The sequence below is a fragment of the Pararge aegeria genome, chromosome 15 (genome assembly GCF_905163445.1).
Source record: "Pararge aegeria chromosome 15, ilParAegt1.1, whole genome shotgun sequence".
Classification (NCBI taxonomy): Eukaryota; Metazoa; Arthropoda; class Insecta; order Lepidoptera; family Nymphalidae; genus Pararge; species Pararge aegeria.
In genome coordinates, this window is record NC_053194.1 from 14,788,722 (window position 1) to 14,860,810 (window position 72,089).

A 72,089-nucleotide genomic window follows, 5' to 3' on the forward strand; every position below is an offset into this window, starting at 1 on the left:
CAGAAAGACATTGCTTAGTTAGTTAGCTACTAACGTTAGTTACCTAGTAAATAAATACTAACTAAAGTACCCACGGTTTCCCCCGCGTTAGCTTTCGTACGTAATATTATATAATCATATGAGAATAGTGGAGAATATAACGGAAATATTTTTGTATCCGCAGTTCCTGAGATTAGTGCGTTCAAACTTTCAGAAAGACATTGCTTAAAGGGCACGTTAGTAGGTACTTAGTGCAGTTAGATGTGCGTGCTTGGATTGAAACTCGACCCCCCGAAAGTTAAGCCAGAGTCCTAACCTTTAGGCTATCATCGCTCTATACAAATGCCACTGTACAATAAAACACCTAAATAGTTTCCCGCCGTTTCATTTAGAATAAATAAATAAATATACTACGACAATACACACAGCCATCTAGCTTCAAAGTAAGCGTAGCTTTTGTTATGGGTACTAAGATGACTGATGAATATTTTTTATGAACAATATACATAATTTGGACTCAGAAAGCAAGGTCGCTGCCTACTGGGCCAGTCGGCCGTCAAAGAGGAAATCGGATTTTTTTTTTACAATCGACAGGAAAAGGGCTCTAGCAAAAAGGGCTTCAATAGCGCATGACCCTACACAGATGTACCAAATTTAGACCTAACGGCTAGAACATAGAGCAATAACGCCAAAATTGACAGATGACAATAGTCTACACAATGTAATCTTCATAGCATTATTATGTCCGTTCAAGATTTTTTTAACAATAAATAAACAATAGCTGGTTCTACAGAATGTGGAGATGATCGGTAAACTCCTTAAACTCCTTAGCAACAAACCATGTATCATTTGTCATACAGGCGACATATGTACAAACAACCTGCAAGGCAAAGAAGCTTGTCCAGTATTTATTTTAACTTACCTATTATTACATCCTCTCTAGGTCTAATATTGACTCCGGATGTTTCGTCACGGCTTTAAACTATTAGTTTGACGCGCTAAATCACTGGCGTTGTATATCAACTTAGATACTAAAGCGTAAAAAATAGCCTAAAGGGAAGCTTCAAACGGAACGGGCCATCTTAGCCTGATCATTTTTAAGGACACTTGATTTCGACGGTTACCGGTGAATAATGACAAACAGCTATGCTTCATGATAATGTAACTATCTATTAATTATTAATTGCTAAAGCATTCCCCAAACGGCAGCCAAATTGTATCTCCGTCGGGTCGCCCCAGCTGATGAGGTTTTAAATATCGTCATGATCAGAAATACGTAATAAGCGACGCCATTCTTTATATATCATTCTTATACGCAAGCTTTGCGTAAAGATGTAGATTTCATCAGTAGATTACCGGGGATTGCGTCCTAACAGCGACAGTCTCTATATGGGGAACACTCAATGTATTAACTCACTCTAGTTACAAGTACCAGTGAACTGGCGGCAGCTTAATCTCGCAATCTTTTGCTCGAGATAATAAATGAAGTATTTTCCCCTCCTGTTTCTTTAGCTCGATTTTTGTAATTTAATTTACAAGCCCCAAATGATTCCGGAAGATCCAAACCGGTTACCAGACGCCTATTTAAAACAACCATGGAAACCCTACAAAACATATTCTAGTTATAGTGCAGTTTATGCAACCTTCTAAGCAATGGGTGGGGGTCGGCAAACAGCAGGAGTACGAAGCGCCACCGAAAAAATCTGAATGCATAAAATGCCGATGGTACAAACGTAGTCAAATAAAAAGATTATGAGAAACTCTTTAAAAAACTGTTAGAGCGCGAGGAAGCAAGACAGAAAGCTCAATCCGTCCCGCAACTTCAAGAAAATCAAGGTGCCACCCACAAAAAAACTTGTGCGTATCAATGAAAAATCAGCTACGGTTAACGGCTAAGCGAAATGTATGTCTTTTAGAAAATAGTAAGCTTGATATCTTTACTTGCCTAGAGTTCTATTATTAGAGGAATATATAGCTAGGGTTCTGAAGAATATCTAAATGCAAAATCAATACATAATTTCATTAGCCCATCTACTGAAAAAAGAAAAAAAAAGAGCAACTACTGAGTTTCTTGCCGGCTCTACTCGGTAGAATCTGTGGTACCGAACCGGTGGTAGAGTCACACAAACATACATACTTGACGTTTCAAAAGTGCTTATAAAGTAGGCCTACTTGAAATAAATGAATTTGAATTTGAAAAAAAACAAACGATCGATTTATGCGTTCAAATTTAAATCCATAGATCTGGCCAACTACAGGTCGAGGGTCCCCTCCCACAATAAGAAGGGTTTAGGCCGTAATCTACCACGCTGGCCAATTGCGGATTGGCGGACTGCGGATAAAAAAAACACAAATAGTTTAAATTTCTTTGATGTTTCTTGAATGTTGGAAGGATAGGCATCCTCTCTCTAAGACCCGCTTGATTAGTTTATCTTCTGGATCGAATAAAAGTGGTTTCACCATTCAAAATTGTTCTGAATTCTGTGTTGCACCATTGAGTAATAGGTACGTGGGAATATTCCGTTGACACGTATGAATCTACTTTTCTTAACTTAAATACACGCTGCAAAGATTTGGATTGCCCTTCTTGCTTCGCCGCTACGTTTAATATGAATTCTTAAATATTAGAGTGCATGGACTTTCTAGGCCAGGGGGTTCCTTAGGCTGCATTTTTAGTTAAGTACCATCAGTTGCTATTGCAGTCAAGCCATAGTAATTACTGAAAGAAATCAGATGCAGGACTAACATCACATGCAAAATTGAAATCAAGTGACTTCCGTCACTTTATAAGTACGCATCGCGTAGTGCAGGAACTGTGCGCGTGTCGGTCTTTTATCTTCAATAGGGTTGAAATAAGTAAACACTCAAAATGTTTTGAATTCATTTGTATTGAAAAATAAATATGCTTCTTTTCATTTAATATCCTTATGCACCTTGCAATAGTATTTCGTAATTCGGTTACACGTTGTATATTTAAAAATAACTTATCATTTCGATTTCACTGGCTACTATAAAACCGTCTGGGATACAATAATTTATTTTAGGATAAAAGGAGCTTCTTTGAACTAAAACCATTAGAGATAGAAATTCAAATACAATATTAATTGATTTAATGTAGTCTTAAACTATAATCACTTTGAAAGGTCAAGTCAACGACGTCCTATTATAGTATTAAGGACTACGTCAACGATAAAAATTCTTGGCTGTAAATTATTGCTCTAACCAGGTGGCTTCTTTATTAGTTTTAAATGACAATGTGAGATGGTGATAACAAAAAAAAATAACAACCGGTTAAGTTTGTTGTTGGCTTCTTCTTAGACCAGGGCACGTTTGGAACCGTCGTAGCTTCAGTTTTAAGTTAACAAATTTAGTTATCGCCATCAACTCACTTCTTATGTCATATTTTACATGTAATGCAAAAGCGCAAAAGTGCAATCTATGTGCCTATTTGAATAAAGAAATATTTGACTTTGACGTTTGTAGTGGACTCTACCACTGGTTCGGAAGGCGAAATTATTTATAGAACTTATTTATTATTTATTAAGCTCTATTTTATAGACACTAAATTGTTTATCACTTCAGCAATCAAAGGTTTTTTCAATATGGTCTAATATCGCACAAATTCTCCAAATGCTTTTACCGAGCTTGCTGTAAATTTTATTGCTATCTCCATTTGAATAATACTGGTGATAGTTTTCTAAGAAAATCATATTAATAAAGAAGATTTTGAATGAAACTACAGTCATTGTTAATACTTTTATTTATAGGAACTTAAATATAATATTATACATTTCCTTAGCATAAGAATTGAAAATGTCGTATAGATTTCGAAACAATCTAACCTCATACTAAAGTGGACCTTATTCACCTTGTATTAAAGATTAAGTTAATAATATACACTCTTATAGCCAGCGGATCGTTTGTCATATAGAAATTAGTAGTAGGCAGTGGCGTGCACTTCATATTAATAGGCTACCCGCATATAGTCAATATTATTGTCAATATTGATTATAAAATTATTCGCGTTTGTTCGGGGTGCTACAAGGAAGAAGAGGTCTGAACAACCTTTTACTGGTCTACACAGAGCATGGCTCTCCTCTCAGAGTGAAAATGTTTTAGGCCGTAGTCCACCACACAGGCCAAGTGAGGTTTGGTTGATTTCACACGCCTTTGACAACAGTATGGAGAACCGTTTCCCAGCTTTGTAGCTAGATGGCGCTCTATCGATTCGACAGAATTAGAGTCTTGGTTTCGAATCTGTAGACTTAGTACAAGATTTAAGTAGAAGATAGCTCGATCGTGATCGAGGAGTCATTTTCGTGTATGGAAATATTTGAACAGCGGAATAAAATGGATCTTATTTTCATTGTGTTAAAGCTAAAATTTGCCTTCAATTCTTAAAGTTAAGTAAAGGATTTGCTCTAAAAACATTGACATTAAGTCTATTTTGCTTTGAGAGATACAGAGTTAACTCCTCGAAAACGATCCCCTCAATTGTGAGCGAGCAAATCTAGAACACATTGCACCATATTAACTCGACTTAAATGAAATTTTTCATTGGAATATAAGCTTTATATCAAGACACGTTACACGTTTTGAAATGTATAACGGTATAGTCTAATCGTCGAATAATACAGGCACAACAACTTTGAAAGTTTACTTTATGACACATGATATAAAGTTCACATTTCAATGCTTTTAGATAAGTCGAGGCAGTCAAATCTTCTCATCTATAGAATTGGAGTCAACTAACTTCTATAATAACAAAATTAAAAAATTATATAATATTTTACTGCACGGTAAATACAACTGTACCAGGAGAACAGGTACAAACTATAAAATGAAAAGTTTATATTCTTTATAAATATATCAAAAATTGGTAAGCAAACGTGACTCAAACCACATCTCTCTGGTTATCGCAGCCGGATTGCCTTTACCAATGGGGAAGATCACTTATAAGGTAGAGGGCGCTGTGTTTTTTACTCGTTGGCTGTCACCAGTCTGGGGATATGGGTCTCTGGGTATCACTTTATCATATCACCAGCCCACAGTAGTGGACTCCACACGCCTTTGAGAACATTAAGGAGAACTCTCAGGCATGCAGGTTCTTTCGCGATGTTTTCCGCCGAAGCAAGTGATATTTTTAATTTAAAACATAACTTCGAAAAGTTAGAAGTGCTGGAAGCAGTGGTCCTAACCACCGCTTCACTTTGTCTTAAATAAAAAACTTATTAATATGCATGAATCGTTTTTTTATTCCATTATTTATTGTTATGCATCCACTGCTTATAAATGGGAAAGAAACGAAGAGTACCACTTTCAGAGTTCCACTAGGCGGAACTAATTGACAGTGATCTTCCCCAAAGACGGTCAATATGTCCACCAGTGACGAATTATTGTCACGTATATTAATAAGGGATTCGATAAAAAAAAAATATTATGCGATTCGCAATGTCGAAAAACTAAAAAAAAAAGAAAAATAGACGATCACAGTCTATAAACAACATTATTTACCAAAAAATCTAACAATGCTCCGCTCGCTAAGAGTACAAAAGGCACTTTTTGTAGCAATTTTTATAGGGCACTTTTGACTTCTATCAATCAAAAATGTATACAAATATAACATATTTGATAAAGAACTTACAAAATACTTAGGATTTCTTCAATAAAGGTTTATTCAGTAATAAAATAATGACGATAAATGACAGATTACGGAGTAACCTGGAGTCAGATACTTAAAAATATAACAAAACAGATTGTTCTCTGTTAATATTACATTAACACTGTTAATGTAATATCGACTCTAACACAGTGATGATAAGTTTATCATCATCGAAAGGGCTCATTACAGACTTAACTAGCTGGATTAATGACACAGTAACAAATGGCGATTGAATGTATAGAACTGACTCACGAAACGCTGCTTGCACTATTTAACGAGCTGGTGGCGTTACTTACAAGTCGAGCAGCGAAGACAAAACATTATATTATGGTCAAACCGTTAACAAAAAACTGAGATCAAAGACCAAAACAAATGAATCACAAAGTAACATACACTCCACAAAATCAGCATCGACATTCTAGTGGCATTCGTGCATCAGTAGAATATGGTTTATAAGTAAGCATCATATATCATATATTTATTATGGCCTCGCAGTACCTTTTTGCTTGGAGAAAACATAAAGAAGACTGATCCATTTTATCTCTAACTTTTTTTAGATTTTTGTGATCCATGTTACAAAAGTTTCATAGGTTAGGTTTTTAGTAAATAACCTAAGAAAAGGGTTATTAAAAATATCCCCTTTTAAGCTCTTAATAGAGAATTGCAACTCTGTGTAAAAATTTCAAATCGAAATCGACTACTTTCGAGTTTTTCGGAAAGATGATTATTTATAAATATATAGATGTCATAAGTGGCCTACTTAAATGGCTGGAGTTAGTAGTGGCAGTTGGTAGTGGAATGATTAATTTCTCACCGAAAGTTTTATTTCTTGCTATCAAACATGGAAATTACTCAGCTCTTTCTATTTCAACTTTATTCCATAGACCTTAAAGACCAGTTTCGCGAAACTCGAAGTCTCTTTGAACGTTAACTTACTATTGTCGACAACGCACTTATCATCCTATTTTGGTCCTTATTATATGGACCTAAAGATCAGTTTCACGCAACTCGAAATTCGGCACATTCTCTTTTTCAGTGCTCATTTTTTTGCAATCCATACTGACACTTGCGGAAATCGCACACCTCTTCCTATTAGGGCTTATTTCTATATTTACACACTTTATATCCTTTAAAGGCGACCGCACACCTTCCGATATACTCGTGGAATCGACTACCAAATTACTGATTGAAGACGTCAAATCGGACGGTACGTTGCCATCTAGACAGTACATGAGGGAATCCGATATTTTATCAGCCGTATCCGATTTATTTAGTATCGACAAATCGACTGGCGTAGCTGTTAATACTGATCGACTTAAAAGATATTCTTTAAAGGGCTCTGATAGAGATTTAGTTCTTTCATCCATATTGGTCATTGTACATGTTTGTTTTATATTTGGTTGTAAGTTTATATCATCAATACCGCATAATGTTGTGTTTAGATCATCGGCACTGTATTTCTTGTCTTGGCTTATGACAAACCGGGTGATTTCTGACCTGAGCGGACTTATGTCGGAGTGTGACCGGACGTCTACACGGCCCTTTAATTGGAGGGATGCATTCCCTGAATTACTTGATCTGTAAGGAAATCAGAGAATTTTAGTAAAACCATTATTTTACATGCGTTACAATTAACTTAATCCTGGATACAAGTCATGATATGAAAACTAAGCTTAATTTGCTATATTTCGCCAAAAAAGTTGGTATTTATAGCTCACCTTTCACAAGAAAAAGACGACCTCGACATCATGTCGTCATCTGAGGACACGAAATCGCTGTCGTTTTTCGGGGATATGGACTGGTAAATATTCAATTTGGCTGAGACGTCTTTCGTTTCGGCGCTTTCGGGCATAGGCATGTCCCGCTGTTCCGACGTTATGATCAAAGGTTTACGCGACCTTGGAGTCATTATTGATTCCTGGAAAAGCATTTCACGTTAACTCAACAAGTAAATATATAATTCTTCGATAACATTTCCTTCCCAGTACTGAAGGAAGTAGATCTTTGTGAAGCATTATTTTTCGCTAAGCGTAAAATCTGTACATATTTGCTCAACACTGGACTGGGCATCTTCACAATCGGGTGCAAAATTTGGGAGCATCTAACCCCTTTGATATGTTATTACATAGCTCGATGTCTCAGTCACAGATTGTCTATGCTTGCATTTTTGGGAATTCCCAGAAATAATGAATAATAAAAAAACTTGCTATCCTTAAAAAGGTTAAGCGGTATTTCACGCCGGGAGAACTTGTTACACTTTACCAGGCTCAAATCCGGACCAGCATGTAATACTGAAGTGGGAGGGCTCTGTCAAGTACCAGACTATAGCCTTAGACTCGGTAGATCGTCGCGCCAGAAGAATCATCGGCAACGAATTCCTTACTCAGGCGAAACTAACTAACTATAACTAACTAAGCATAATCTATATATATATGTATATATATAAATTATGCTTACGTCATATTTGAACGGACCTATGACTGCAATCTCACCTGGTGGTAAGTGATGATGCAGTCTAAGATGGATTCAGAAATTATAAATTCCCAAATTGTCCTTGCCGGGAATCGAACCCGGGACCTCGAACTTAAAACCACGGCGCTCAACGCTGCGCCATGGAGGTCGTCAATAACGACAGAGGCGTTTCTAAACTGACTAACCTCAATGAAAAGAAAATGCTTGACGTAGAGTCTAATGACCCTTCAATAGATTTAGAATAAACCGGAAAAAAAGCCAACTATAGTACCGTCTTAAAACAGTCTCCGGTCACCATGTCGGAGGAAAAAAGGAATTAAAAAAAAAAGGTCTAATAACCCTATAGCCCTATAACTTTTAAGGGGTTAACCAAACCAAAACAGAAGCTTCAATAGAAGACCTGTCCGGAAAACCTTTTCAGTACTGGAGATCACCTAGTAATAGGTAAAAGAAAATGAACACATAAAGCTTGAATGCGCAATGATGCAAAGTATCAAAGAGTTAAAAATGATAAGCAAAATGAACAAAACCATGCAAACACAGTAGCTAGTTCAGTTGAACAGAAAAACAAAGTAGTTTGGCAGTCACACGCAAGCCTATCCTGAATTGATAAATAACTGTTTATCTTCTATCCAACTATAATATTATAAATGTGAAAGTGTGGATGTTTGTTACTCAATCATCAAATAGATTTGAAACACACCTTTAAATTGAATTTTTTTTTACGAGCTAAGCCGCGGCCAGACTGCTTTTTAATTTGGTATGCATATCACCTATACTATGGAAAAGGTCTTACAAAAATACCGATCCTTTCTATACCGATCTCGCAAAACTTCCCGTGGTTATAATTGAGAAATAAAAAATTGTTAACGTGAAAACTTTAGACCCAATTCTAAAGTCCACGCAGACGAAGTCGCGGGCAGAAGCTAGTAGGTCTATAAGTTGTCCAATGTTTCTGATGCACAGATCATTTCTACTACTGTCAATTTGGCGAATTTGTGTGCAACTGAACTACCTCCATTAAATACAAACCTGCATCGCTTTGGATAACTTCTGCGTGGATTTCGTTATGGGCGACATCGAGGCCCTTCGAAAATTGATCGTGTAAGGCGTGCTACAATCCTCTTCAAAAGCTTCCTCGGAAAATCCTGGCGTACTTGTCAAATAATGCATTTTGAACTCTATTTCATCGGCGCAAGGCTTAGATTTCGTTGGTGTAATCTCTAAACTCTTCTCTCTAAACGATTCGTTTTCAGAATCCTGATCGTCGATGCAGGAAACGCAAGACGTCGGAGTTCCACGTATAGCCGTAGATCGCTTCTGGTACTTTTTGTTAATATTCTGCGTCATTATTTTCGAGCGGAACAATCTAGAACGTTTTCTAGTGTTTTTGGGCGTTTCATCATTCGAATCTAGCACGCTCAAATTCGGTTCCGAAACGAATTTTGGACTTCGTTTCCTGGATTTGTTTAGAGCACCTTCGGATAACGTGCTCTCGTGGCTACAATCAGAATCATAATCATCGTCCAATGATTCCGAGCTGACTATTTTATTCGCCAAATTCTTTAATACAATATTCTTATGGGACACGTCAACTTTGGTATCTTCCGCGAATCTTTTCCCTTTGGACTTCTGAAAAAGGCATGCGTTAGCGACGCGATTCGAAACAGAAAGTTAAAGATAGACAAAGATTGCAATCATTAGATATGGTATAAATGATATCTCAGATTAAAATCCTTGGAAATAAACAGAAGACAAACATTAAGTAATAAAGCCAAACAGTGGTTAGTAGGGCATGCATGGCTTGCTACAATGTATAGAATTGGGTAATCAATATTAAAAATGCATACAATTTGACGGCCAATTGGCGCAGTTGGCAGCGACCCTACTTTCTGAGCCTAAGGCCGTGGGTTCGATTCCCACAACTGGAAAATGTTTGTGTGATGAACATGAATGTTTTTCAGTGTCTGGGTGTTTATATATTCAAATATTCATCAGTCATCTTAGTACCCATAACACAAGCTACGCTTACTTTGGGGCTAGATGGCGATGTGTGTATTGTTGTAGTTTATTGATTCATTTATTCAGAACGTGAATGTGAAAATGTGTGAACTTATTTATTAATGTAAATATTACTCATAATAATTCAGAAAACGAATTCCTAAATTCCATTTGTATTTTGCAAAGGTCAAGATGTTTTAAACCTAACTTATTACGACTTCAAACTAGGTTTATTCAAATCTCAGAACTACTAAGTGTTAAGAAAAAATTATGGTTTTCAATACCAATATTGTAAATGCGGAAGTGTATCTGTTTTTTTGTTTGTTCCGTTTTTACATATGTTCAGCTCAAACAATGCACCTATCTTTATGAGATCATGCACAAATATAGCTCGCATCCGTTAGATCGGCATGTGAGCCAAATCTGGTTCTTGGTATGTAGAGATTAACTCTAATTAGTAAGGATTATTACATTAAACATCATAAAAACATGTAATATAGTAAAACCCACCTCTTCCACTGTATTGATCGACGATCCGGAGCCCTTCTTTGGCGTCTTATTCAGTAGGCCTTTGTTGAAGATGTGCCTCTTGATTGAATCGCCGAAACTTCGAGAGCCGGCTACTTTTCCTGTTCGCTGGATTTGTATTGGAGTTCCTATGACAATATACAATTTTCAACATACACAATCTAGGTATGTAAAAAAGAAAATAAAGAACAAATAAATAGCTGACATTCGCTTACATGATTATGGCTGACCATGATAAAGAGTATGAGTGACCATGATTATGACTGACCGTGACTGTAAATAAATATATTACGTCAATACATACCTCGCCATCTAGCCCCAAAGTAAGCGTAGCTTTTGTTATGAGTACTAAAATAACTATAAAAATTAAGCTTAATTTGCTATAATCCGCGAAAAGCAGGTGAATCTGTATGGTGTAATTTATAATTTCTTCAATCCTTATAATCCACACCAAACATATCTGCGGCAACGTACTCTCTACGCACGTTTCGCTCCGAGACCGGAGCATCCTCAGAAGATGTTGACTTTACAATGAATAATTGTTGAGGCTTAACGATTATTATAAAAGTAACGCCTGCTTCTATCCAACTAAAATAAGTGAAGAAATTTTTTTTAAGAATAATATACATATAGTAATAAAATACTTATAATAGTTATAATATGTATATAAACACTCAGACACTAAAAAACCTTAATGATCATCACACAAACATTTTCCAGTAATCGATTTTCGAACCCACGGCCTTGGACTTAGAAAGCAGTGTCACTGATACTGCGCCGATCGGCCGTCAATGGACTATGACTGTCGTGAATACTATTCACCGTTAACTGAACGTGATTATGAATGACGGACTTACCATATCCGTTCTGTCGATTGAAGTGCTTAACAAGGCGTCTCTTGTGCGCAGAGTCGGGTAGCGCCTGAATGTGCGCGTATAACTGCGCCAGCGCCGTATCGGTGGGATTGCGTGCGTTTTCCGCGCACGTGCGCCTCCGGTCCACAAACGTATATATTGTGTTCGCTGCAGTCCTGAGGAGCCAAAGTGTTCAAATAAATATTATTAACTCTAGAAGTGACCGCAACTATGCCCGAGTGGTCATGGCATAGTGAATTATTATTATACTAGCCATTTACACATGTTACTTATACATGTTACTCTGCATCCTTTCAACTAAAACTTTACGAAAAATCTACTTGATTTGTTGCTTGGTTAATTCTTTAACAACTTTACCTGTGTAATCATAGGTAAATTAATTTTAGAAACGAACCTTACCTGTCAGTAATACTCTCGTCCAGATCAACGTCAGGTGACATGGCGCGTTTTCTCTCTCGCACTGTGAAGTAAGCGGCGGCGTCGGTCGCCAACCGCTCTGGAGCGGCGAACAATACTTTGCCATGGCGGATCATGAAACTTATCACTGGCGAGAGGGCTATCGCGTCCGCGTGAAAAGTTTCCGGTGATAACTGGAAATATTTACTTATTTGGAACTACTTTATTTATGGATTACACAAATTAATCAAAGATGACATTAAACATTATACAATATACATTGTCAAACATACACAATACAGATATGTAAAATAGAAAATAAAGAATCAATAAATAACTGACATTCACTGATCATGATTATGGCTGACCATGATTAAGATTATGAGTGACCATGATTATGACTGACTAACAATTTCTGACCGTGAATATGTACTGTAGTGGTATTCTGCGAATACTGAAATAGGGGTTATTCAATATTCTCAGAGTATCTCAACAATTCATGGAACAATGCTGCCCACCCAATGGATCCCATTGAGAAATGCTGTCCAAGAGCTTGTTGAGTTAAGCCAATGAATGCGGCATAGATGCTTTGTGCAACAGTGCTACAAATAAGGAAAAAATAAACAAACAATTTATTTTTCGTGGACGAAGGTTATTTGCTATTGGAGCATGTATACAACACTGTTGGTTATCAAGATCAGGAGTATCAACATCTCATATAATTTTTTGTTGGTCGCAATCTCGTCTGACCTCCAGGAAGTTGCCTAGTTAAGTTTTGCCAAGTTATTTTAAGAAAACAAGAAAAGGCACACAATTTAAATGCCAGTCACAAGATGGTTACCTATTAAAATGTGCTTAGCCATGAATGTTCGATACGATAAAACGTACCTTTCGTGGGCACAATAAATGCGGAGTGAACATGGTTGCTAACGTGTCGGGAGACATGCGATTACTTGGTTCATTATCAGCTACAAGTCGCAGTAAGCCAAGCAAACGATCCAGAAAGTTCCGGTGCGATGGTGCAAGTAGCAACAACAGCAGCTGCAGAGCAGTCAGTAATTTTGTTTCTGATGACTCAGCATGTGGAGGATACTGTGCTACAAAATAAATTAATTAACATTTTTAATACATTTTCCCAATACCTGTAACCAATAAGTCAGAACTGTGTTAACAAATTTACAATACATTTAAAAGAAACATATAAGTATACAAATAATTATTTGCATAAATTAATTGCTGACTTTTCTACTGTGCAGTTTTGAATTTGAGAAATATTTATAAACTCTCAAAGGTTTTTTATTTCATTTGATTATATTTCACTTGAAATTTTTTGAGAGCTTATTAAGAGCTTATATTAGTTTTACTTTGAGATTCAGTTTTCTAAGAATACATTGAATTTGTTTGCTTTTGTAATGTAATTTTGGTTATAAAAAATATAATACAGTTTTAAAACTAACCTGCCAAAGTGCAGTAAGTTTGATAATACTGATCCATCAGCAAAGGTTGTGGCAACTCCGCCAGGAACCCTTTGAGAACCGAGGCACAATCATGTACGGTGAACTTCCCATCTGTGAGACCTAAGTTTGAGCCAGTGATAAGTAATTGGCGTAACTCTTGCTGTCGACTCAAAGAGCCAGTACGGCGGAAAATGCCTTCTTGAGTAACATCTGGAATTTTAAAAAAAAAATTATCAAATCTGCTACAAATAACTTGCCACCTTGCTGTAAGCAGCAGGTGTAGCCCTGAAACTTTTACTATTGATACACATCAAACTCAAAAATTGCGTAAAGTTTTTTGCATGTTATTGTACAATTAAAGTCAAAGTCAAATATGTCTTTATTCAAGTCACATAGATGCCACTTTTGATGCATACATAGTGTATGCATACAATTAATTTGTAAAAATAATTCATAAAAATATTTTCACTAGTGTTTTACCTACACTGGCAGGAAATATTAAATATAATAATATGTATAGTATATGCAGAATTAATTAATAAATTCAACAACAGGATTAAAAAATATAATTAGAATAATATAAGCACTCATCACACACACACACACACACTCATCTTTATTATTAAAATATTTACAAATTATTAAAATACTGTTATACTCACTTTCAGGTTGAGACAGAAATTCAATCAACTCATAAAGCCTAAGTACTCCATCATCAGTAATTGAGTTTGCCTCTTCGCTTTTCTTTGGATAATTAGCATTATGACAAGTATTTGAACTTGGGGTTTTGGTTTTCTTATGAAAGTTCCATCTGAACTGCTTTGGTTTGTCGGTTGAACACTCAACGCTAAAAATTAGAACACATTAGTAAACCTTATGAAAATTAGGGAACTATTCAATATAAATATAAATGCTTAATCTTCAAGCTTAGCATCACCATGCATACTTCAGTGTGTGTAAAGGTTTCATTGAGTGCCAATTCTGTTGAACATAAATAACTAAACTATATTGACAGATATAAATATAGTGTTTTGTTTTTGTGGTAAAGGCTACACCTAATTTTAAATGTATCAATTTAATTTTGAGATTTATGTACAACCAATCTTTCATGCACTAAGGTTTTTGGAGCTTGTATATACACTTTGGCTCATTAAATGCTCTCTGTCTACCATCTGACATTAAATATATTGCTTCTAATATGATCTGATCTAATGGCAGAAATAGCTTCTACTCTAACAGAGTTCTAAACTCGCTGTGGGCCGCACCCTTATAGTTTCTGGGTAGCAATCAGACAGGCGATTAGTCGTAAATAATATGCCAAACAAAAACAACAAGCCCATCTTCAAGTTTGAAGAAGTATTGCTGTGCCGACCCCACATAACGTGGGATAGGCCCTAATAGAAGACCCTTGTATGAAGTCTACGCACTTTTAACTTTAAGAGTTACACTAAACAATAAGCCAGCTAATCAGTAAATTTGTTTTACTCACTCGTCTGTATTTATATCTACAACGAATGATAAATGCATTCGCACTAATGTAAAGAATTGTTCCAAATTCTCTTTTCTTAACTTTTCTATTAGTTTTAAGTCTGAGGAAGTCATATCGAAAATTTTAAAAAAAAGTTAACAACGTGCACTGTTCATTTTCCATCCATATTGCTAGTTCCTGATTTATGATACTTGGTAAAATAAATAATAATGTATTTTAAAAACTATTTATATTTTCTTTAAATTCTATTTACGAACTAGGAAAACTTTAAAACATATTCTTCTTGTTTTCATTTTTCAAATTAAATTAAAATGTCAATTGTCAAAAGTCAAAACATAACGATTAACGGTTCCTGACGTTCAGAAACAGTTATCCGCAAGCAACTAGCCAAAGAAGATACGAATGCTACGAAAGATATAATACAGACGAAATTTTTGATCATAAAACTAATTTTACACTGAATGACACTAAAAAAGATAGGAAATACTAAAAGGATTGTGAAAAAGTAGTGTAGGATTAACGCCGCTAAAGCTGTGTAGTAGGGCTAAGGTCTTTTTAACTTCCATACTGAGTTCAGAAACAGAATTTTTCGGGGCATCAGAAATAGTTTGAGTATTTCTAATCAGATTTTAGTTTTAAATGATGACTGAATAAGAAAGTTCGAAGTGAACAAATGTTAGGTTCATGAGATAAAGTTGTACCCAAAATTTAAATCTTTATTTCCTTACCATAATTATTTATTTTAAAAAAGATATATCAATAGGTTAATATTAAAGTATTTACTTAACAATTAAAACATATCATCATGTCCTAAGTCAGCTAATAAATTTAGACCTCTATCTTTAAGGGCCTTCGATAATAATTTCTGTTGTTCTATTTTGGCATCTTGTTCTCTTCTTTGTGCATCTAGTATGTCATCTACTGATACTTCAGTCAAGGGCAAATTGTCTTCTTTGTCTTTATCCTGAAATAAAAACAATAAAGATGAGTACAAGCTCCCTTACACCTGATATCTTTTGTATGGAAAATGGCTAATAAACCAGCTATTTAAAAGAAAGTAATTCCTGTATCACTGGATAGATAATATACTCATTGTAACACAAAGGTAAAACCCATCATGGTTAAACACTAGACTAAAGGAATTATGCTATATGTACAACATATTAAAATGTGAGATGGTTGGTAGGTCAGGCTCCTCAATAAATTACAAAAACTAATTACCACAATAATAATATACATTCATATACAAATACTTACTAAAATAAACAGGTTGGCAAAAAAGGAAGGTATTTGAACCAGGAAATAAAAATACCAAGAATTGAATAATATTGGTAGCTGCTAGTATAAATTTTAACGTTGGATTTGTTTTAAACTTTAAGTGTTCTAACAAGCTATATTTTCAGATAACATAAAGTTTGTGTGACTAGATTAATTTTTATGATACTTAAATTCCTACTTTCTGTAATTTATGTTATAGTTCCATTAATATTTATATTCTGTGTGTATCCCTCTCTTACATTTGTGTTCTTTCTCTTGTGTTTAGATCAAATAGAGGAACAGTGTCCTCAAATTGTTTTATATGTAACACAAAGCATAAGAGAAAAATAAACACATTGACTTTTCTGCTATGCTGATGTTGGTGGAATTAATGTGGTCTAAACTATAGAACAAAGGGCCATAAAGAAGGAAACAAAAGAAGTCTGCACTAAAGCTTGCTGACACAAAGGCAATAAACTTACAATTTCTCCCAAAAGCACAACATTTTCGCCTCGAACAATGAAAATTCCTCGTGGTATATCACCATACTCCCGACCAACATGTATCCTCTCTATAGTTCTGTGTAGAACTAAGTTAGCAAACTGGTCCACGCACCGCAAGTAACCGATCAATGTTCTTCCATCTCGTAGCAACACCATAAGTTTCTCTTTATGAAAACAAGGTAAAATAAATTGAGTAGAAACAACAATAAAGCTATGCAAATAACATAAAAAGGTGGCAGAAATGACTTTGTAGACTAAAGCAAGAGATAGATCATGAAACATTTGGAGAGGCCTTTGATGCAGAGAGACGTTGAAGAAACCTGTGTCAAACAAACTTTATGTTTACCAAAATCACTTTGGTAGTACTAAGTACAAATAAGATGAAATGTTACATACAGGGTTGTTAGTAAAGCGTTTATTATAATGATATTATTAATATAATTTAAACGTACTGTCCAGTTCATCCAGTAAATGGGCAGTCCCTTCAAGTGGGTTTAAGTTATTAGACATTTTCGTGTATTGTTGATTTGTTTTTACGAGGGACTAATTAGTTAGAAATTCAGAGTTTGCATAAAAAAATATTAAGGGTACAGCGAACAATATATTCTCATATGAAGTGAGGAAAGAAATGGTAATGTATGTAGATACTTTATGTTTTTAAAAATTACAGTAGTAGGCCAGGTAGGTAGAAAGAAACATCAGAGACAGACGTCAGACAGTACACAGAATATTTACTCTACAGACAAGATTACACCACAGATATTAAGTTCAAATCTAAGAACAAAAATCAGGACTAAAATAAAACGAAGTTCAACTAATACTAGCAATTTAAAGGGGAAATATCGCCAGCATTTTGGGTACCATGCCCATAAGTGAACCGTTAGACGGCTTATATTTATTGTAAATACCTATTAATTTTAGTTTGTAATTATTATTTCCCTAGAAAAATAAATTTTTCGTTGTTTTATTAATAAAGAATACTACAACTTATAATTTAAATTGATCAGTAAAGGATAGTGTTAGTAAAACAAAAAATGTTTTTTTTATTAATCAAACGTAAAAATACAAGTACGTGGTGTTAGAGATTAGTTGTGTTGAGATAATATCTCAACACAACTAATCTCTAACGATATATACGAACGATTTTGTATTATGATATTATCATAATACAAAATTTTAAAAGCAATTGCGAAACTGGTCAAATTACAACCGACACGTCGTCGTTCAGTATATTTGATTGTATCGCATGTAGTCGTTTACGATGAAGGGTGCTAAAAAGTGGAAATCTTTAAGAAAAACGAGAAATGAACTAGTCTATAAAAGTGTAGAGCCATTAGCTAAAGTCTTTTGTGACGTTGAGGTCTGTAATTTGGAAACATTTTCTAATAATTTTCGAGATGGCGGTCCTAGGTTATAAAAATGTCGGTTTATCGTTTATTTGTTATGAAGATATAATATTTAGTCATTGTTCTAATTAGGTATTCAAGTTTATCTTTCTGTGGTTTTTTGTCAATTCTGTGTGCACCACAGAGCACAATGTACAAATATGACATGTCTGATGACAAAAAAATAGTAGGTATTTCTAAATCTATGAATCAATAATTAATATTGTCAAAGAGGTTCGGCGGGAAACTTCGTACATGGCGGACGCGGTTTTTTCAAATTTTTCTTTGATTTTATTGTAAACTCGTCTTGAAAAGGATTTGGTGTTGTTTATATTGAACTGTAACTTGGCCTGTCAATTTGTGCACACGTGTTAGTGAGATTCCGGTGTAATTTCGGTGTTTTATGTGAATTTACACAGCAGCAGAAATAGTTGTCATTGGTGATATTCGTATAAATCTAACCGTATTTGGTGTTGGTTAAATATTTATTATGTGTCTGTAGTTATAGTGTTTCCAGTAAAATGGATCTAGATACACCTCCTGAGCCGCCCGACCCGGGGGCATCAGCCTCGTCTCGCAAACGACAAGGAGAGGATACCAACGTATATGCGGCCAAAAAAACTATAACTGATCCTACTCAGGTAAACCCATCCGTTCAAAGCCTTTACATACATCCTTCCTTCACCGAAGGCGCCAAGTCATACTCTGACGATGATAATGGGCCTTTTATCGTCCAAGTCTCACGGGAAGTGGAGGACCCTTCCTCTGGAGCGTCATTACGGGCTATAAATTTCGGTCAATTCTTGCACAAACACAAAATTGGTTCAATTATCCACGACGGCGTCAAAAATATAGGCCGCAACAAAATTACTGTAGAGTTTACTTCTGCCCAAGCTGCCAACAACTTTCTGGTTAGTCCAGTTTTAAAGTTATGCAAATATAGAGCTATAATTCCCACATACAACATAACCAGAATGGGGCTGGTGAAAGGAGTTCCCGTGGACTGGTCGATGGACGAGCTTGTTGATTCGCTAGAGCTCCCGCCTGGCTGTGGTGAGGTTCTGAAATCAAGGCGACTGAACAGAAAATCTGTCACAGAGGGTGTCATCACTTGGGTGCCTACCCAATCTGTTGTCCTAACCTTCAGGGGGCAAATGCTTCCTGCTAAGGTATATTCATACCACACCTCACTGCCAGTTGAAACATATAAACTTCCAACAATACAGTGCCAGAACTGCTGCCGTTTTGGCCACATTAAAACAATCTGCAGATCTAAGCCCAGATGCTACAGATGTGCTCAGCCCCATACAGGTGACTCATGTTTGGTCATCAAGGAATTATCTACATGTTTACACTGCTCTGGTAGTCATTTTGCTACTGATAAAGACTGCCCAGAATTCTCCAGGCAGCAATCTATTAAAATGGTCATGTCTCAGAATAATAAATCTTACATTGAAGCATCATCTCAGTTTCCTCCTGTCCGCAGGTCCTATGCTGAGATAACAAAAGAAATGTTTACTCCTACTAATGTAACTTCCACCAAAACCTCCTACCGGCAAACAGTTTTCCGCTCTCCTCGTCCCCGAGCTCCTCTAGCAAAGGGCTACGACAAAAAAGCTGTTCAGACTATTGTCGGTGATTACTCCTCATCCCTTCCTAATGGATGCGCTCTCAACAACAATGTTGAGAACCCTCCCTCCCAAGGTAAAATGCTTGAGTTTATCTCCGAATTTCTACTTAGTATTGTCGCTCCATGTAGTGAAATTCCCTTACCGCCCAACGTTGCCAAAAACTTAAGCCAACTTTTTAAACTACTCCAAAATGGGCCCAATAACCCTGCTACAGTGGAACTGTAAAAGTTTACGTCCCAAGAAACATGAGTTAATCTCTCTGATTAACCTTCATAATCCCACCATTCTTGCCATCTCGGAGACATGGTTGAGGCCTGGTTCGCGATTACGGGTGCCGGGCTTCTCCTGTTTGAGGGATGACAGGAGTGATGGGTATGCAGGCAGTGCTGTATTTCTACGGCACTCCCTCCCCTACACCCAAATCGCTCTTCCTTCCCACAGTCAACAGATCAATGCTGTTGCTGTCCGTACCCTAGACATATCTTTTGTATCTCTGTATATTCCTCATCCCTCATCTTCTATTATTCCCGAATTACAAGCAATCTTGTCGTCCCTTCCCAGCCCTATCATAGCCATGGGTGATTTTAACACCCACCACACGATGTGGGGGTGCCATGCTAGTGACGGGTTTTCTCCATTGCTGATTGATTTACTTGATGATGTCAGTCTTTGCATCCTCAATGACGGTTCTCCTACTCGAAGGGTATACCCCAATCAGAACCCTAAATCAGCGGTTGATCTCACCCTATGTTCGGCTAACCTAGCATCGCGCCTGACTTGGAACGTGCTACAGTCAACCTGTGGCAGTGATCATTTTCCTATAATTGTTACATTAAATAATAAATCCTTACCTACCCCTAACTATGATCCCCTTTTAAAGTATAAACTTAAAAAAGCAAATTGGGAAGATTATGCCCTATCCGTTGATTGCATTGTAGACACTCTGCCCGATTTGGAAAGTGATGGAAACATTCTGGTATGCTATGATCTCTTTTTAAAATCTCTTATATCTTCGGCCGATTCCCATATTCCAAAAAAACACCCTGTGAAAAATCCGCTGCTTTCCTCTCCTTGGTGGGATGATGAATGCAGCGATTTATTTGGTAAAAGATCTGCTGCAGAAGAATTATACTCAGCCTGCATGACTCAGGATAACTTTAATAGTTACCAAAAACTAGATGCTAAAATTAAAAGATTAGTCTTCAAAAAGAAAAGAGCAAGTTGGACGCAGTTCTGTGAATCGCTTAGCCCTCGTTCACCCTCCACCATTGTGTGGGAAAATATGAGGAGATTCCGTCGCTCCCTGAGCCACGTTGATCCTTCCTCAAATAATCCTTCTGACTGGCTTAACAACTTTGCAGACAAATTAGCTCCACCTTATGTTGCCTATGTGGACTCATTTCTAACTACTACGCCAGCTCCAGGTACGGATGAAATGGATGCCCCCTTTTCCTTTTCTGAGCTTCAAATTGCTCTCAATGGTCTAAAAGATACAGCTCCAGGGGAAGATGGCGTTCCATATTCTTTCCTGGCTAACTTAAATGACAAAGCTAAAATTTATTACCTTAAAATAATCAATAAATGTTTGGAAACTGGTTCTATCCCAAACTCCTGGAAATCTCAAATTGTTATTCCTATCCTTAAACCTTATAAAAATCCCCTTAATTCAAATTCATATAGACCCATAGCTTTGTCATCTACTTTAGCTAAAGTTACAGAACATCTCCTTAAAAACCGACTGGAATGGTTAATGGAAAGTAGAAATATTCTCCCCTCCTCCCAATTTGGGTTTCGGAAGGGTATGAGTACAACAGACAGTCTCAGTGTATTAACAACAGATATTAGATTAGCCTTTACAAAAGGAGAGTACCTTGTGGGTGCTTTTCTTGATATTGCTTCTGCATATGATAATGTCCTACTTCCGGTGCTCAGGCAGAAACTACTTAAGCTGAGTGTTCCCTCGAGGATGGTTCATTTCATATGTAATCTGCTGTTTTGCAGATATGTTCTGGTAAAGCATCAGAATAATTCTCTTCCCCCCAGATTGATCTGGAAAGGCCTCCCTCAAGGCTCTGTTCTCAGTCCTCTGCTCTATAGCATATATACCCACGACCTCGAATTGTCTGTTTCTAGTTTTTGTACCATTTTACAATATGCTGATGATATTGTCCTCTATCACAGCTCAGGCAGTATAGAGGAAGTATCCTGTCGTATCAATTCTGCTTTGTATTATCTAGGCCAGTGGCTGTCTGACCATGGCTTGTCCCTATCAGTGAGAAAATGTCAGGCAGTGGTATTTACAAGGAAGAGATACCTCCCGAACCTCAACATCTCATTTGAAGGTCAAGCAATCAACCTTGCAGTTAAAGCTAAATTTTTAGGTGTTTATTTAGACACACGACTGAATGGAATTGCTCATTCTGAACACATTATCAAAAAATGTGAAAAAGGCATCAATGTACTACGAGCAATAGCGGGAGTTTGGTGGGGTGCTCACCCCTATACTTTAAAATTATTATATAATGCCTTAGTACGTAGCCACATGGATTACTGTATGTTTGTTTTAGAGCCTTTTAATAAATCAGCTGCTGAAAAGTTAAACAAAATTCAGTATAGATGCCTTAGAATTATTCTAGGTGCAATGAAATCCTCCCCCACTAATGCTTTGCAGGTAGAATGCGTTGACCCTCCTCTATCCATCCGTCGACAATATCTATGTGACCGCTTTATCAGCAAGATGTTACAGCTGTCATCCCATCCTCTTTGGCACCGACTAAGCCAACTATCACACGCACCTTGCTCCCGTAACTCGTCTTCCTACTTGCTAGATAGTTTCCTAAAGTATACCAGCCTTCCTAATCCCCTGACATCTTTCACAATCAACCCACTATATTCAACCCCATTTAAAGCATTAATATACAACCCTTCCATCATCACAGATCTAGGTCTGAGTAAAGGATCCCCAGATACCAATATCAAACTACAAAAGCATATTAGTCAAAATTGGTCAAAACATCTTATTATATATACTGATGCTTCAAAGCTGTCTCCAGAAGGTTGTGTTGGTGCTGCATGTTGGGTTCCTGTTTACAGAATTGTTTTAAAATTTAAATGCCCTCCCGAGTCTTCTGTGTTTACCGGAGAGGCCATTGCTCTTTTGGAAGCAATCCTGTTTGCACTGTCCCATAACGTACAACAGACGGTTATTCTGACTGACTCTTTAAGCTGTTTAATGTCTATTAAAGAAAACCCCTTTCGCAGCAAATCACGATTTCCCATTATCTTAAAAATCCGGAAGGCTCTGCTCTCTTGCAATCAAAAAGGACTATTCATCTTACTGGTTTGGATTCCAAGCCACTCAGGTATTCCAGGAAACGAGACTGCTGACTCATGTGCCAAAACAGCTGTTGAGTCAGGTTCTCTAGATCATTTTAAAAATTCATCGCAGGACCTATGTACTCTTGCCAAAACATATATGGAAACAGCCTGGAAAATTTTTTGGAATGATTCCAAATTGGTTAAGGGTAAGTTTTACGCTACCATCCAACAAAACATACCAAGACAACCCTGGTTTTGTCACTCTCGGAGTACAAATCGCTGGACTTCATCCACAATTTCCCGATTGCGTCTTGGTCATGCTAGCACACCTGTACATCTGGCCAAACTCCGGATAAGGGACAACTCCATCTGTGAGTGTGGCTTGGATGAGGGCACTATAACTCATATTATTTTTAACTGTCCCAAACTTACCTATCCCCTCTATGACGTTCTTCCTCCCAAAGTCCCCCGTCCTTTGAGTGTTAAATGTTTTTTAATGTTTGTTTTCAGTCCTTATTGTAGATTTTTGTGTAAATATATAGTAAGTAATAAAATTAAAGTATAATGTACAAAAAATATCCGTGTTAGATATATATGCATGTGTTGTGTTAGATATATATGCATGTGTTGTCTGTGCTGCCTTAGGTTAAAGAGCTAACTAGCTAATAACAACTATTTCTTGGTACAAATTCAAAATTAACTTTTCATTAGTTTCACCGATCAATCTCCTTCGTGCCTTCTTCATCTACAAGACATTGGCGAAGTACCTTGTGCCCAGTTGGCACAGACAAAAGCCATAAACAAGAATTGAATTGAATTGAATATTGTCAAATTCTCTTTCGTACATAGGAACTGCGAAATGTGAAATACTACTAAAGGCTCGAAATATCTTGGATTTATATCATTCCACAACCCACACAAGTGCAGTGATATGATTATAGACTCTTTACAAATATATTAAGTTGATATAAATCCCCACGATGGATCAAGACGATGAAATAAAATCTGGTTGTTTATTATTTCCTCCAGCCGGAGGGAACATGTTCAGTAAATTCCCTAAAAAGGTACATTTCTACATTTTATACTAAAATTTACTCCTTTAAGTGATCATTTGTTTTGAGTTAACTTGCTGATTACATTCACAATTTAAATTGAAAATGAGTCTGGGAATGCATCAGTCGGTGCCATATTATTGCATGAATAGGTAACAGTACCTGTTCACAATAATATGCAGGTTGCGTGTACACTATTAATTCTATATAAGTTGACTTACATACTTACCAGTTTAAGTAATTTTTAACAATATGCAATTTACAAGACCTTTTTCTAGTTAGTAATTAATGGTATTTTTCTTTTTATTAGCCTGTAAATTATTGTGTTAGCTAATATGGTTAGTTATTAGCTGTTTCTATACCCTATGCTAACATATGATTAATTGAAATTCTAATTCAGCAATTGAATTAAGTACGATTTAAAAATCATTCTGTCCTCTTGATTTACCAACATGGTAGACTAACAATGTGCTGGTTTGAATTCTGTGTTAGAAGAGGAAAAATAATTGCAAGTATCCTGGTAAAAAATTATCAGTATCAATGCAGTTTTAAGAGATTCAGAGTTAAATGTTGTTTACCAACTCAGTGGAGAATTGTCATGGGTCCTTTCCTTTAGTCTCTCTCTCGTATGAGATTGGAGGCCTGCAGTTGGACAGTATATATTGAGATATATGATATTTTATGTGTATATTGAGATGGGTTTTACCTGTATTAAACAATTATTAATATTATTATATGCTCTCAGCATATAATAATATTAATAATTGTGACTGTGTTGACTTACAAATACAAAAGATAGAGAGAACAAACTTTAAAAAGCAATACATTTACACAACTACATTTAAGAACTCTAAGAATGCTAAAAATGTTTTTCATTGCCAAACTTTTACAATTACTTTAGTTGGTTATTCATTCTTCACATCTTAGTATATAGGGCAAAATGTTTATAAAATAGCACATTGCAGAATTGGATGGATCAATTCATCACTGTAGTTAGTGAGTTGTTTTGTTATGTAGATAATATTAAAAATTGTCTATGGTTGCAACTGTGTACAGTTAATAGTTATGAAACTTCACAATCTTTATTGTATACTTAACAAATTACTTACAAATACCTAAAATGTATTACCTTCAATATCACTTTCACTGTTGATATCCTTTTTAATCAACATCAAAAATGAAGGAGGTTCTCAATTCGTCAGAATCTATTTTTTCAAACACATAATCTTAAGGAATATTGTGCAAATTGTGTACTGTCAATTTTAATTTAGATATGTAGAGAACTAATATATCCTCTATTTATTTACAGAAAAATTGGCAGCAAAAGTACTGTATACTCTTCAACGCTAGTATACAAGGTATTGAAAGACTAGAGATATATGACAATAAAGAAGATGTTACTTCTGGGGCCATCCCAAAAGTTATAACACTTGAAAATTGTATAAAAATAACACATTCTAGTCCAAACATGATAACTATTCTGGCTAAGTCTAATACTCAACAAATAAGTACTCAGTCTGAGTCAGAAACTCTAGAATGGGTGACAGCTCTCCAGTCTGTAGCATTTAAGGGAAGAGACTCCAGTCCCATCAGTTGTGATGAAGACAATGATCTATACTGTTCATCTGGAGAGGGAGTTTTTTCTGTAAAAATGTGCACCTCGGAAGCTTCAACTAGATGTGGATTCGAACCTATTCGGTACCTCCTGTTGTTGACTGCTACAGCAATTGAACTGAGAGATGTCAATGACAACAAATTATATGCCACATGGCCATACAGATACATAAGACGTTATGGTTACAGACAGGGTAAATTTACTTTTGAGGCAGGCAGAAAATGTGATACGGGAGAGGGAATCTTCCACCTTGAGCATCCCAATCAGTCAGAAATATTCAAATGTTTGTCTTTAAAAATGAAAACAATGAAACAAATGATTGGAAATGATAACCTTAACAGTCCAGAACATGCAGAGTTCAATATTCAGCCTAATGCTAATCTCTTTCCTGGATCAAGGAGTCCACTAGTGGCAGCCAAACCTGATGATCTGAACTTAAGTTCTCTTTCTTTTAAAACAGCCTCAGTATCTAGCCACCAGACTACTAGTACAGATAGAGATAATGTACCACTTCTAATGCCTAAGCCAGCTCTGAAGCCCAAACCCCAGAAACCTCCTCGCAAAATCATTAGCCTCCATAAACCTGTAAGCAAAGATCTCTCTAGTTCAACAGATGAAAGTGTTGATTTTGGTAGGTATAAAAAGCTTGATAATTATGAACCAATTGAGCAAATAAAACGTGACCATAGTCCCCCTTCAGTGCCATACGATAAAGTTGAAGTAAGAAGTGAAGCTTGGAAGACTTTGGGTATTGATGACCCTGACCATATTGAGTACACCCCTAATTTGGGTGATAATCCCAACTGCATGAAACTAATATCAAGATCACAGGATAATTTAAACATAACAGGGCCTGATGCATCAAGGATTATCCTTTTACCCAGTCCTGTAGTCGACCCAGAAGATGAGAACTATGACAGATTACAATATTTTGGGTCCACAAGCAAATTGAATAAGTCTTCAAAGTACAAGAAAATCGAAGCCCGACCCAACACATTAGCTCTTGGTGAGCCTAAGAATAAAGACACATGGAATGATTATGATGAAGTTGAAAATGTTATGCAAACCGCCAGGTTGGCAGATGACTCTCATTTAGGATATGGCATGATAAGGAAACCTAACACACCTGGCCCACAGGTGCCCACTGCAGCTCAAGCTCAGGCACTTCAAAACCAAGTGGGGTTGGTAGATATTACCCATAATACTTGCAATGGTACAGATTATGCAATTGTAAGCCGTCCAAAAAGAGTCTAATCTAATCTAATAGTAGTTGTTCTGTTCCACCTATGCTTTAATGAAATTCCCAAGTACTTTTTTAAAATTTATATTTTTATTGAAGATCCTGCAGGATAAAATCTGCATCTTTTACACTACAGCACTTAGATTATTAATCAAGGTGCAGAGCACTAGCTGCAAGAGACATGCAGGTTCAAATTCCAACAATTCTGTAATTTTGGTGCATATTTATAAATGTATGTATGTGTAATCAAATATACATATGTTTATAATAAGATTAGATTTAAAGACTGAAAGAGAGATTCAATGAAAGTGTTCACTATTTTAACCAATATTACGAGAACTTTTTTGTGAATCACCTAAAATATTATGAATGTGAGCAACATTTTGTAGCATAAATATTTTTTTATTAAAACAAGAATAAGTATACTGCCAAGTTAAATAAAAACACAAAAAAGGCAGACGACGCGACGTCCACAGTTCCATGTTATAGTTACATTCCCAAGTATAGAAATTATACTATACTTATCACTCTTGTGTTATACTTACTTGCGATTTTCGCTAATTTACTTTCAGTTATTGTTTCAGATAAAGTAGTGTCTGTTTTGCAGAATAAATAAATAAATCATTATATTACCTCAAATTATATTTGGAAAGTTAATCAGACATGATTACTAAACCAGCAGTGTTTCCCAAACAGAGAACATATCTGAGAAAATGTATTTCAGGCTAAGTATTTTATCTAAATCAATATAAAAAAATATTGTATTAATGTTTATAATGATTGTTAAAACAACTTTAAAGTATTATTAATACCTAAAATTTAAGACTTGTCTTAGCATTCCCATTTTGATGTTTATTTTGTATATTATGTTGAAGATCTGTATGATGTAAGTGATTAGTATTATAATGTATTTTATACACAATTTATAGAGATTAATTCAATAATATTTAATTTACATGTGATTAAATAGTGCCTTATATTTACTGAAGTATGTGTCAAATATTCAAAGTAGTTTTATGATGACTTAAAATTATGTCAAATTTTGTGTACTAAATGATAGTCAATATGTTTGATTACCTGAAGCATAAGTTAAACTATACGCTAACTACAAGGAGTAATTAAAGAACATACACAGGATTCAACTGGAGGTCAGAAATAGTTCAATTTGATTGCCTAGGGTGGTAATGTCCATATATTTTGCAGTAGAAATCATCCAATCCTTGCCTTAATGAAATTGAGTTTCGCCAGTGCGAAATTTCTGCCATTCATTCATACAGTGTACAACATGCATGTAAGTTGTCTTAAAACAGTTATTTAGGGCAAGTCTAAATATCCATTCGGATTTCAAAACAAGTACTACACATGAATATAGATTTAAATATACTTATAATTAATTATTTAGGTAGTTATTCTCTATGAAGTTTACCATATGGTGCCAATTTAAGTACAATAAATAATTATTTTATACAGCACAAATCTGTCTTTATGCAAATGAACGTTATGTATGTACACTTCCATATTTAAGTGTATAAAATTGCTCTGTTACTTATATTCTAAATAGTCTGCTCATATTATTTTAGTAGAGGAGCCATATAAAAAAATAAAGCCATGTAATCCTTTGCTTGATGTTTTATTTTTAACAGTAGTAGCATGAAGTAAGAGACTGTAACCCAAATAGTTTTATTTGCAGAATTTTCAAATCCAGTTAATAAACTAATAGCTGCCAGCCACACTCTCACAGAATTAATTCCTTGTTTGCCTTGTTTTAGAGATTTAAAGATTGTACAACATTCAATTTAAGCCTATTGGTAAGTTAGTTTAGATTATTATTTCCTGTGAAGTGATTTAGATATTATGAAGATGAGAGCCAAATTTACATACTATAAATAAAACAGGTATTTGGGTCATTCTTTAGTAAATGTAATTACTTGAGCTTAGTAAGAGGCTATTTAAAAATAAGAACAATACTACTAATTTATTTATTCAGACTTAAGGACCAATTTTTCAATAAGACTTAATTAAACAAAAAGGATCCAACCCACATTGGATAGTTTTTAAGACTTGGGGCCTCAAAATTAAATGTGATATAATGTTGGAGCAGTTGCAGTACTTTTTCACACTAACATTTGTATGGTGCTATCAGTGGAAGTCAGTCTAATATTTCTTTATTCAAGTAGGCACATAGATGGCACTGATGATGGGTTCATTACCTACAAAATATGTGCATAGTTGTGAGTAGTGATGGCGATAAAACTGGAGCCACAAGGGTTCCAAATGCCATTTCGCTTAATACAAACTTTGAACTTCATTAGAGAGATCTACAAGATATCATTTGGTAATTTAAATTTATTGTAAGCTTGTATACCATTTCCTTTGAATGAATTACTTATTTTAAGTAGTTTATTGCACTACAAGTTTATTTTTGCAATTTATTGCAGTAAAATTTTTTCTTAAATTGAGTAGTTTAGAATCTTTTATAACCTAGCTCTTTATATTTTTACCAACTTCCTGCTGGACTGGTGAGTAAAATTGGCCCTTGATTGTTAAATAAAACTGCAATGTCTATAATAGTTTTCTAATCAAATTTACAAATTATTATCATTCATGACTAATGCTGGAAGGGTGAAATTGCACCAATAAAAATGAAAATGTCTGAAACAGTTTCACCTGTAGAACTTCCACTTGCACACTCCTAAACATAAGCTTCCAGCTAGCATGTCCATGTCCATGATCAGATTTCTAAAGGCCATCCCCATCTCCTTACTGCCAACATTTGGCTTGATAAGTTTAAATACAAGGTTGTCAATTTGAATGAATGGGCAGTTACTCGGAAGTGTGACAAGTCAAGTATACAGTTTAGTATAGAACTCCACAATCAATCAATTTCAAATCAGCAGGTTAGTTTATATAACACACAATAGCAGAACTTTAAATAGTCTATAGGGCCCAAGTAGTTGGTTTTTAATACTACAGAACAATATATCTTCTCTTGATGTGATATCACCCAAAGTAAGTTATCAACATTATATTTGAGAGGCAACCAATCCAATCTTAAAGCTGCAATCAAGGTTCTTAAAAGCTATTTTGTGAGACTATATAAAGCTTAGGCGAGTACAAAAGACTCTGAAGGTTTGAAGTCCATTTGTTAAGATTAGCACTGCCTTAAACTTAGCCATCAAGCACTTTCTTTTCAACATTATTAACAATTTCCTGAGCAATAAATTCCAAATCATCTGACATTATCTTTTGAACAGTCTCTCCCTTTTCAGCCATTATATCTTCGATGTTCTTCTTTCCGTTCATATCAGAAAACCAGTTAAGGTTGTCGGCGATCAAATGTTTGTTCTCGCAGCCGTCGCATATAACTATAACTACACCTTTGTAATACGCTAACTTTGTGATAAACTTTGTATTGCGGGTGTTACATTTTTTGCATGTAAACATAAGTTGAAACTTTCCATCAGTTTTTTTCTGCTCGCTTGTTAGCTGTGCGTCGTTAAATTTTGACAGGGTTGTGCTAAAATGCCTCGGAGACTGAATCTTGGGCGTGGAACATGACACTGGATTCACTGGAACTAGAAATCGCCTGCCGAAAAAAGAATTCCCATAGCTCGGAAAATATACCACATTGTTTAACAACCTTGGTTTGTGGTATTTAACCACGAAATCTATTAATGTTTTACACGACATCTTTGTAACAATAATTATGAGTGCGAATTTAATATAGATATAGAAAACTTTATCCAATCTTCATATATTAATAATAATTTCATATTCTTTCATCACTTTCTGTTTCTAGTTTCTATCTTGAGTTATCAGATTCCAATTGTCAAAGTCAAAGTCACATTTATTTATGATCCCACGGTATGGAGGGTAGAGGTAAGGAGAGTCATCTGTGTATATGAAAAAGTGTCGTCAAAATGTATTAAATTAGGATGGCGCCACATTTGCATCAGGGTAACTCTTAAAAGAAGAGCCTAAATATTGTTAGAGTTGGCTTGAAAAATAAACAAGGAAGTATGGAGATACAAGGAAGTAAGGTTATATTTACCACAATATTTTGTACAACGTAAGTTGTTGAAATTCTCAATAATTAACTACTTCAGTCGATAATGACATTAAATTTTTTAACTCGGCATACTTCAATTCATCTACGATTGCTACATTCATACCATACCCTGTGCATCCACCAGCGCCATTGTGGAGGATTTTTGAACTGTTATTTAGCGCAACAACTGGACACTTTTTCAACTTTTCTCCCATATAAGATGACTCTCCTTACCTCTACCCTCCATAATTTTGACGACACTTTTTCATATACACAGATGATCCTCCTTACCTCTACCCTCCATATCCCACGGTCAGAGATAGAGAATACAATATTACACAGCTGATCACCGGTAGCAGAGCAGATACATTTAAGAACGATAGCTACATAATATTAAATCCATGGGTACACTGACTTCTAGTACACTGGACAGAAGTATAAAATGACTACAAGAAATTGAGCCGATTTGGAGCGCTGATGAGAGTTCTATAATAGGGTTGTGCCGAGTCGATAGTAAATATATTTTATATTTCGCAACTCGTAGGTGTACCTTAACTGAGTTGCAAATAAATCAACTCGTATCGACCAAGAAATGTTGATACGTACCTTTTCGAAATCGCCAAATAAAAGGCTTTTGGGGAGTTCGAGATATGTGGTAATTTGCGTGCATCCACCTAGACTAGGCTACGAAATAAATATATAAATAATAATAAATAAATATACTATGACAATACACACATTGCCATCGAGCCCCAAAGTAAGCGTAGCTTGTGTATACTATTGAATAACGCAATAATAAGTTTCTATTACGTAATTTAGGAATTTATACACGTTTTCCCTTTGAAAATACCTTTTCATAGCCTTTTGTTTATCTATGGTATGGCACACAACAGCTGTTTGACAAATGACATTCACTACAAAATATTACTATGAAAAGCCATAAATAAATAGAAGAACAAAAAAATATAACCTCCAAATGTATGTAGTCTAAAATCTAAATTGTACAAATTTAATTTTTATTTGAATATGTAATAATTTTACAAGTACGTAATATAATTAAATACTAATAAGCTTATATAGGCTGAACGGAGAGTACTGAATATCTGTGAAAGTTATAAAAATAAGCTGAAAATGGAACCAGTCTGGCATAAACCAGATTTAGCTGAGCAAATTATTAAAACAGATGATGTATCTCAGCTATCACAAAGTATTGCAGAGGGTGAGTGTGATATATAGTGACTTAAAATCTCATTTATTATGATCAAGCCGCACGACAAAATAAGCCTGATTAATTCACAATTTATTCGAGTAATAAATATATTTATCAGGTAGGCCAAAATAGGATTCCTATCGATTGCCAGTATGAGTTTAACAAAGTATAACCAGTGCCGTCGAGTGATTTTTATTTGCAACCTGGCCTGACAAAATCCATTTCAATCCTTTCAAAATTAAAACTAAATAACTTATTTTAATTACAGGGCTGGTTTCTACTCTTACTCTGACCATAAGTAATATTACTACTGACTGAAGCCCAATTCACAAATATTCAAATCAATCAATCACCAAAATGAATTTATTTTTAGACTCTTTATTGCACAATCAATAAAATGGCTTACAAAAGAAATATTGAGTGTCCTTACCTTGCTTGAAAATGAATAGATGTGAATTACCTTTTGACAATGTAAACAACTCTCTCGCTAAAGTAGTACAATGGTTTGAAGCTAATAATTTGATTTTAAATGGAAAAAAAACCAAGTGCATAAAGAGTGGTGTACAAAAGGAAGTTTCATTGTCCTTACCTTGCTAAGGATATCAGGGGATAGTAATGTTGGCTGATGATACATTGCTTATGTTCAAAATGAATAGATAATAATTAGACTTTAACAATGTACACAACTCTCTCGCTAAAGTAGTACAATGATTTGAAGCTAATAATTTGGCTAAATAGTAAATGAAAATAAAATAAGCTCATAAAATTCACATTACCAGATGTTAAATATGCAAAAACCACTTTACTATCTAATAATTAGGAAATTAATCTGGTGGATACCACAGTATTTCTAGGAATAACGTTAGATGCTAAAATTCAATGGGGCTGTCATGTAAATAATTTATCAAACAGGCTTAGTTTTGCTGCCTATGCAGTAAAGAAGATATGCAATGTGACAGACATAGAAACTACTAGGCTTGTCTATTTTAGTTACTTTCACAGCATTATGTCATATGGAATTTTACTTTTATGCTGTTATTGGCACTATTTTTGTTCTGCAGATGAAGGCTGTAGTGTGATCTATAAAATGGGTCCCAGAGAGTCATTGAGAGATAAATTTGAAGACGTTAAAATACTGACAGTCTATAGCCAATACATATTTAAAAATTTAATCACAAAAATATATCAAAATTTTAGATAAAATGTGATTGCAATAATTAGAACATTAGAAAAAAATAAATTTGCAGTGCATTACACTAGACTACACAAAATAAGCAATTCATTTAAAGGAATTGTATACAATTGTACAATAAATTACTAGTTGATATCTTGGGCATCTCTCTAAAAAAGTTTAAAGTTTGTATTAAGCGAAAGCTTAGTCCTATTATAGATAAAGGATTACATGAATGATAAAAAAGCTTAGGTGCTATTAACCTAACCTCTAACCATTTTTCTCTCAACCAAAATTTCTTCTGAAATATTTTCAAATGACAATGTGAGATGGTCATAACAAAAAGAACATCCGTCTAAGTTTGTTGTGAGCTTCTTCTTAGACCAGGGCGAACCCTCGTAGCTTTAGTTTTTCTTTGACAAATGTCCTTATTGCCATCACTACTCACTACTATGTACACATATTTTATCAACATATCAAAAGTGCCATCTATATGCCCATTTGAATAAAGAAACATTTGACTTTGAAGAAAGATGAGTGTTGGTGTGGAAAAAACAGAACTTATGATATGATAAAGTATTTTATGATATAGAGATATTGTTAAAGATGCTAAATACAAATAGGCATATTTATTATAGATTAATCTTGATGAAATTTGACAATTTTGGAATAGAAATAGTTTACTTTATAATTCATAAGTAGTGCTAATTCTGTTGTATACAAGTTACTAAACTAGAGAAACTTCATAGGTCTATTAATAGTGCTATCCTTGTCTTGTTAGAGGGATAGAACTATGTTTAGGTCTGTCAATTTAGTATTGAAATTACGCAATACAACTGCACTACACCAATAAAAAATTTCCTGCATTAGCATGGGCAGGAGACATTTTTTTCCAAGTGTAGGAATAAATGTGGGTACACTTCCCCCTACTTATTTATTTTATTCTTTGTTTTTATTGTCTGTTGTTTCTATTCTCTGTTGTGCTTTGGCAGGTAGACATGTTAATTCTATCACTTGTCTTGGATATAATCTGGGTCTCCTGCCTTTACTAGCTGTGCAATGAAAGATAGCTACAAAATATAATTGAAAATTATTTTTTAGATATTGTTTCCGGCAGACTTGATATAACCAGTATGACTGAAAGCATGGCTAGTGTTTTAACAAATCAGAATGTGCATATTAGAGAACGTGGGATGATATTCTTCACACAAATCCTTAAAGAAATACCCAAAGACTATTTGACAGAGAAGCAAATAAAATTCATATCAAAGTTTTATGTTGACCGTTTACAAGATAACCACAGGGTGATTCCTGCAGTGCTCGAGGGATACCTTGCTTTTGTTGATATGAAGAACTATGATGTAAAGTGCAGTGGAGAATACTTTACTGCATTGTTTAGAGATGTAGTATGTCAATCGCAAGTACGTCAGGACAGATATAATATTTATATGACTGTAAAAAAAATATTGGATTTGGATGCTACATGTTAGTATTTTTTTTTTTCACCACTAAACAAATTGATTTAAATTATAAACACAGTGCATAGTAACAAAAAAAAACAGTTTTCAAAAATTATTGGGATCCACAATGGCAGGTTTCTTTTGTGGCTCATGGGAATCTTCTGGAGTACAGTGGTATATCAGTGTAATGTAGAGATAAAGTAATTTGACATCTTAGATCTCATAGTAAATGCAGACATTGTCTATACAGTGTAGAGGCTATGTTAGTATTCTTGTATGATGTGAGACAATAGCATAGTGGCTCTGTTCTTTAAAAACTGTGATATACCTTGCCTAAGAAATACAGAAGCATCTCACTGTGTATAGGCTCTCTCGTGAGTCATTGCAAATCGTCACGTTCGTAGATTCGACCACTTCCGCCGAAAGGGCCTAACATAGACTGCAAACACTGTGGCAGGTTTTACAGAAGTCCAAAAAGTATAACCGGCAGGGTATAATGTTTAAAGAGTTTATACGAAAATGCCACCATGATTACAATTCCATTGCAGCGAGGAGTGCGAGAGGGAAATGTTATCCACTCTGTCTACTGTGATAGCTATTTAGGTAAATAGCTATCACAGTCAAAGCTATCATAGACAAAGAGGTATTTGTTGGAAGACTTATTTAAGCTTCTAAATTGTAACTGACTTCGCAACAACATTAACGGCGAGTTTGGTTTGCCGTTGATGTAATGCCAATGCCGTAATGGCATTGGCTGACATGATGACAATCAGGACCTTTACTAGTGAGGCCACTAAGGGCTTCCTCGCCTCGCACTTATCTCACTTCCACGATCGCTCTGTCTAGACAACTTTGTTGGACATCTTGTATGACTATCCTTACTGTTAAAGTATTCTATTCTATCCTGACCTCAATACTAAATTATTTGTGTTTGTGTTTCAGATTTAAAGAGTCTTGGGCCAGATTTTATATGCGGACTTATTGTGTCAATGAACGGAGAGAGAGATCCGCGCAATTTGTTATACCTCTTTAACTTCCTGCCTGAGTTCCTACGCAAAGTTCCTTTGGGGCATCTGGTTGAGGAAGTCTTTGAAGTCATATCATGTTATTATCCGATCGACTTCCACCCTTCGCCAAACGACCCCGCTGCTGTGTCGCGGAACGATTTAGCAGCAGCTCTTTGCCCCTGTTTATGTGCTGTGCCAGTATTTGGAGAACAGTGTCTCATTTTGCTCATAGAAAAGCTGGATTCTAGTTTGCGAGTGGCTAAAATTGATTCTTTGAAGTTATTGGTAAGGTCTAATATAACTATAATAACTTTGCTATTTAATAACTGTCACAAAGTAAATATCTGTTCTGTTCACAATTGATTTTCCAGGGAGACATCATTCAGATAGTTTTGATGTAGGGTCATCAAAACTGTTTCAACTGAAAAATTAGCTTTTTATAATCGCGTAATTTTCTGTTACCGGATTTGGATATATATTTAATGATAATCAATTAGCAAAAGTTTCCAAACGGTTTACCGCATTTTAATTTCTGGTCCCTATAAATATATTTGATTAAAAAAAGGTTTTGAGATTCTGTGCTTTGTTTCTCGTTTGTAAAACGTGTACAATATTATGTACCATAATAATAAAAGTACCTTACCGACCATAAAAATATAGACTGGCGGTGTCTTTCTATCGATCTAGACTTTGAATACCATAAAACAGTATCTTTACATCATAATTAGACAGACAGACATTATAATATTATCTAGCGAATAAAGATTCAAACAGGTACTTCATTCTAACAGCTGATTCAATATTTCATTGTTTTTTATATCCTATCCCGTGTGTAGTATATGGAGCTCTAAAAGTTTAAAATAAACATAATGTAAATAGTGTTAACATGCCCTGTGGTCTCCGCTGTGCTTTGGCCATAATAGAGCGTTTTGTTATCTTAACAAATATATTTTCAGGCCGAGAGTTGCAAAACATTTAAAACAGAGAGCTACGGTCCATTCTTAAAGGCATTATGGTCATCTATACAAAGAGAGATATCGCACAAAACTGATGATGAATTAAAATTGGCAGCGCACGAAGCTCTATCCGCACTCACCGCCAAACTATCCACGTCGGCAGACTCTGACCAGGCGTTCGAAAACTTCACCAAAGGAATACTTATTTCCATGCAGACCGCAGTAGCAGAAGCGACAACGGTCGTTCAATTTGTCCAGGCGACCAAAATACTGTTAACGGTAGCCAACGCTTCAAAACAATCGTGCGAAATAATAACGAAGTCAATGATACCGGCCGTCATAGCGTATTATGAATTTAAAACATCGCCGAAACTACAAATAGCCAGTTTGGACTTCTTAGGAGATTTGTACGACATGGCTGAACATTGGAAAGTAACCGAGTGCATACAAAAGCAAGTGGACGAAATACCACAGTTGTGCCTTAACGCCGTTAGCGTGCCTTCCAAAGAATACCAGTTAGCCGGATTCAAAACTCTAATAAGAGTGATGAGTGTTTTGAAAACAGATCTCGTCGTACCATTCGTTGAAATCTTAATCTACAATGTCCAAAATTCCCAAGACGATGACTTGCTAAGTTTTAGCGTTGAAGCCGTCCATGCAATCTCTCGAAAATATCCCGAGCTTATGATGAGCTTGGTAGTTCAGGGAAAATGTGATCTTAATAACTTGACGCGCGACAAAACAGCGTTGCAGAAGCGATTAAATTTACTCTCAAATCTTGCGAGTATAGACGACTTTACCAAAATAATCATCGAAGAGATGCTCAAAGCTATAACGACAAATGACGAGGAAGCTTCCAAGGTCGTTGAGGCGCTAAACAGTTCCATATCAAATGGTAGTTTATATTCAGAGAACAAAGTAGCACAAATAGAAAGCGATCACGGCTTAATAGATTCGGTATTAACCTGGCTGTTAAAAGAGATTAAAACTGCCTCTCAAGAGTCTTTGGACAACGGTTGCACTTTGATAGCCAATACAATATCCAGTTTGCCTTCTGAGAAGCAGTTGAAAACTTTATCAAGGCATACAAATGAAATTTTGGACAAGTGTAAAACTGATAATGTCTACTTTCAAGTGTTAGAATGCCTTTATGTATCGGTTAATCAGGACGTATATAATACGCATTTCGAAGAGATCATGACGTTATCACTGAGTTTAGCTCTCAGCGAGACAGATGCCGTGAGATTAAAGGCTTGTTATTTGGTAGCGAATTTCTTGAATAAAGCTGAGAGTGGGCAGAAGTTCGAATTGATGTATGAGATTTTGAAGAACTACCTGACAAGTTGCTGTAGGGATGATGTGGACTTGTGTCCGAGGCTTATTAGTTTATATGGATGGATCACCAAAGCGCTGATATTAAGATCAAGTGATCTGTTCCAATTTTGGCTGAACAAGGTAATTTTCAACCGATTTTCGAATTCGAAGCTAGTTTGACGCGTATTTCTTTTTGCTATCTTACTCAATATCGTTCATAATTCAGAACTTTTGGTTAGGCAGTCCTTTGTAGACGGGACTCAGACAACCACTACAGTCGGGTATGGGCTGTGATGAACGGCATGATATGATGGCGATAACCATATCCGCCCTGGTCCGAGAAGCCCACGACAAACTTAAACGGGTGTTCTATTTGTTATCACCACCTACCGAGGTAGAAGAGATATCAGTGAATAAATCACAATTAGTGCTAAGTACTGTAAAAAGTATCTTATATTGGTCTATCGTATGTGGCGTGTTTAAGAAATAAACATCCATCCGAATATTCGCTTATACAACATGTCACACATATTTCATAAGTGACCACCCTGTAAAAATATTAAATCCAAAGAAGCGAAACGAATTCAAAACATTCTTATGACAACCCTATTGAAGATAAAGAACCGCCACGCGCATAGTACCTACGCTACGCGGCGCTTATTTAATAAAGTGACATGAGTCACATGATTTTAATTTTGCATGTGATGTTACGGCTGTATCTGATTTCTTTCACAGATCATTCTCGGAGACAGTACATAATGTACCTCAAGAGCATGTGAAGTAATATTTAGGTCTTCATTTACACGTTGTATAATTGTTTACTACAATTATCACTATAAAAGATTTTTTTTTCATTTACAGATAGTTATATCCATATCGAATCCAGAGTGCAGTAAAGCAGGTTCGGAATCTATTCGCACCATTATGACTGAACTGCCAAACTGTCTGAGTGCGAGGCAACATTGCAGATCGAGTTTACTCTACAAGCAGAGAATGTTCCAGGCGTTTGCGAGTATGTCTGAAAAACTGGGTCCAATTACCCAGGACAAAGAAGCTTATTACTTAAGTTGGGCATATGTATTGGAGAAAACGCCCAAAAGTTTACTTAATAATGAAATTAGTAAGGTAAGTTTGAATTTAGTTCTAAAAAAAAAAGAGGAGAAATTATATGAATGAATACACTTTTATTGATGACAAAAAAGGGACAATAAAATTAAGATTAATAAATCGAAACAATCTGGTGGCATGAAAAAGATCACTATGTAGCGATAACGACCTCTTTCAGACATTTGCATTTCAGGCATTGGCATGGATTTTTTTTTTAAATTTAAATAAATAAATATACTACCGCAATACACATATCGCCATCTAGCTCCAAAGTAAGCGTAGCTTGTGTTTTGGGTACTAAGATGACTGATGAAAAATATATACATAAATACTTATACAGATAAACACACAGACACTGAAAAACATTCAAGTTCATCATTGCCCATTGCACATTGAATCGAACCTACGGCCTAGGACCCAGATTACAGGGTCGCCGCCCACTGCGCCAATCGGCTATCAAAATATCGCTTACAACAGGTTTATCACAAAATGACACTTGTTTGTTATTAAAAATACATAGACTTCCTAATAATAAGGAATGTGATACTGTAACTTAATGGCAACAGTAATAAAATAATACCGCTTTAAGCGATAGTAGTAAGGTCCAGGAATTTATTTCTTCATGGGGCTTCCCCAATATACGTTTTTAATTAACGCAAGCGCTTGTTTCAGATTGTTCCTTTAGCTATAGATGCCTTAGAATACGACAATAAAGATCTGCTTCTAGTAATGATTGACTTACTTACCCACTTTGTGCGAGCAAACAACAGCATTATGACCGAAAGCTTACAGACTATATTGCCGAGGCTAATTAATTTGACGACGTACGCTAAATCAATGGTAAGCAATAAATTGACATTCCTTGCATGTAATAGGTACAGCGTAAACTCTATATTATTGCAAACTTGTAACCTAACAAAATTCTCTAACAATACAAATTGCTTTAAACGGTGAAGGAAAATATCATGAGGATACTACGGAGGACATTATGGACTCCACACACGTTTGAGAACATTCTCCATAATCTTCTCAAACGTGTGTTGAGTCAATGAACGCATTGGGTCAACGTGGTAGACTACAGCCTTAACCCCTTCTCATTGTGGGAGGAGACCCATACCGGCCCACGGTAGTGAAGATGATGATGATACTGTTTACGCATATGTAAGTTGCATAGGTCCGTGGAGTGTGGAAATCCTTACAAAAAAGCTATGTGCAGCTAAGAACGTGGATCTTTTAAAATGGTTATAAATATAATAATAACTAGCTGTTGCCCGCGACTTCGTCTGCGTTTGATTTTGTTTTTTGATGTGGCATTCAATTTAGTTGTAGTTCTAAATAAATTTGAAGAATTCAGTATCGCTGCTGTCCGCTGAGGAGTTCTGTCCTCTATCTCCAACCACATTCATCAGATCTTCACAAAGTTTGGGCAAAATTAAACACATATTATAACCTCTATAGTACACAAATAATTATTTGAATCGGTTATAATTTGTCGAAATTATGGTGTAAAATCGTCAAACACTTTCATTTCCTCTCCCAAAAGAACTGAGCTTAATGTCGGGATAAAAAGTATCCTATATTACTTCTAACACTTCCAAGAATACAAATTTCAATTTTACAAAGTTTCATGAGGATCGGTTAAGTAGTTTTTGCGTGAAAGCGTAACAAACAAACTTACATTGACATTTATAATATTAGTAGGGAAGTAGGGATAGTAGGGATAATAACATTTAATTCAGATAAAAATCCATAGCAACAACAATAACAATTAACTTTTTTACTCTATTATAAGCTAAAATTGACAAAACCTATAAATATTTAGGAATTTCCTAACTAAGGTAAGCACCTTCTTGAGCACTTGGTGTGTGAATGTGTACCAACCCGGGGCTCCATAAAGGGATTTTCCCATTTATTGGTTAATATTTTCAAAATATTGTTGGAGCCTCCGCGCATTCTGCTCATCATTGATGCAGATCTTTTTCTCATGATTGCGTAGAAGTCATCAACGTGATTCTCCGCAAACATTTTTGATGCACCGCAGAAGCGCGGCAGCCCCAACAATTCTCTGAAGCCATTATCGTATTGTATACGTAATTCGTTATAAGCCCTCTGTGTATATGACACCCACAAGCTGCACGTATAAAATGTTTGACAATATGCTCTGAAAAGTGTAAGCTTCACTTCTCTTGTACACCGTGCAAACTTGCGGGCTATCATTTTACTTCTTATCACCAACGCCCTACGCTCCCTCTCAATATCTTTCTTGTCATTCAAGTCCTCTGTTATCAAATCATCATCACTTCAACCAATTGAAGTCCACTGCTGGACATAGGTCTTATGTAGAGAGTTCCAAAATCCACGGTCCTGCCGCTTGTTTCCAGCGGCTCCCAGCGACTCGTTTGATGTCGTCTGTCCACCTTGTTGGGGACCGACCAACACTGCGTTAACCTGTGCGGGGGTCTCCATTCCAAGACCTTGGAACCCCAACGTCCATCGGTTCTCCGAGCTATGTGCCCCGCCCATTTCCACTTCAGCTTAGCAACTCGCTGAGCTATGTCGGTAACTCTGGTTCTTCTACGGATCTCAACATTTCTGATTTGATTACGTAGAGATACTCCCAAATTTGCTCTTTCCATCGCCCGCTGAGTGATTCCGAGCCTTCTTATGAGGCCCATAGTAAGCGACCACGTTTCGGATCCGTAAGTAATCACTGGCAACACGCACTGTTCGAAGACTTTGGTCTCCAGGCAATAAGGGGTTTTGGACTAAAAGATTTGTTATTGTTATCAAATGAATGATTTTAATAATTTTCCAGGATATCCGAACAAAAAGTCTGCAGTGCGTTTACGAAGTCGCCAACTGTTGCGCCACTCCGCATCTGCTGCCTCACAAGCAGACGGTTCTGCTGGCCTTGGCACCGGCGCTCGACGATCCCAAAAGGCTCACTAGACGCGCAGCCGTCCAGGCCCGTACGAGGTGGTTCCTTGTGGGCGCGCCTGGGGAAGAATGAGATACTTAATTAAATAAATTTTAATATCAGCGCAATTTTATCTATTAGATTGGCTCTGCAATTAACCGGCATCCTTTGTTGAGACAGTCCTCAGAAATAAACAAACCAATATCTTCTTCGGTCTGTTAAAGTCCAACTGCTCTATTGAACTGATTCTTTAGTGCGTTTACGATCTGGCCAACTTCTGTTACTGGTCGAGCGTGTTGACCTTGATATGAGTACTGCAAGAGAATCGCAAGGCATTCAGCCTTCAAGGGACGAGGTGGTTCCTTCTGATTACTTCGGGGGAAGAACATTAAATAAATGCATAAACAAACTACTGTTTTCCTCAGTCTATTAAAGCCCTAGTACTGCGTATTGAACTGATAATGCAGTGCGTTTACCAAGTGGCCAACTTTTGTTGCGATCAAGCGTGTTAACCTTCCTACTAGTACTCAACGATTGTAAGGGACTCGCGAGATCTTCTGATAACTTCGGGGAAAGAAAAACATATAATAAATACATAACCAAACCATTGTCTTCCTCAGTCTGTTAAAGTCCTAGTACTGCGTATTGAACTGACAATGCAGTGCATTTACGAAGTGGCCAACTTCTGTTGCCGATCAAGCGTGTTGACCTTGCTACTAGTACTCAACGACTGCTCTATTGAACTGATTTAACAGTGCGTTTAAGAAGTGGCCAACCGAGTTGACCTTGATACGAGTACTTACAGAGACTCGCGAGGCATTCAGCCTCCAAGGGACGAAGTGGTTGCTTCTGATTACTTCGGGGGAAGAACATTAAATAAATACATAAACAAACCATTGTGTTCCTCAGTCTGTTAAAGTCCTAGTACTGCGTATTGAACTGATAATGCAGTGCGTTTACGAAGTGGCCAACTTCTGTTGCCGATCAAGCGTGTTGACCTTGGTATTAGCACTCGACTACTGCAAGACACTCGCCGAGCCTCCTGATTGCTTCGGGGGGAGAAGAACATTAAATAAATATATAAACAAACCATTATCTTTCTCAGTATGTTAAAGTCCTAGTGCTGGTCTATTGAACTGACTTTACAATGCGTTAACGAAAGAAGTTTTGTGTTGCAAAAGCTTTTAGTGCGTCAAGTCGCGAAAAATAAATTTACATGGCAGAAAATTCAGTCTTTTTTCATTTATACGTATACGTAACCGGAGCGGGGCCCTTTTTTTGAATAAAATATCAATATCCTCTGCCTTTAAATGCCCTACTTGCACTACTGTGCTCGGTAGTCAGATTATGTGTAAAGAGTATCATATCAACCAATTACCGGCCCACTATAGGGCACGGATCTCAACTCAGAATGAGTAGGGTTTGGACGTTGTCCACCAAGCTGGCCAAATGCGGATTGGTAGACTCGATAATGTCATGGAGAACTCTCGAGGCATGCAGGTTTCCTCAAGGTATTTTTTAGTTAAAACAAGTGATAGGTATTTTAATTTTATTAAATGAAAAACGCCCCTAACTCTAAAAAGTTTGAGCCCGCACCTCAAAGCGTATTATATTGTTTCAAATCCGCAATTGCTCAATGGGGCAACGAATGGGTAAAGTGCGGAGAAGTGCGCAGTGCGGTACTCTCAATGAGTACGTACCGCTATAAGAAGTTGACTCATTTTAAGCTTATTACACAAATTATTCAGTGATGTCACTTCGAAATGACTCAGTGGTCTGTTAAAATGTGGTGTGCACATTTCACAAATGAGAATATAAACACTGCACATTGCACCAATGAGAATAAATTAATAATTATAAATAAATAAATAATAGTGATGACCAACGACTTTAATAATTTTAGCGTTTTCCTTTTTTCAACGTTACCACTTTTTTTTCTGTAGCTTGAGTTTTAGTTTAGAGATTTATATAATTAGGTACATGATTACAGTAGGTAGGTACCAGAGAATATTTAATATTGGTTTATTGCGGTTTCACCTGTATCAACAACTGGTCGCAGATACTACATTAGACTACGTTGTCTACACCGTCCTTAATAAATGGGCTACCTAGGTAACAAAGAGATCTTTTCAATGGGTTAGTTAGTTAGTGTTAGTTACAGATATAAAAATAAACTCTTACGCTTTGAAATAATTATTTTATCAAGGTACAGCTAGATAGCGATGCAACGTTATATCATCAATCATTTAAACCCTTCAATCACATAAACATTGGCAGAGCGACAAAAGAAGGGGGTTGTGGGTTCTATTATGTCAATAATAAAGCTATCCCCGATTAAATAAAAAAAATAATCTTGTAAGTACTACAGGGTACGTCCATTTAAGTATCTGTAAGTAAATAACTGCTAGAGTATTTCAGAAAAATAAAATTCACCTGCCACATTATCGCCGTCAGTTAGCTTAATACATACTTTGTATATACATTTACTCTTTGGCTTAATAGTTGTGATTTCTGTCAATAGCGGTTTTGCCGGGTGTCTGTTTTAATATGTTAGGTACGATTTCACCAGCATTTGATATCTAGTATTGCTTTTACGTTTCTAGCGTTTTTATTCTACAATAATATATGTACTTTAATAACCATTACAGTTGAACTATCAAAAAATTAAATTGACTTTTTACTTGTTAATATTATTATATTGCGCTCATAATATAATTTTCGCGATCGTACTACACTTGGAACCATTTACAATGGAAGGTCATCACGACGATTTACAGCATCGAATTAGAATGAATACGATAAAATGTGATAGATTTAAAACTCTCCGAGAAGATCCGCCTTCAAAAAAATACTTAATTAAAAAGGGATTTTACAGTGTACACCAAATGAAAATATTACCTGACTTTGACAGTCATCAAGACAAAGCAAACCAAGTCAGCAACCAGGTATCAATTGAGGAGGAAGAAACTGTTATAGAAGAAGTAGTAAACGAAGAAGAAGCAGTGAAAGAAGAAGCTGAAACAGAAGAAGTGGAAGCAGAAGAAGAAGCAGAAGAAGAATATGAAGAAGAGACGAAGGGAAAAGGAGAAGCAACAGTAGAAAAAGGCATAGCAGCCGAAAAAAAGAGAGAAGTAGCGCAAGACAAACAAGACAAAGGAGAAGCAGAAAATAAAGATGTCGCAAAAGATGTAGAAATACCGAAAGTGATTGAGATTTTTACCGGTAGATTTAAAGACGGTAAAAGACGCATTGATATAGTTTTGGTAGTAGAGGATGACGCATCTTCAGAAACAGATCGTTTTAAGCTTGATTTTTTGAGTAATATACTAAGAATCGGACTTGAGATTGAGATCGAAACCGGGCAAATGGAAATTCATGAACATTTGTGTTTCATAAAAGTTCATGCTCCAGACTCCGTTTTAAAAGAATATGGAAATATGTTTGCTGTGAAAAGATATTTTGCCAATAATCGTCTGGGATTAAATGAAATGAGTAAAGTAGCTCTGGAAACGGATTGGTTGAAAAAAATGCGGAGTAGCTGTACACCAGAGGGTTATTCAAACTATGAGAGGAGCCTCATAGTTTACAAGATTTTTCGGCATCTGCCTTTTGGCGAGCATGTCAACCAGTACGGCCTTATTCATTTGTTGAAGAAAAACATTATTTTAGATGCCTATGCCCTCCACGATGGTCCATATTCTTATGTTCCGAATCAAACTGATACAGGGGTCAATGGTCGCCAGTTATTGTATTATAACTGGGTGGGATTACAAAATGTATTTAAATACCAACCATTGCATGTAATACACGAGTATTTTGGGCCTAAGATTGCTTTTTATTATGCCTTTTATGGATTTTACAACACTGCGCTGTCGTTGGCTTCTATTGCAGGCGTTTTATCACTGTTAATGCCATATTTGGCTCCACTAGAGCCTAAAATGATGAAGGAACACATTTGTGACACAAGAAAATTTACTATATGTCCAAAATGTTATGAGGATAGCTGTCCTCGTAGAAATATGACAGAATATTGTGGCTCCATCGGTATAAATGTTCATTTAGATCATCGACACGTTCTTTATTTCTCAATATTTATGACTTTCTGGGCGTTGATCCTCGTAACGGCTTGGAGGCGAAAAGAGTATGTATTAAATTGGATGTGGGAGGTTGGCGGACGCGATTCCTATTATGAAACTTCGAAGCGGCCCGAATTTAAAGTTGACTACAAAAACCCCTCAACTGGCCTCAAGTACGATGAAAAAGGATTTTATCGCGTTTTACGCATTTCACTGTCTATAATGCACACATGTTTATGTTTAATAGCATCATTAGCAATAATGCAGGCGTGCAAAAAGTTGAGTCGAGGGGTCGCGGATGCATTCTACAAAAATAATACAAAGAAACCCGTAAAAATGGAATTCTATTACTTGGCACTATTTCAAATATTGTATACATTGTTTATATCGGCGTTAGAGGTTGCATTTCATTTTTTTTATTATTATATAGTGGATCTTGAGAATCACAAATCATATAGGGCGTATGAGAAATCTTTAATAACAAAACAATTTGAGTTTAGTATAACATTCATGTTTTCTTATATGTGTTACTACGCGTGGCTGCATGGTAGTAACAACGCATTGTATCCCGTGTGTCTCGAGGACACCTTTTCACCATTATTAAAATTATTTAGTACACTTACCAATTATCTTATAACGCCGTGGCCCCAATTGATACTGGAGAGAGGTTATGACGGCCCAGACTGCTACAATATATGCTTTCCGTTTACATGTATCATTGAATTGAGTGTCTTACTTATTATAATGCTTTTTCTCAAGCAAGTTATCTTCAGGGTTACCTTCAATAATTACAAATTGCTGACAGATTACAATGAAACTAGAGAGATCAGTACAAATGTTTCATTTTGGGAACGTGAATATAAACTAAGTGAGTTTAATGAATCAATGCTAACTAGGAAATACATGATTCTTGCGCTGCAATTTTCACTGGTCACTCTATTTGTAATTGCATTTCCATTAGCACCTTTGATAGTTTTGGTGGTTAATGTATGGGATATGCGACAAAGCGCTAGACAGCTATTACTTGCAAGTCGACGTCCACTTTTAATAAGAAGCCCAGGAATTGGGGCATGGAATAATATTATTTTGTTCATAGCGTGTGCATCCATCTTTACAAATGCTTTAAATATAGTTCTAACTTCGAAAACAAGTCTGAGGAAACAAACAACAGGCGGCTTATTCAAACCTATTACTGAAGACTTTTACGATTTGTATTATTTGCCTTTCACGCATTTAGATTATGTTAGAAGAGAAAATATAATTTATTGTAGAGGGCCATATCTTTTGGCTAGCCGATGGATACACTTGGAGAATCAATACTCTTATATAAACACAAGAGAAGCTCTTACCACGCGAGTCGATTATTACCAGATACATTTTATTTCGTTCCGAATTTTTTACGTTTTTGTATTAGGTTTTTTAAGTTTTGCGTTCATCATACAGCACATATTCGGGCCGTATCGGAGAGATGTTGAGGAAACTAGAGTAATTGAAAATAGAATTAAAAATCTTTACGCTCATTATGATTTGGTTGAAAATAATAGTAAAATGAGCGAATCAAGAAGATTGTCTTCAAAGTCGAAGTCTAAAGTTTCGTTAATCAAATAGACCTGTATGGAAAAGCACTTTTAATGCGAACCTGCAAATGTTCCCTATTGTGAACCGATCTGATGATGGTGATCACTACATTCGTCAGCCAGGGTTCTGCCATGTTGGGCAAACAGAACGCCACGAGATAAATATGTCTACCATTTTCTCGTCTTATTTCAATGAGATAAAACAAAACCAATGGATAAAACCACAAATTTAACAGGATAGGTATTATTTTTGTCATATTACAATGTCGCATAATTGATAATAATAATCATTTATTTGCAAGAATGTACAATATCAAGATGTTAGTAAATAATACAGTCAGTATAGAGGGCCTAACATTCTACTAAATTAATAGTGTGCAATTTGGTTCATAAATATTAAAATAATTAAAAAATCAACCTTAATTAAATAACAAATAAGATTAAAATAAACACTACAAACACATATAATAAAATTAAAAATGACAATAAATAAATAACCAATCCAATGAAATGTACCATAATTTATATTACTAATGAAAATTATTCAGTTTATGATATGCTATTTATTTATCAGATTCATATAATGCCTAAGCTTTTTAATTGTTTTATGCATAGCAAATCCTTAATGTTATTATATAATTCGCTTAACAGCTTGTATAACATAATTATTTGCTTTGTAAAAGCATTGGGTTTATTGAAACATATCGCATCGCATCGTACAAGATGCCATCTGTAAGTTAATTATAAATAATGTAGTATACAAAATTCTTTATATGGATTAAAAATTTAATAAGAATAACTTTGTAATGTAATAAATTTTTTTTAAATTTTGTAATGTTTTGAACCTAAAATAAATTAGCAATTATTTTGTAATAAAAACCTTAATTTTCATTCTCAATGATTGACACTCAGTGAAATTGACCAATTTTATAAATCACACGATTTATATAATTCCATTCCCTTTTTTAGCCCAAGTTGTGCCAATTATTGGCATGATGGTCTCTGCGTACCATTGGACTAAACACCAACCCGGCTAAAATTAAAGCATTGAAATAAGAACTTTACCTTTTGTGATAAAAAGCTAACTTTTCAATATTTCATAATTATACATTTTTTGTGCGTCTTAAAATACGGCGAGTGGACCACTCGCAATCCTTTACTTGCGATGTCCTGTCCTAACGATTAACGATCTCCCTGGCGCAACGGTGAGCTCTGAATTTAAGTGTGGTTTTTCGGGTTCGATTCCCGGCAGGAGCACTTTTGGAATTAATGATTTCTGAATTTTCTCTGGTCTGGTCTGGTGGGTGGCGGCCGTGGCTAGTTACCACGCTGTTGACAAAGACGTGGCGCTAAGCGATTTAGCGTTCTAGTACGATATCGCGTAGAAACCAATTAGGAGTATCCCCGACGCAAAAACGGCGGGGTGTTATAAGTTTGACGTGGATGTGTGTGCATGTGTATGTCTGTGGCATCGTAGCTTTCGAACGGATGACCCGATTTTGATTTAGTTTTTTTTCTTTGAAAGTTGAATTAATCGGGAGTGTGTTTAGCTTTGTATTGAATGTATGTAGCTTTGTATTGAAGTATTGATGAAAATCAGTTAACTATGGCCGCCGCCACAAAATGGCAGATTACATATTTTTTCACAACAGTATGGGTATCAAGTGACTTTCCTAGTAGAAAACCTAAACTACGATAAATTTCAAATCCAAGATGGCTGCTACCTGCTACCACAGTTACATTTTACTGCCGAGGTTTTATTATTTTTTAAATTTAATCCAGTACATTTATTACCACTGGACAGGCTTTGCTGTAGTGTAACTTTGTTTTCGTCTCCGATTGGTCGATGCCATTTTGGCGCTGTAATGCGACTGTCTAAGGAACTAAAACTTGATTAGATAAAAATACTATAATATTATTTCCAGATACATTCGTATGTCACCTTTGGTAAGCAGCAAAATGGCGTCAAAATTCCAGCAGTCATTTGTTTATGGACATCACGTCCAGTGTTAATAACGCCTTTTGGATGGATTGTAAGGCGATCGATTGCTTCGTGTATGGAATCCAGAAGTATCTACTACTTCTTTTAGCTTAGCTTTAGCTTTTTATGACTCTGATCCGGGAAGTACCGCCATTCTTATTTCTGCTGCCGAGTAGCATTGCATGCATGCATATGAGGCTTAAGGGAAGAGAAGACGCCTCAGGTTGCTGGCACTTTGTATGGCGTGTTACTTGCATGCCCTACGAAGTGTTTTTTTTTTTATATACTAAGACAATACACATATCGCCATCTAGCCCCAAAGTAAGCGTAGCTTGTGTTATGGGTACTAAGATGCCTGATGAATATTTTTATGAATTATATACATAAATAAATAGAATATACATATAAACACCCAGACACTGAAAAACATTCATGCTCATCACACAAACATTTTCCAGTAGTGGGAATCGTATCCACGGCCTTGGGCTCAGAAAGCAAGGTCGCTGCAAACTGCGCCGTCAACGTGTTGCTCGGTTTGTAGGCGATGGATTGGTACTCCACATGTGTCCAGATGACATCTGCTTGCTGCTGCGTCAAATATTACCTACTATTTAAAACAACGTGAATCGGCCATAGCGCATTGGGTAGCAATCCCGCACGCACCTCTAACTTTTCTAAGTTTCGTGCATTTAAAGTAATAAAAAAATCACTTGCTTCAATGGTGAACGAAAACATCGTAAGGAAACCTGCATGCCTAAAAGTGCTACATTATCTTCTCAAAGGTGTGTGGAGTCCACCAATCCGCACTGGGCCAGTGTGGTGGACTACGGTCTCAACCCCTTCTCATTGTGGGAGGATACCCATGCTCTGTACCAGGGCCAGTACCTAATAGGTTGATGAGATGATGAAGTTGATTTCAAAAAACCTTAACAAACCTACTTACACATACACGCATATAATATACCTTTTTAAGGGACAAGTTGCAAAGGTTCATCTTTTAAGCCCAATATTTAGGACAGATTATCAAGGGTAGCGGAATCGTGAAATTAATTATGAGAAATACATTTGGTGGATTATGTGGGACTTAGCGATAATTGAAACGGGTCCGTTTTAGTGAAACGGGTAGCTTTTTTTTTCTGGAAACCTGACCCTAATTTCGCGTGATTAATTTGTGTGGCAGATCATGTTTGGTAGCATGAGGATGTCATATTTATATTTATGGATATCCGTCTGTTATAGCGTAAGTGAAGTTGTGTTGACTTCTTCAAAAGTTTAATTGTTTGTACTGTGCTATTATTGCGCATTGTTATTATTGCGTTTTCCAATGATAGTTAATATTTGAATTTATTAATTGTAAATTCGTTGTGCTGAACAATAGTGAGTACTTAATATATCCAACTCTTTCGTTTTGGTTTTCTTTGCTTTTTGTTTTTGTGCTGTCCCTACCTTATCCAAGAGGTGAGATTGCAGTCAAGGGCTTCATTGACTGCAATAATAAACCTTTCCGAGTCTACCTTTGACGAAGTTTGTTAAGTGCTGTTGTTGGTTGCCTCATCTGCAGTTTATTGAGTATTTATTGTTGTAAACATTAACGCAGTGAGCAGCGACCCTGCTATCGTCCAATGCTATGGGTTCGATTCCCACATCTGGAAAATGTTTGTGTGATGAACATTAATGTTTTTCAGTGTCTGGTTGTTTATCTGTATATGTATTTTAATTATTTATGTGTATTATCAACGAGCTACGCTTACTTTGGGGCTCGTCGTCGTAGTATATTAATTATTTATTTAGTTATTTTATTTATTCGTAATTTATGAATAATTGAATGTAAGTAAGGAGTCACTGTTTAGGAAATCTCGGACCCTTTTAACTAGAGCTGAATGCGAGTTTTAGTGGGTATAAAACCACGTAACCTCATCTCCCTCCCCAAGGAAGTCGGGTACATTGTTTTCGGGAAATTTCCGCCCCGTTACCAAAACTAGAAAGGCTGTATTTATACGCAAGGGGCTTCCACGGCAATGTTCACGGTAAGCTGGTTTTCAGTAAAGGGTATAAGGGCATAGAACGCTTCGCTTAGGCCATAATCGCTTACACGCCTCATTATGCACGGCCCTGTATTTACTTTACATGCAACAATGTAGTTCAAACTCGATACCTATATTTAAAAAAAGAGGCAATATTATTGTAAAAAAAATGTAAAACTACTGCTTTGCACTTTATATTTTGAGAGAACCTAGGTATATTGTGATGTGAAGCTTGGGGTCTATTTATTGTCTCTTACATATTATAAGCCCGCCGACCAGCATCAGAGTAGCGTGATGGTACAATGCTCTAACTACCTATTTTCGACCAGAGAGGAGGTCTATGGTCAGTAGCTGAAAATTTGAAAGCATTTTCCCGCTGTATAATAATGTATAATTCATTTATTTGTTTCGTATATCACAAAGTAGCTTTTACCCGACCACAGGAGGGTAACGTGTTTAACAGTTAATGTGAGTAATAGACGTTCCAGTTTTGTGGAGCCCCCTATTGAGCCGATTTTAATATTTCGGGTGTCGTTGGATTTCCTCTCAGCAACCCAATGTGTGGCGATGTGGAATCACAATAAAGTCAATATGGCGGATAGAACAGTCAAAATACGGCTAGAAAAAAACAAAGGAAAATAAACAAATGAAAAATTTCAACATTTTTTTTTCAAAAGTAATAAATATATATATTTAAAAAAGTTAACCCTAGAATGCTGAAATAATCTTAGATTTGCTGATGATATAGTGCTGCTTGAGGAATCACAAACAAAGCAGTAAATGATGATACTGTAGCTGCCGATTGAAAGTAGCTAGTTCGGTCTAGAAATAAACAAAAACAAAATAAAAGTTTTCACTAGCGTGATCAGCGTCTGAACACCAGTTACGGTAGAAGGAGAAGTTATAGAATATTTTAAAGAATACACGTATATGGGGCAGTTAATCTCCCCCAACGAAGAAACAACCAAGCAAAAAAATATAAGAATAGCCCTAGGTTGGAGAAAGTACTGGTCGCTTAAGGAAATTTAAAAAAATGAGGAACTGAGCCTAACCCTGAAGAAATATTTAAAGCATCCTTCCAAGCATCACATATGGCTGTGAAACCTGGGCACCTGCAAATCCCACAGAGAAAGTTTTGAGAGATGTCAGAGAACGTAGCATTTATTTATTAAACTCTTTATTTGTATAGCACAGCATTAACATATACAAAATATAATAAAAACAAAAACATATAGAAAGAAGGAGAATACAAAAGGTGGCCTTGTCGCTTAATAATCATCTCTGCCAGGCAACCTTTGAATTAGGAAAAAATGAAGAGAAGAATATACTGCTAGTGGTACAAATTTTAAGATACATACATGCGAATAGCTACATACTAATACATAAACTAGTGTACACAAATAGATCAAAAGTACATAGCATATAGTGGGTATAAAGGAAGAGACAAAATCAGGGGCTACGATATTCGGTGATTAGATCCGAGACAGAACTGGGGTAACAGACATTTTAACTAGGAGTGATCAGTTAAAGTGGAGGTGGACACGTGGAGTACCCTAGGAACTCATGGGTACCCACGAGACGGGCACAGAAAAAAGGGTTGGCAGCATAGACGTTGGGAAGACGAGCTGTAACTTACAGCTGGTCCACTATGGAGAAGGGTGCCCCTAGGATCGTAAGCACTGGTGAGAGCTGGAGGAGGGAACACAGAGCTAAGCGACTTCATTTTATAATACAATGAAATGTAAAACATTTATGTAAATCTTCTCTAACTATTTTATTAACCCATTTTTTGTGAGTTCCACTTTTTTGTCACACCTCTTGAGCGGGATTTGATAAATCGGTTTTCGTTGACTACATCTCAGTATCCCGAGCGACATAGTCATAGATATAGATGTAGTAACGCAACGGTTATTCTAATATGTCAGATAAGTAAGATCAAAATATGCAAAAAAGTAATTAATAAAAGTAATAAATAATTAATTAAAGTTATAAGTAAGGTTGACTAACTTTGAGGATCAAATGGTGAGGCTGGTTCGCTAATTACACAAGTTTGTAATATAATATTTTCCTTGAGAATTTCCATATCAAGAAAATTCCATCACTTTCAAGAAAATTTAGCAAACATGTACCTAGCTAACGCAGTGTTCTAAGATAAATTACCAATAATAATTTTAATGACACTATTTGTCAAGTTATTTAACATTATTAGAAGAGCAACCTGGTTAGAGCAATAATTCACACCCAAGGTTTTTTATCGATTACGTAGTCCTTTATACTATACTAAGACTTTTCTATAAGCTTAAGTTTAATACAAACTTTTACCGTTACTTTTTAACCGTAGATCGGTTGTAGTTATGGATTTATCTGGTACACTTTTTTTTAAAAGTAAATGTCACTACCAGCCCTTAGCCATAACGCCTCTAAAACCTCCTCGGCGCTCAATTGAACACGGCTTTCCACTTTGCACCTCGTAAACGCGTCTTTTGTTAACAAACCCAATGTCCCAATGTACTTTGGCTTTTACGGCTACATAAAACTAAGGTCAAAAGGTTGAGAACGGGAAACGAGGCTTAGTTTTGAAAACGTATGGTGAAAAATTATTACACCAACAACTGGCATACTTTGCGATTCGTGCGATAATAAAAACTGAACGGTTTGACGACAATACCTAACCTAACCTAACTAATAATTTATATAATACTATGTAGTAGCAATAGCACAGGGATTAAAATATCACTTTCTAAGATACGGGATTTCCTGGTTTAGGGGTCAGGATTCCAAAGATTTATAGTACTGTCTAATTACGAAACCTGCACGCCTGATAGTTCTCCATTATATTCTCAAAGGCGTGTGAAGTCCAGCACTGGGCCAGCGCGGTGGACTACGGCCTAAACCATTCTTATTGTGGATATACCATTCCGATTGATGTGTGTAATTTATATTATTACTAGCTTGTTCCCCGAGGTTTCACCTGCGTTAACATAATGGACGTAATAAACCTCGTCACATTTTAAGTAGTAGTAGAGTTTTTTATAGCAGACTTTGCCCCGGGAAGTACCACCACCATGTTTATTTAAGCCGTCAAACAGTATTGCTGTGTTCGAAGGGTGTGGTTGCCAATGTAATTTTTTTCATATGATAACAAATTCATTATTAAATAAATTAATTGATGAAAGTTCAACATAAATCATATAAAATATATAAAATGCACATGTAAACTAATATATTCGGTATTAATATGTCAGTAAAATTTTATGTCCAATAGTAAAATCATTATAAAATATTAATTAGTATAAAATTTGATTCAACTAGGTATATAGTCTATTAAAAAAAATCACTTACAGAGTAACAACACTTACTAACTAGCCATTTATGCAGTTTATGGTTGCAATTACATGCACATGTGGTTCAACACCTGCACTGTAATAAGATGGACACAGGGGCTGCACTTTGTAGGACGGTTTTCTTTCATACCCTGCGAAGTGATGTTTTGTTTATAGCCCCGGCCATCAGTTAGGTCATCTGCTTTGATGACCTCGCCGTACGAAGCAGATGATAAATTTTTGAAGCAAAAAGAGAATCTATATTTAAAAGGCAGTTAGGGCCCTGCTAGATAAACGGAGGACGTGCAAAGTCCAATTTCACGCAAGGATTGGTATTTAAACACCGCACTTCGTTCGGCAAAAAAATACATCTTGTGAGGAAACATTGAAAAATCGTCCAATTACTGGCCAAATTGCTTCAATCTTGATCGTAAATCCGTCCAAATAGATTTCTTTAATTAGGATCGCGGGGAAAATAATCGGCTCCTATCGACGCCGGATAGCGGGGCGATATATCACGTTTTCTTAATCGGCAACGTCCGTTCCGCGTTGGATTTTCGTTTAATTCAAGTTGTTCGTGATAGGATTTCCTCGTATGGAATGTTGGGTAGGTACAATCTGGCGCTACTATGGCCACATCCTTATTGCTTTCTTCCAGCCCTGGATTTACGAGTATTCTTAGTCGTAACGTGTAAGCGTGGCTGCAATTTTGATTAAAAAAAATGGACGATTGGGTAACTTGGCTATTCAAGTTTTTTAATTAGATAGTACAGATATTCTACCCAATGCGTGTGTGTAAAAGGATATGAGAATCTTCTCTTATAAAAATCCCACAGACACAGTGAAGTTCCCTGGCTTAAATTTATGCAATCTCTATTTCAAGGACGCAAACTAACTAACTATGCAAAATACTATCGCTGTGCTGAATCAAGGTTGGTGAAGGTTGAGCCCAAAATAGATAACAAATAAACCGACAGACACAGTTTCGCAATCAACATTATCAATCGCAAATGATCGGCCCGCGGTGCTACTACGGTTACACCTTACCCATTATAATTTTTTGTTCGTTATATAAAGTACAATAACACAATTTACTGCTTGTAATCGAGAAATGTGTGGCTTGGTAGGGGCCTCAAAAATTAGTCAATTACGCTGGATAAACAAATTAGAAGTATAATTTGCGGACTTCGGTTTCAGCTTCCAACACTAACCACGAATAGTAAATGTTAAATTAAGAGTCCACATTGTACTTTTAGTGGACTCGTATGCAGCTTTAAAGTTAATCAAGAGGCCTCCTACCATTTTTAATGAAGAGTAAGCGTGTCATGTCTATTTATGTGGCATACGTAATAATTGACGTGCAGACTTATACGATAGACGATAGTTCAATTTAATAAAAATAAAAATAAAAAGTACATGAAATATTTTACCCCTATTCCTAGGAACCCTATTGTTTGAGGTGTCTTATTACGTAAATACTATTATATTCAGGACTTTTTAGTGTGATATGTGTTTAAAAAATGAAATAATAATTTAATAAAACCATTTATAATGAAAATTTATTTTTATATTTTACTAGCGTACCCAGCCCGCTTCGCCGGGCTACATTTTGCTTTATTTTATTTAAACAATAAACTTACATCATAATTTTTTTATAATATATTAAATCATTTATTTCTCTCCGTATTCATTCTCTTCTATTCTCTTCTCGAGCGGGTGAAGATCATTATCTACACCCATGTACACCCAACAATTGAATATCATCATAGTAAATAAAAGCTGTATTTGACAGTTTGACAGTTCAAAAATAGGCGTGCTCCAATCGTCACCAACTTTACAGGATTACTCGCCAAGTCAATCCGGAGATTCCCTGAAAGTTTCATTGAAATCGGTCCTTACCTACACACTTTCTCTTTTATATATATAGATTTGTTTTTAATGTATTTATTATGACAGAGATGTTTCTTTTTCTATTTAGAAAAGGGTATTGATGGCCTGGGTGGGGTTAAGTGCCCCATAGAATATACTTATACTGAAGTGACGCCTTGGGCGGATAAGCCGGTCTGTCACCTCTAGTTCCGGGGCTGCTTCTTTAGCAAACTTATGGCGAATAGAAACGGCTTAAGCAAAAGACAATAAGCATGTTCTTATGTGTAAATAGTTTAAATTCTGAGCTAAAAATGCCTAAGGTTTTGGACCAAAATAGTAAAAAGTGTTCGTCTGATAGTGCTAAGTTTGTCGTCTGAATATTTCAACAGTTATTATTAAAAAAATATATAAGTCGTTATTTAAACTGGATAATGGTTAAGTATTAGTGTGTAATTGTTCGTAAGTATGTATATAATAATAATACACCCCACCAATCGGTTTCCCTTGGTTTTTCTAATCCTAAGGTTGCCTGGAAGAGATCGCTACTAAGCGATAAGGCCGCCCTTTGTATCCTACTTTTTAAGTTTATTTTTGTTGTGTGCATTGTTTTTTTTTTTACTATTTGTAGTTTACAAATAAAGTGTATAAATAAATAAATAAAAAAATAAAATGATGCCAGCGTCGTCACAGAATATGTTGCAATTATTATTTTATCTTGCTTATAAACATTTCTTACATTTAATTCCCAATCGTCTTCATCAAGTAAGTAATATTTCGGCAGCAACACACCTTAAGAACGTAATAATATAACAGTAACATTATGCTGTAAAAGTAACTAAAGGCTAATATAAGATTTCTCTTATCGTACATAAAGTTAAAATTTGTTCATAACTTTGATTTACATTTTATATTAAGGAATTCTACAGTAAGCGAAATTGGAATAAATAACTCCCTAAAACAATGAACGTAAGGTTTATAATCTATTAGGAATTGCGAATGGTGAACACTGTCGCCCTCCGTACGATTATTCACTCATTTTGTACGGAAAAGTTTACGAGGCCGTATAAGACACTTAATAAAATTATTTTGAAGCAAGGTAGGTTCAAATAAATTCACAAGAATTTGTGCTTAGATTAAAATCGTAAAAGCGTCTGTAGTTAAGGTTTATGTCCCGGTCTTGTAGACTTATGAACCTTTACGAGTATGACTGCTTAAGCAATTTTAATTTTGATTTGTGCAAAATTTTATGTTATCACTATACCGTCCGCGTAAAGTTTTATGTTCAGATCAGGCTTAGAAGCTCATAAGAGAAAGGGAGGGCCAAAACTTACTACTCGTCTGCTCAAATAGTTTTCAGACCATACACACGAAATTTTAGAGAAGAGGAGAAGAGTTTTTAGAAGGAGTAGAGGGTAGGAGCTCGACTTCACTTTCGGGGGGCCGAGTTCGAATCCCAGCACGCACCTCTAACTTTTGCAAGTTTTTTGCGTTCTAAGTAATTAAAATATCACTTGCTTCAACAGTGAAGGAAAACATTGTGAGGAAACGTGCATGCCTGAGAGTTCGTGATAATGTTCTCAGAAGTCCATCAGTCTGCACTGGGCCAGCGTGGAGGACGACCCCTTCTCATTGTGGGAGGAGTCCCGTGCCCAGCAGTGGGCCGGTAATGAGTGGATATGATGATGATGATGATGATCAAAATCATCATGATCTGCCCATTACCACTATATGGTACCCCAGTGCGTGGGTTTTTTAGAATGAGAAGGGTTAAGGCCGTAGTAAAACACTATGGCTAAGCGCGGATCGGATGACTTCACATGTCTTTAAGAACATTATGGAGAATTGAGAACATTATGGAGAACTTTCAGCAGGTTTTAACAAGTGATTTCTAATTGCTTAAAATGCACATAACTTAGAAAACTTAAGAGTTGCGCGAGTTTGAACTCGGCTCCCTCCTGTTGCTTGTTTTATTATCTAAGACGACCCGAACCCTGGCCCATTTGAAACGTTCCTGAAAGCTAGGAGCTAGACCAACGATTAACCGAGAATCATCTAATCGAGATCATAAAGAAATCGCTGAACTAGTATTAACAGAGCGAGTAATAGTCGTTTTCAATCAACATAACACCTAAAGAGCGAGCGTTAAGAGTCAAGATATTATGTAAATTTTATATTTACATCCTATCGCTTTAAATTTTGAGAATGAAACGAATTCAAAAAGAATTACTATTTGAATGTCTGAGTGGAGTCTGTACAAGCAATTATTTTCAGGATTCCGTGCGACATAATGGAAACACGGAAACCTTTTTTGTCTTTTTATCAGTATCTGTTTTATGGTTTTGAAGACTTCCATGGCTCAATGGTGGGAGCTGTGGTCTTTTAAGTATAGGAGGTCCGGTCGCGCCCTGGCGGGGGGAAATTTGTTAGTTTCTGCATTTTCTGTGTTCTGGTCAGGTGGCAGGCTTCGGCTGTAGCAAGTTAAAGCTACCACTGACAAAGCCATGGTCCTAAGTGATGTTGCGTAAAAAATCGACTTTGAGTATGGTATGGGTTTAATATAACTGCGCTAAATTTCATTTAATGCTTACTATCCTGACTTAAATATTTTTATTACTGTATTTTTAAATGTTTTTGTTAATAACGCGCAACTCAGCATTTCACAAGACAATATACGTAGCGGCGATTGATGTGCCTATGCTATTTGAACATATTTTATTGCCAATGTCGCGTAGCCAGCTCGTAAAATATGATAAACCGCTAACGTAGAGGGTCTACGCTATTTCAATGCTACGTAGACCCATCCGAGGCCGAGAGCCATGTGGTGACGGCAGATCAGAAGACAGTTATCACCCCCCCCCCCCCCCCCCCCTCTTTCCGCGTGTGTCATACGAGACGATTAAGGGGATATAACGAAGAGCAGCAACGTCCTCTGCGCTACTACGACCAAACTTCTGCGATCAACCACCCGTCTGCCCAGTGTGGTGATCATAAGCAAACGACCCTGCTTTCTGAGTCCAAGGCTGTGGGTTGGATTTCCACAACTGTTAAATGCTTGTGTGATAATAACAGTAATAATAATAATAATAACGTGAATTTCGGATAAAATTTCACACACACTGACAATTATATTAAGTATCGCTAAGCCTTAAATTCTGTCCGGAGTTCTGTCCTCTATCTCCAACCACATTCATCAGATCTACACAGTTTTAACAAAATTAAACACATATTATAACCTCTATAGTAAAAAAAAAAATATTTAAATCGGTTATAATTTGTCGAAATTATGGTGTAAAATCGTTAAACACTTTCATCCTCACCCCCAGAGGCACCGAGCTTAATGTCGGGATAAAAATAATCCTATATTACTTCTAACACTTCTAAGAATATGTGAACAAAGTTTCATGAGGATCAGTTTTTGCGTGAAAGCGTAACAAACAAACTTACATTGACATTTATAACATTAGTAGGATAGGATAGGATAGATGTAAAACTAAATAAAATCTAAAACGTCTTCGAAACCACCGCAGCGAGGTATAGTTCCTAAGATGCTGGCAGGATATTATAACAACATATGCTGGTAGAATATTGTATAGAATTTTTTATTCCACTACAAGTTAGTTGACTGCAACCTCATCTGCAATCTATGGTAGTGGGCTAGCTTGTTTTCACTTCGAAACTTAACGCCTTTCTATATCAAATTCAAATTCATTTATTTCAAGAAGGCCTACTTTATAAGCACTTTTGAAACGTCAAGTATGGATATTTGTAGTGACTCAACCAGCGGTTCGGCAAGCAGATTCTACCGAGAAGAGTCGGCAAGAAACTCAGTAGTTGCTCTTTTCCAACATCAGTTGAATCATTACCAGTAAGATTTTTTTTGTTATTTCGAGAATACGGAACTCCACCTTACCCATGATCGGACGCTAGAACAATTTTTATTTTTCATTTTAGCTATTCACAAACAATTACAGGTGGATGGCTTCATCAGCTAACGAAGCATGAAATATTAATCACACTTCATTAATTAATACGCGCCAGTTACTTGTAGGTTGGTTCTTTTTCCATTTTTGCACTTTTTTAACTGATTCTGTTTACATTTTAAACCGCCTTTTTAATAATAGCACAGGTACATAATTAAATGCGGTTCTTCAGAATTATTTGATAATGTTGGTTTATGTTTAGCTCAAATTACTCCGAGGTTGCTTTTGCCGATTTCGAAGATTATTAAGAGTGGGTGAGTGGGCTAGGGGTGGGTATTATTTGATTTTTTTTTGGCAAATGTTAATTATATTTTTGAAAAAACAAGGGAATCTAACAAAGAAAGCAATATTTTTTTACTAAAATGGCTTTCGAAGTAGATAACTTAAAGCAATACTTACTGTGTATGTGTACATTACACTAAACTCGTGTTCCGTATTCTCGAATTAAAAAAAAAAATCTTACCCTGCACCGTATGTACGCTGGATATAGAAAGGCGTTAAATTTCGAACCGAAAACAGGTTAGCCCATAAGATGGTAATCTTAGATGCATCATCAGTTACCACCAGATTAGTTTGCAGTCTAACTTGTAGTGTAATAAAACAAAACAAAACTCCTAAAGATATTTATTGCGAGAAATCTTTTAAATTAAAAAATAGTTTAAAAAAGCATTGTTAAAATTTCTTATAACAGCTTCAACTTTTTATCTACCTAGAAAAAGCCGTTATTAGTTTAAGCTGCTAGTTTTGTATACTGTCTAGATGACACTTATTGATGTAAATTTAAATTTATCTTTAAGTGAAATTGTTTATTTTCGGAATAAAATGTCTTTCAACCTAAAACTTATATATCCGCATCAATAACTTATATTAGTATTCCATTAGTAGGTATATTAAGCTACGGGTTTAAATATCAGCTGTGATATTTAAACACGTAGCTTAATATACCTACTAATGGAATACCAGCATAGTAGTAACATAATAATATTCACAAATTCATCAGAGTTAGAACCTCATACTATAATAATAATATCATTAACAAATCATTACTGGCCCACTTCAGGGCACGGGTCTCCTTTCCGAAAGAGAAGAGCTCAGACTGTAGCACACTGAGCTGGCCAACTACGAATTGCAAACTGCATACGACATTATGGTGGACTCGAAGTCAAAGTCAAAGTCAATAATATCTTTATTCAAGTAGGCCCATAGGTGGCACTTTTGATGAGTACATAAGAATTACGCGGTAGTGAGATGATGGCGATAACCACATTCGTAGACTTAAAACTAAAGCTACGAGGGTTCCAAACGCGTCCTGGTCTAAGAAGAAGCCCACAACAAACTTAGCCGGGTGTTTTTTTTTTTTTGTTATCACCACACAATGTCATTTTGAATTATTAGAAGAGCAACCTGGTTAGAGCAATAATTTATGTAATAAACAAGCTTAGCTGAAACTTTTATAGTTGTAGGTACGTTAACTTACACCAGTTAAAAAAGCGGAAATAACTAGGTTTCAGTTAAACTGAAATAGTTTTAATATTATTTCCCACTACTTTTTCCTATCTCGGTTAGTAACGAACATTTAACTTTCCGGTGTGAAGTGAAACTTTTACTGAAATTTTGTGAAAACTCGCGTATTTCTACCCTAATTTGAGTACATACCAACTGAAATTTTAATATTAAAACCACATTTGCGTGTTGCATGAACTTCAGTTTAATTTATACAAGCTGCCTCATACAGGCTTCATACATGTGGCATTATTCATTTTTATCTACGTGGTTAGTGCTTGTTCTTAGTGCCCCTTCTGCTTAGGAAGAATGGCTACTATTCCTTGGTGGCAATAAATAAATATATAAATAAATAAATAATAACTACAAAGTTAGCGTAGCTTGTGTTATGGGTACTAAGATAACTGATGAATAATTTTTATGAATAATATACATAAATACTTATAATATATTGATAAATACCCAGACACTGAAAAACATTTATGTTCATCACACAAATATTGTCCAGTTGTGGGAATCGAACCCACGGCCTTGGACTCAAAAAGCAGGGTCGCTGCCCACTGCGCCAATCGGCCGTTAAATAAGCTGCTATGTTGTATTTTATTTTGTTTTTTAATACTGCGGAAACCATTACTTTTTCCAGGATAGATTAAAATTCAACTTTAAAGCATGCCTAAGCACTTTTGATACGTCATGTCTGACTATTTGTAGTGACTCTACCGTTGTTTCGAGAGGCAGATTCTACCGAGGAAAAGCCGGCAAGTAACTCAGCAGTTGCTCATTTGAAGTAAGTTTTAAGTAGAAGATCCCGGGTTTGATTCTTGCCTGGTGACAGGCTTTGGCCATGGCTAGTTACCCACCTAAAGAAAGAGACGTGCCTTGGCAGCACGATTTAGCGTTCCCAGACGATGACGCGTAGAAACCAATTAGACTAAAAAAACAAAAGTTTATCAAGATCGGTGCAGTGGTTTAACTATATATATATACCTTTGCCCAATTTTAGAGCTACTGAGATATAGAAAAGGCTTCCGATCCAAATGATGTAAAAAAAGAGAAAAGAGTCAAAACTAGTAGCTTTTTAACTTGTACCACAAATTATTTGCAACAGAATGTCTACTCGCCACTGCAATATATTACATCGTAAACTAGCATCGCTTGCTTTCATTGTTGCTTGTATTATTGCCTTGCCGAAATAAACTGAAAGTTTGTTGTTTGTTACATAAAACAAAGCATTTCCATGCGTATATATGTCGGACGTGTTAAGTTGATTTAACTATCCGAGCGCTGTGGTTTAGGTATACCAAAGTGAGAGGTCGAGGCTTTATATCCCGGCAGGGCAGTTCGAACATTTATAACATGTTAATTTTGTCTGATATCTCTTGCATGGGCCGGAGACAATTATCTCCCCGGGGAGAGGATATAAGTGTTTCTTTTCCCACAGCTTTATCAACTCTCAGAGCATTTGCGCACAAGTGGAAATAAGATCAAAATAAAATAATAATTAATTAAAATAATAAACGGGGTTAGACTCCTATTCCATGTTCCCGTGCGTAAGAAGGTGGACACGTTAATTATATCCCCTGTCAGGGAATGTAGTCTCCTGACTGTGCTGCCCTGCTGGCATTGTCTGAACACGATCGCAGATTTTGTTGTTCTATATTTTAGCCAAGAAAGAAAAAACGCTCCTTAAAATGGGGTTAATATAGAACGGAATAAAGAAATATAAGTAAGTGTAGACTACGGCGCAGCCTGATTGAAAGCCATTTCAACCGGGTTCTGTACTCGGACACGCGGTCAAACTTACGTAGTCCGAAGATAAACCTGAGAGACTTTGTCATGTATGTAAAAATAATAATAAGGACGATATATTCTACGAACGTCATCCGTCGGCTAGGCTTTAGAGTGTGCTTGTCATAATTTATTGTGGTAAGTTAACACTGGAGTTATGCTATATCTACCTATAGCAAATAGCTGTTTTGGGTACCCTTGGCGTTATCGCCCGGAAAACTTCGGTTTTACCACAATTAAGTGTAACGTTAACCGCTTCCAAAGTTGGTATTTCGTTGGCGGTTAGGCATGTTGCACAACGAGTTTAACGAATTCACTGGCGCTGTGAGAGAGAGTTGTGGTCTTACACTCGTAATTTTGAGAATATATATATAACTATGATATATTTATACTTATATATATAAATAAACATAATACGACAATACACACATCGCCACCTAGCCCCAAAGTAAGCGTAGCTTGTGTTATGGGTACTAAGATCACTGATGAATATTTTTTAATGGATAATATATACATAAATAAACACCCAGACACTGAAAAACAGTTATGTTCATCACACAACCTTTGCTTTATATTGTGCAGTGTTATTATGCAAAATTACATGTAATGCACTTATATCAATTATTCATTTTTAAATTCAATGTTCCACTATTCTGTTTTCCGTACCAAACATCAACCAAAGTTGTCTAGAGGAGATCGCTTCAAGCGATAAGGCCACCTATCGCATATATATTTATTTACCTTCTGTTTTGTTAAATTTGTATTTTTTTTCTTTATGTGTAATAAAGACTTGCTATGTATAAATGAGGAAAACAGAATTTTCTCTGTTTTGTGGGCGGGATGCTTTGGCCGATAAGTAAATAACTTGGAACTTCTGTATGTATGTACCTATAATGCTGTTCCAGTGCTAAATTAGTTTCCTAGTTGGTGTCTCCTAATATAGACAAAAGTGAGCGATCACTATATTATAATGATATAGTAATTATACGTTATAATAAAGTAGCTATGCAACAGTGATTTCCGAAGGAATAAGTGTTTTTATTTAAGCAATTAAAATTACAATTACTTTAATGATGAAAGAAGCCAGTGAGGAAACCTGCATGTCTGAAAGTTCTGCATAACGTTCTCAAAATTACTACCAATCCCAACTTGGGCAGCGTGGTGGACTACGGCCTAAACCCTAATTCTTAGAGGAGACTCACGCCCTGTATTGTGCCCATAATGGGTTATTTTAATAATGATAATAATAAATAAAAAACTTGCTATATTATGAAAATTAAGCTTTATTTACTATAGGTACTCCGCGAAAAGCAGGATATTTTGTATGGTGTAACTGTAATGTAATCATCACTCCAACGGTAACTTTATTATCATTAATAACTAATGCAAAGTTTACGTCGCGAGATTTATCTTTCCCAGTTTCATTATTAACAATTTTCCAGTTTGTTTGTACTTTGTTATCCGATTTTATTATTTGGTCCTTAAAGTATAGTGACTTAGCATGAAAGCAAACGTTCTTAAACGTTTTAGAGTACATTTTTACGTGTTGTAGGAAAGCTGGAGTATGGTTCTATTGTTTTTCACTATAGAGCTCATACAAATTATCTCTACTTTTGTATATGCCAATAGTTGCCCAATCGCTAAACTTTAGTTTTTTATTGAAATCTATATGTTTGATATTTAATATTTTGTTAAATTCATTTTCTATAATATTAAAGAGCGTACCATAAATGCTGTCAGAATGAGCGTTCTTGAAGACCAGGGCAGGAATTTTGGATGATATTTCACCTTTGAATCGTGTCAATTATCGGCCTACACTTGACGATATGTTCATCTTTGTATATATTATTCAAAACAGTAATTTGTTGGCCACAATGATCTGATCTTAAGTTGGTTATTATCGATTTACCTAAGATATCACAGTTGAGAAAAATATTATCTAAACATTATGCTGAGGTTGCTGTGATTCTAGTAGGTTCACTAAAAGCATAATTTAAATTAAAACATTTAAATAAGTTTAGCAACCTAGTCGTAGTTGCATTACTAAGTAAAATATCAACATTAAAAATCTCCGCATACTATTGCTTTTTTTGTGGATACAGACAATCGCTTAAGCACATCTTCCATTACATCCTCAAAAAGGCTAAAATCACCTGAGGGGGGACGATATACACACACTATAATAAATCGCTCCAGCTCCACACAAGACAGTTCTACAGTGCGTTCAACAGAAAGACTAACTATGTCTTTTCGCTCCTAACAAGTTATATTATATTTTAACAACTTAACGTAGATAGCTGGCTACGCCGTTGGTGTGCCAGCAACTTAAATTACTTTAAAATTTAGGGCGGCGGGCAACACGATACTTTGGGTTGATAACATTGTTAAACACTTGCAGGTTTTATGATCCCCTTTGTTACCAAAATGTATCACCCGATATCAGCGCAATGTTATACGATCAATGAAGTATCTACTATTAGACTAAGTAAAGTATTTGCACCTTTGCTATTTAATAAAAAAAAACATTAGTGGCCCCACGTAAGAAACGGCTCAAACGAGTTGACGTGCTCGACAATTGACAGACGGTTGAGCGATGGCTCCCTCGTCTGTAACTGTCAATAACTCACCCAGCACATCTGATTATAGTCGTGCGACTGATTGCAATAATAAAAAAAAAATTTAAAAGTTTCAGTTGTCTTTGATATAATATGTGTGTATAAATAATCTGTATCTGGAGACGTTTGTCTCCAACGATTTTCATGAAATTTATTATTTCATTAGTAGGGTTTCGGGAGCCATAAATCGATCTTTCACTTATAATAAAACGTCGTTTTATTCCTACTTTCAGCCAACTGCTAAAATATCATTTCAAGTAAGTTTATTATGGCATTTATTATTATGGCAAGCGGGAATTTAGAATTTATGAATTTTCCCTGGCCTGGTGGGGCTAGTAACCACTCTACCGACAAAGGCGAAGCGATTAAGAGTTCCAGTACGATGCCGCTAGAAAACGTTTAGGGGTATGGCATCATCTATTAGCATTACTCCGTAACAAATTAGCCCGTTGCCATCTTAGGTTGCATAATCACTTACCACCAGGTGAGATTGCAAAACAAAATAATAATAAATATATTACGACAATACACACATCGCATTCATGCTCATCACACGAACATTTTCCAGTTGTGGGAATCGAACCCACGGCCTTGGACTCAGAAAGCAGGATCGCTGCAAACTGCGCCAATCGGCCGTCAAACATGTACAAGTTATTACATGCTGACCGCTTTCTTTACGTGTCTATTAGAGATCAGTCAGTGGCGTGCATAGATGGTATGCACAGGGTATGCAGATGATATAAAATGAAGAAAATCTCCAGTACCAGTTATAAAAAACTTAAGGATAGGCATTGTAAGCGTTATAGAAAGCGTACCCTTAATTATTAGTAACTCGTACTGGAGATTTTCCTCATTTTATATCATCTGCATACCCTGTATAGAAAGCGGTCAGCATGTAATACCCCTCTTTTTGTACCGGGTGTAAAAAAAAATACGAAACAGTAGGTGGCTCGTAAAAAGCGGTGACAAAATGAAATAGGTTCTATTCAGCGTTCCATCTATTTTAGTGTTGATTGGATCCAATACTTTCTCCTTACGGGTAGGTCTGCTTCGGATAATCCTACTTATATTATACAAGTTGTTGCCATTGACTTAGCCCGGGTACAATTTCTGATAAGAAGGGTTTTTATTCTACTACAAACTAGCCCTTAATAATAAAATAAAATATAGAATTTATCTAATGATATATTATGATTAATGTATCATGAAAAACGTATTATTATTTATATTCTAAGCGAGAATTTATTTTATTTATTTCTATAGGGGCAATGCTGCCAGCATCTTAGGAACTGTGCCTCGCTGCGGTGGTTTCGAGGACGTTTTAGATTTTATTTAGTTTTAAATAGTTTATATATAATAGGTTATATTTATGAAACATATAAATAATTTCTAAGCGAGATTGGTATTTATTTTCAATTAATAAAGCTGTTAAATCCGCCATGACAGTTGAAACGCGGAACTCAAACTTATGACGTCACTTCTATTTAGGTAAACATAATTTTGTAGCGCTCGAACTTCGAAAATCTCTGCGTATATCAAGTATTTTGGAATTTCAAACTATCATTCGCTAAGTATTTTGTTACTGATACCAAAGTCAATAATCTTTATCTGGGGAACAAGGACTTCTTCCTTTCCAACTCAAAATTACGACGTCACTTCTATATATACATAGTTATATAACACTTTTTATGATATTGGTAAGGAATGCAAAAGTTTAAGCAACCAATCAACATGAATATTTAGCATAGAATTAGTTTAAACGTCGAAGAGTATCATAGGCTACTTTTTAATTTTATAATTTTTATTAGTATTTTTACCTACACTTGGAGGAATTACAATTTTATAAATTTAAAATGCATATAAAATTTTCGGAACCGACAGGGTTTGGACCTGCGACTAACTGGCAATAGCGGCCTGAGCGCTTTCACCCACTAAGCTACGGCTCTCCTACCACAGATGCCGAAATTAGTATATGGCTTTTACATCAGTCTTATAGCGACTGAAGCGTCATCTAGTAGAAAACGTTGCAGTTTCGATCTACGTTTTCAAAGGTCCATATTACAATGAGACCCATTTTTGTCCCGTAAAAAACCCATAAAAACACGGACAAAGAACGCTGGCACGGCTAGTCTTCTATAAGGGATGTCGCCTTTGCCCAGCATCTATGTCAATCCAGCATCTATGGATGCATATGAGTGAATATTCTGAGGACAATGTATGTAATGAACGAAGCAGTCGCGACTGTCTCGCTTCAATTACCTTTTAAAAGGTATATATATCTTACGTGGTACAACCCTACTTAATGCGGAGGCAATTACACTAGGAACAAGAAAAAAGTGCCAACCCTAAGCCCTAAGGAAATTAAAGATTCTATCCGTCGAAGAACTTAATCCCCCTGTAATAGTAAGCCGGAAAATTGCAAATTAAACTCCGTGTCCTCCGATGCAAAATCTATTTAAGCACACATATGTTAAGGTCGACATTTAAATAGCAGTATCATGCGGGGTAGATGATAAAAACGCTGATTCGATGGATCTTGATGGTTCCAATTAATTAGGGATGCCTGCGTGGACGTTATCGATGGGAGTGAGTGATTTTTGACGTGGATAACGCTATGATCGGCAGAGTAAGAGCAGTATGTCTATGAGCAATGTGACGTCAAAAATTACAATATATATACAAGCTTATTAGAATCGTCGTTCAGGCAAGGTACAAGGTATTTTTTAAACATTGGCAAAAAGTGCACCAGACTCCAAACCTGAAATAATAAAGAATAGTTGAATTTTAACTGTAATTTAACTTATTCTAATTTTAATTTTTAATTTACATTTTTTTTAATTTATTTATTTTGTAGTTCTGAGTGTCTTTTAAATTTATTTTATGTTAATCTCTAAATTTTGTATATGGGTCTCCGACCTGATATAAAATTATTTTATTTTATTTTATTTAATATTTATTTTGAGATAGATATAGAAATAAAAAACTTTATTGAAAAAAATAAACAACATAATACTCTTACAGACAACCCAAAGGCGTGGTTACTTCAATTAGCGTCCTATTATAGTATTAAGGACTACGTCAACGATAAAAATGCTTGGGTGTAAATTATTGCTCTAACCAGGTTGCTTCTTTAATAGTTTTAAATGGGAGAATGTGAGATGGTGATAACAAAAAAAACAACAACCGGCTAAGTTTGTTGTGGGCGCTAACAATATAACAAACAATATAACAAAGGAGAAAACTTCCTTCTTCTAACCGTTTGCTTATCAGAAAAGGTTCAGCCAACCTCTTCAACAAATATTTATACTGCATGTACTTACACACCCACACATAGCACCTACGTCTTTTGACCCCTATCAGTTGTTCTCGATTCGTGTAAAACTTGAAACCAATTTCGACTTACGTATAAATTAAGACAGTAGCTAGTTGTAGAACTTTTTGTTACAGAACTCGTCCGGGGAAGTACCGCCAGTTATTTCTGCCGCTAAGTTGCATTTTTCTTTACTGGTCTGAAGGGCGTGGTTACCGGTGTAATTACAGTAGCATGAGGCTTAATAAATAGGTATTTCGTCCATTAATTATTACATAAAAGTATTATTATCACATATATAGGAGCATACAGAACCCTCATTCAGCCATTATTGCATGCAGTGGCATTGTGTCCAAAAACAGTGTAAACGCCCCGCGCACGTCTCACTTCACACTCGCGTAATGTTGCTAGCTCACAAACTTTCCCATTTTCCTCATTTTGCTGTCAATTGATAAATGGAGTAATTTCCGAAAACACTACTCAGTCCTTTTTTTCGCTTCAATATTAGTCGTATACACGGTTTCTGTGATTATTATGTATTTTTTATGAACCTTTACTCAAGCTTTTTATTTAATCGAAATTCGCGCTCAGGACCGCGTAGTAAGGGCAAAGAAATAATATTTCTTCTTACGGGTAATCCCTTGACATCGAAAAGGGGATTTCCGATATACAAATTTGGTTTCCTGTAATTTTTCATGCAAGTAGCACTTGAGGGTCGAATAAGTTGTCACATTATATAAATACTAGCTGTTGCCCGCGACTTCGTCTGCGTTTTATTTTGTTTTTTGATGTGGCATTCAATTTAGTAGCAGTTCTAAAAAAAAATTAAAGTATTCAGTATTGCTAAGTCTTAAATGATGAGTTTGCTGTTGTCCGCTGAGGAGTTCTGTCCTCTATCTCCAACCACATTCATCAGATCTACACAAAGTTTGGGCAAAATTAAACACATATTACAATCTCTATAGTACAAAAATAATTATTTTAATCGGTTATAATTTGTCGGAGTTATGGTGTAAAATCGTCAAACTTTTGTGTATAAAAATTAAATGTTTATCGTTTATATTTATTTGGTTTACAATTAATATGGTGAGTGCACAGAGACCGACACGTGAATGCGGGTCCACCCCGCGGAGCGAACGACCCGCTGACCAGTTTCGGTGGAGAGAAGTAGACATCGAACAGTAACCGAGAAGTAGGGTAAATTCACAGAGTTAAAAACAGGAAGGAGGGTGTCCTTCCGTCATTATTTCATGCATTGCATTGTGTCCAAAAACAGTGCAAACGCCCCACGCACGTCTCACATCACACCGGCGAAATGTTGCTAGCTCACATTGAATTTGAATTTGAAAATTTGAATTTAAAATAAATTATTGTCAACTGCTAAATGGAATTAAGTGGCTAAGCGCCTTTTCGAGAAACACTACTAAAATCGAGTGGTTTTTTATGCTTCAATAATATACACGGTTTCTGTATGTTCTTAAATCTGTGGTTAAATTATATAAGCAAGATTGAATACTGACAGACGCGGACGTCAGTATGGGTGAAACTAAATAAAAGCTTACAAAAATATGTACGAACGTAAATACCCGTGTAGGCTTCATTTGAATAAAGAATTTTTATTTGAATGCAAAAGAATGAACAAGATTGTAAAGTTCTTGAGCATAATCACCAAAGTATGGTAAAAAGGTAAGGCAGGTATCTTAATCCCCCATCCATTTCGAACGGAATATTTCCAAGTGTAGGCGATATGCTTCTTGTAAAATCCTCATTATCCTTATAGAACCTTAAGCTGGCTCCAGATATGTATCACCAGCCCAATAATTATATCCGTATCAATCGTCGAATTGTATATAGCGTCGACGATCATATAATATCATTTCGGACTTTCAGTTTACTCCGTATCATAATATTATGAAACAATACTCAAAGTCATTTTAATTTTTTTATTATCTAATTTTTTTTTGTCTCCTTTCAGAATGAGAAGGGTTAAGGC

The 72,089-nt window shown here is 35.9% G+C and overlaps 6 protein-coding genes across 6 annotated transcripts; 3 read left to right on the forward strand and 3 right to left on the reverse strand.

Annotated features, from left to right (window-relative positions):
• Positions 1 to 6,435: 6,435 nt before the first annotated feature.
• Positions 6,436 to 15,134, reverse strand: LOC120630068. The gene is made up of 10 exons (XM_039899205.1): positions 14,860 to 15,134; positions 14,033 to 14,217; positions 13,371 to 13,580; positions 12,802 to 13,010; positions 11,917 to 12,107; positions 11,500 to 11,672; positions 10,625 to 10,770; positions 9,146 to 9,745; positions 7,360 to 7,559; positions 6,436 to 7,219 (listed from the first exon to the last, which is right to left on the reverse strand). Exons 1-10 carry the CDS (start codon positions 14,970 to 14,972, stop codon positions 6,628 to 6,630), a joined length of 2,619 nt encoding a protein of 872 aa, XP_039755139.1. The 5' UTR covers positions 14,973 to 15,134; the 3' UTR covers positions 6,436 to 6,627.
• A 460-nt stretch (positions 15,135 to 15,594) lies between these two features.
• LOC120629854 (U6 snRNA-associated Sm-like protein LSm1) lies at positions 15,595 to 17,328 on the reverse strand. Its single transcript, XM_039898923.1, has 3 exons — positions 17,072 to 17,328; positions 16,599 to 16,783; positions 15,595 to 15,823 (listed from the first exon to the last, which is right to left on the reverse strand). Exons 1-3 carry the CDS (start codon positions 17,127 to 17,129, stop codon positions 15,650 to 15,652), a joined length of 417 nt encoding a protein of 138 aa, XP_039754857.1. The 5' UTR covers positions 17,130 to 17,328; the 3' UTR covers positions 15,595 to 15,649.
• A 6,446-nt stretch (positions 17,329 to 23,774) lies between these two features.
• On the forward strand, positions 23,775 to 28,480 carry LOC120629746 (docking protein 3). Its single transcript, XM_039898766.1, has 2 exons — positions 23,775 to 24,017; positions 25,315 to 28,480. The coding sequence occupies exons 1-2, from the start codon at positions 23,934 to 23,936 to the stop codon at positions 26,872 to 26,874; spliced, it is 1,644 nt and encodes a 547-aa protein (XP_039754700.1). The 5' UTR covers positions 23,775 to 23,933; the 3' UTR covers positions 26,875 to 28,480.
• A 941-nt stretch (positions 28,481 to 29,421) lies between these two features.
• On the reverse strand, positions 29,422 to 30,693 carry LOC120629747 (DNL-type zinc finger protein-like). The gene has a single exon (XM_039898767.1). It carries the CDS (start codon positions 30,548 to 30,550, stop codon positions 30,029 to 30,031), a length of 522 nt encoding a protein of 173 aa, XP_039754701.1. The 5' UTR covers positions 30,551 to 30,693; the 3' UTR covers positions 29,422 to 30,028.
• Positions 30,694 to 31,915: 1,222 nt separating this feature from the next.
• On the forward strand, positions 31,916 to 42,944 carry LOC120629820 (MMS19 nucleotide excision repair protein homolog). The gene is made up of 7 exons (XM_039898876.1): positions 31,916 to 32,127; positions 34,391 to 34,774; positions 35,692 to 36,041; positions 36,713 to 38,167; positions 38,888 to 39,151; positions 39,806 to 39,973; positions 41,949 to 42,944. The coding sequence occupies exons 1-7, from the start codon at positions 32,040 to 32,042 to the stop codon at positions 42,141 to 42,143; spliced, it is 2,904 nt and encodes a 967-aa protein (XP_039754810.1). The 5' UTR covers positions 31,916 to 32,039; the 3' UTR covers positions 42,144 to 42,944.
• A 1,599-nt stretch (positions 42,945 to 44,543) lies between these two features.
• LOC120629989 (anoctamin-5-like) lies at positions 44,544 to 48,109 on the forward strand. Its single transcript, XM_039899102.1, has one exon. The coding sequence runs from the start codon at positions 44,801 to 44,803 to the stop codon at positions 47,732 to 47,734; it is 2,934 nt and encodes a 977-aa protein (XP_039755036.1). The 5' UTR covers positions 44,544 to 44,800; the 3' UTR covers positions 47,735 to 48,109.
• Positions 48,110 to 72,089: the final 23,980 nt, after the last annotated feature.

Excerpts from the sequence above, each read along its gene's own strand:
- LOC120630068 (XM_039899205.1), bottom strand. The coding sequence starts at position 14,972 with ATGACTTCCTCAGACTTAAAACTAATAGAAAAGTTAAGAAAAGAGAAT. Across the intron at positions 13,581-14,032 it reads ATTTCTGTCTCAACCTGAAA|ATGTTACTCAAGAAGGCATT; the intron begins GTGAGTATAACA and ends TTAAAATTCCAG. Across the intron at positions 10,771-11,499 it reads CAATCGACAGAACGGATATG|GAACTCCAATACAAATCCAG; the intron begins GTAAGTCCGTCA and ends ATATTGTCATAG.
- LOC120629854 (XM_039898923.1), bottom strand. The coding sequence starts at position 17,129 with ATGTCTAATAACTTAAACCCACTTGAAGGGACTGCCCATTTACTGGAT. Across the intron at positions 16,784-17,071 it reads TTTACTGGATGAACTGGACA|AGAAACTTATGGTGTTGCTA; the intron begins GTACGTTTAAAT and ends GTTTTCATAAAG. Across the intron at positions 15,824-16,598 it reads TTGTGCTTTTGGGAGAAATT|GATAAAGACAAAGAAGACAA; the intron begins GTAAGTTTATTG and ends TTTTTATTTCAG.
- LOC120629746 (XM_039898766.1), top strand. The coding sequence starts at position 23,934 with ATGGATCAAGACGATGAAATAAAATCTGGTTGTTTATTATTTCCTCCA. Across the intron at positions 24,018-25,314 it reads TCAGTAAATTCCCTAAAAAG|AAAAATTGGCAGCAAAAGTA; the intron begins GTACATTTCTAC and ends ATTTATTTACAG.
- LOC120629747 (XM_039898767.1), bottom strand. The coding sequence starts at position 30,550 with ATGTCGTGTAAAACATTAATAGATTTCGTGGTTAAATACCACAAACCA.
- LOC120629820 (XM_039898876.1), top strand. The coding sequence starts at position 32,040 with ATGGAACCAGTCTGGCATAAACCAGATTTAGCTGAGCAAATTATTAAA. Across the intron at positions 34,775-35,691 it reads ATTGGATTTGGATGCTACAT|ATTTAAAGAGTCTTGGGCCA; the intron begins GTTAGTATTTTT and ends TTTGTGTTTCAG. Across the intron at positions 39,974-41,948 it reads CGACGTACGCTAAATCAATG|GATATCCGAACAAAAAGTCT; the intron begins GTAAGCAATAAA and ends ATAATTTTCCAG.
- LOC120629989 (XM_039899102.1), top strand. The coding sequence starts at position 44,801 with ATGGAAGGTCATCACGACGATTTACAGCATCGAATTAGAATGAATACG.